Here is a 72,089-nt window from a genome sequence, read left to right as displayed (position 1 = left end):
TATTTAGTTTCTTGGCAATATAATGTTATAGTTATTATTCTCTTGGTTGCTTTGTAAGTCAGGTCGGCTTTCAATCCTATCAGAAATATTAAAACCAATTTCTCTCTAATTAATTCATATAATCATATGGTATTACAGGTTAATTTTCGGGTATTGTAACATCATTTCCCCAATATTATTTCTTCATTTAATCAAGGACCTGAGAGCCATTTGTTATTCTTTAACTAGTATACACATATATATTATTACATCTATTTAAAATAGATTATTAGTCCTCTCTCTTTTTCATCATGAAGAATGTGAATAATAACCAGACTTAAATTCTATATTTTTTCACTTTTTATATCTTTAGGGTATAAGAAAACCAACTAGATTATTCCTAATTAATCTAATATTAGCTTTTTAATATTTTTGAATCTTGAATAACAAATTTCTCTATTGTTTTGTTTTTTGTGCTACTAAATAAGTCTTCAATCTCCTAAATTTTTTTGCTAAAAACAAAATTAAGAAAGAAGGAAAGAGAAAAGAAAGATTGTTTAATCTCCATTCTTTATAATTAACAAAAAGGCTAATCTTACCATCAAACATAAAATGTCCAAATTCTCAAATTCAAGTCAAAACTAATTACAGGACAACTAAGACTTTTAAAAAAGAATTACAGAACAAGTAATGAAAAGTCCAAGTCTGTCAAACCAAAATTAACTAATGAAAGTAACTGCACCAAAGGAAACACATATTTCAATGGTTAGCCACCGCTCATTTTGTCTCTGTATTACCCATAGCTCATAACATTTACTTGTGTGGAAAGCACGTCCTCCAATATATATATATATATATAAAACCCAACTCACCAACATCTTCACCTTCCCTCCCTTTCTCTTTCTCTCTCTCTCTCTCTCTCTCTCTCTCTCTCTCTCTCTCTCTCTCTGTGTTTAGTCATGGCAAGAGGAGCCTCTGCAGCTTTAGCCATTATTACACTACTTTGTATCTCTAGTTTAGCCTCCATGGATGCTTCTAAACGTGGCCATGGCTTTAGTATAGAACTGATTAACTGGGATTTACCAAAATCTCCATTCTACAATCCTGATGAAACTCCCCTGCAACGTTTAGCTAACGCTTTGCACCGATCTGTCGCTCGTATTACACGTTATAAATTAGCAAGAAAATTCCCCAACAAAGTTGTGCAGTCTGAGATATCCTTCTACCTGGGTGTCTCATCAAATATTCACTTGGCACACCTCCTGTGGACATTGAAGCCATAAGTGACCTTGTATGGACTCGATGCAAGCCTTGTGATCACTGTTTTGATCAAGAATATACTCTTTTTGCTCCGAATTCTTCACTAAAAAATGCAGACATACCGTGCAATTCAGTCAAATGTCGCAGAATCAAACAATCTTTTTGCCCTTCTGGATGCAATAATAATGGGGCTTGCCAATACTTGAATACTTATGGAGACTTTTCCATAACTACCGGAAATCTTGCTACTGATATTATCACCATGGCTTCAACAACTGGGTTACGCTATTCTCCCAAATGCTATCATTGGTTGTGGACATAAGAACAGTGGAAATAATTTTTCTCCCAAAGTTTCAGGCATCATTGACCTTGGAGGTAGCAAATTCTCCGACTGTTTGGTGCCATACACCACCACTACCACAAATTCAAGCAAACTGAATTTTGGAATCAATGCGGTGGTTTCAGGAGAAGGAGTTCAAACCACCCCCTTTAATTTCCAAGAAACCTGACACCTACTGCTATGTGATACTAGAAGCAATGAGTGTAGGAAACAAGAGAATAAAATTTGGGGATTCTTCCCATGAATCTAGTGAGGGAAACTGTTGACCCTGTGTAGCTCAAAATTAGTATTGATTTTGATTATAACAAAACTCAATTAGAATTTATCTAACTCAATTTCAAGTGATATGTAGATTATTTCTCTTATTCATGAAGAATCTTTGAAATTGCATAGAAAGAGAAAGGGTATTCAAAGGTATCTCAAGATGAATCTAAGTTGAAAAAGAACAAGATTATGAAAGCTAATACTCAAGTTGAAGGTATGAAAGTCATAGAGTTAGGAATTGAGTCTTAGGATTTGTGTAAAAAAAAATAGATGAAAGTTTTAGTTAATTGGAGCTCAAAAATAATTTCTCTTTCAATTATTTTATAAAATTTTCTCTCATCATGACCTTAGATATTGCCATTGGAATATATATTTCTCTTAAGGTCTAAATTAGATTTTTAAATATTACAATTTGAAACAGACATCTGGTAAATTAGTTTGCTAACTTGTAATATTAGTTCGCTAATGTTTTTGTTAAAATTATAGTTTGCTAACTAGTTTGCTATTGTTGCAAAAAATTTTATTAGTTTGCTAAATTATCAGAGTTACTGTATTTCGTATAAAAAGACAAAATAATGGTTATTTTGCCTAGAACAGAGAGTGTAATATTCCAAAAAGGTTTCAAACAGTCTAAAATAATTTGAGACTATAAATACACTTTTTTTACTTCATTTTACACTTGATGAAAGCTTACAATTGCACTCCAATCTTGATTTTTTATTTATTACTTTTATTCAAGAGCTTTAAAGTGTTTGAGCTACCATTGGCAAATCAACTCATCTCTTCTTTATAGTTTAATTTGTATTGAGTGAGAGTGAGTGTTAAAACATTAAATTGCATTTAAAAGAGGTTGTACAAGCACCTATTGAAGCTTGTGAGTGTAAGTGCTTGAGATAGCACTTGTTAAGGGTTCAAGCTACATTGGTAAAAACTTGGTGTTGAAGAATTTGTAAAGAGATTTTGGTCTCTTGCCTTTAAAAGAGCAAATAGTGGAGAGAAGACTCAAAGAGGGTTCTTTGAGAGAGTGAATGTAGGCTAGTTAAGCTGAATCACTATAAAAATCATTTTGTTTGATTTTTCTAATCTTAATATCTTTACTTTTGTGTAATTTAATTTCTATACATGATATTGAATGTTGATTGAATAGATTGAGTTGATATACTTGAAGATATATTGAGTAGATTGAGAAATTAGTCAAATATTTTGTGATGCAGGCTATGTCAAAAATTGCTATAAATATTGAGTGAGACTTGAATTGCAAGTTAGGAACACATTCTTGAAACACATATTACTTTCACTATATATATATAGGAGCACCTAGTTGAACAAAGTCACAATTTTTTATTAGGCTATAAGCAAGGGCCGAAAAATTGTTTAAGTCCAATTCACCCCCCTCTTGGACTATTTTGGGATAACAAATTGGTATCAGAGCTTGTCTCTCTTGCTTAAGGTGTCACAACCTTGGAGTGATCCCCAAAGGCTGGTTCATCTAGCAACACTGCCGGTATACCCGCACCACTAGCTGAAGGCTACTCAATTACTAGACCACCACTTTTCAATAGCACTAATTACTCATTTTGGAAAGTTAGAATGAGAAATTTCATACAATCTGTGGATATTGATGCATGAAAAATTATTAAAAATGGTCCATATATTCCTCAAAAAAATGGTCAAGGAAACACTAAAGTTCCTAAAAATGAAGATGAATATGATGACAATGATTGGAAGAAAATTTTTGTAAATGCTAAAGCTATTAATATTTTGCATTGCTCACTTGACCTTAATGAATACAATCATGTTTCAAGATGTCAAACTGCTAAGGAAATTTGGGATAAGCTTGAAGTCGTTAAGGAATCCAAAGCAAACCTCCTTATCCGAGATTATGAGCTATTTGAGATGAAACCAGGTGAATCAATTACATATAAGAGTACAAGGTTTACAGATCTTGTCAATCTCCTCAAAGCACTTGGTAAATGATTTGAGGAAGCTGAACTTATGAAGAAAATCCTTAGATCACTTCCAAAGTCTTAAGAAGTAAAGACTACAGTTATCTAAGACACCAAGGATTTTAGAACATTCACCTGTGATGAGCTTATCGGATCTCTTATTGCACATGAGATGGTATATAAAAAAGATGAAGTTGAAAATGAGCAAAAGAAGAAGAAAAGCATTGCTCTCAAGTCAAATAAGGATGAAGAGAAGAAGAAAGGAGTTGTCCTTAAAGTTGACTCAAGTGACAACTCAAGTGCTTCAAGTGATGATGATGATGAAATGGCTATGCTTGCAAGAAAATTCAAAAAAGCTCTCAAGAAGGGAGGAAGTAAATACAAGAAATTCTTGAAAAAGTATACTCCCAAGGATAAACATTTCAAGGAATCAAAAAAAGAAATTGTATGTTATGAGTGTCAAAAACTAGGACATATCAAGCCCAAATGTCCATTGCTCAAAAAGAAGAAAGGAAAAGAAGAAAAGAGCAAGAAAGCTATGAAAGTTGTATGGAGCAACAGTGAAGAATCTTCAAATGATGAATCAAGTAACAAAGAGACTGCTCATTTTTGTATGATGGCATTTGAAGAGAAAGTCGAAAGTTCACAAAAGGAAGAGAAAAGTGATAATGAGGTTTATTTTAAAGGGATGAAGAAAAGTGAAAAATAGCATATAGATAGTGGTTGTTCAAAACACATAACCGGTGAAAATGACAAGTTTTCAAAAATCACAATGGTAGATGGAGGACATGTGAAATTTGGAGATAAAGAAAAAGGAAAAATAATTGGAAATGGCACAATTGGAACCAAACCTTGCGTTAAAGATGTGTCACTTGTTAAAGATTTAAAATACAACTTGCTAAGTGTAAGCCAACTTTGTGATAAAAGTTTTGAGGTAAAGTTCACTTCTTTTCATTGTACAATCAATAACCTAGATAATGACACATTGTTTATTGCCAATAAATCTAATAATGTTCACTTGCTTGACATGAATAACTTTTGAAACTAATCATGGTGTCTAGTATCTTTTGATAATTTTAGTTATTTATGGCATAGAAGATTAGGACATGCAAGTATGCATACACTCTCCAAATTGTCTAAGAAAGAACTTGTTAAAGGTCTTCCTAAGATTAATTATGAAAATGAATTTCAATGTAGGGCATGTGCACTAGGAAAGCATACTAGAGCATCTTTTAAATCTAAAAATATTGTTTCTACTACTAGGCCATTAGAATTGTTTCATCTTGATTTGTTTGGTCCTGTGTTTCCTGCTAGTCTTGGTGGGAAGACATATGCTTTAGTTATTGTTGATGACTATTCAAGATATACATGGACATTCTTCCTTACTCATAAAGATAAAACTTTTGAGAAATTCACCTCTTTTAGTAAAATGGTTCAAAATGAAAAAGGTTTTTGCATCACATCTATAAGGAGTGATCATGGAACTGAATTTGAAAATCATTTATTTGAAGAATATTGTGATAAACATAGAATCAACCATAACTTTTAGCTCCTATAACTCCACAATAAAATGGGGTTTTAGAAAGGAAAAATAGGACTTTGCAGAGATGATTAGAACCATGTTGAATAAAAATAATTTGCAAAGTATTTTTGGGCTGAAGCTATCAATACTTCTTGCTATATGTTGAATAGAATTTTGATTAGACCAATTTTGAAAAAGACCCCCTATGAGCTTTGGAAAGGAAGAAAACCAAATATTTCATGTTTCAGAGCATTTGGATGTAAGTGCTATATCTTAAATAACAAGAAGGATAACTTGAAGAAATTTGATGCTAAATTCGATGAAGGAGTCTTTCTTGGGTACTCAACAAAGAGTAAAGCATATAGAGTATTTAATAGAAGAATATTAGTTATTGAGAAAACTATTCACGTTTTGTTTGATGAGGCTAACCCTTATATTAGAAGGAAAGATATTTTTTATGATAATAATGAGCAGGTGTTTGGAAAAGAAAATGTAAAATCAAATCAAGAAATGGAACAAAATGATGACAAAGTTGAAGAAACTCAAGGAGATACCACAACAGACGTCCATAATGCCAACAATGATCAAATCAATGAAGAAATGCCAAATCTAGAAGAATTACAAGTGTATGAACCCCAACATGAAGATTTACCTAAAGAATGGAGATTCGATAGAAATCATCCCAAAGAAGACATCATTGATGATCCATCTTAAAGGATGATGACTAGAGCACAATTGAGAAAATATTTTGGTAATGTTGCCTTTGTTTCACAAATTGAACCTAAATGTTTTGAAGATGCTCAAACTAATGAAAGTTGGATTCTTGCCATGCAAGAAGAACTCAATCAATTTGAGAGAAACAAGGTTTGGAATTTTGTTCCTAAACCCAAAAATCATTCAATTATTGGTACTAAATGGGTTTTTAGAAACAAAATGGATGAAAAAGGCAATGTTATTAGAAACAAAGCTAGACTAGTGGCTTAAGACTACAACCAAGAGGAAGGTATTGATTTTGATGAAACTTTTGCTCCGGTTGCTAGAATTGAAGCTATTAGAATGTTGTGTGCCTTTGCATGTTACAAGAATTTTATACTTTATCAAATGGATGTTAAGAGTGCATTTTTAAATGGTTATATTGATGAGGAAGTGTATGTTGCACAACCTCTAGGTTTTGAAAATCATGAGCATCCAAATTATGTTTATAAACTTACTAAAGCCTTATATTGTTTAAAACAAGCTCCTAGAGTATGGTATGAAAGGCTTAGTAAATTCCTTTTACAAAATGATTTCCAAAGAGGCAAAGTGGACACAACACTTTTTTTTAAAAAACATTATAATGATATGCTCATTGTGCAAATATATGTTGATGATATAATTTTTGGTACTACTAAAGAATCTCTTTGCAAGAAATTCTCTAAGATTATGCAGAATGAATTTGAGATGAGCATGATAGGGGAGCTCACATTCTTCCTTGGACTTCAAATTAAGCAAATGAAAGATGGCATCTTCATAAATCAATCAAAGTACATCAAGGATATGTTGAAGAAATTTAAAATGGAAGATTTGAAGAGCTTTGGGACTCCTATGAGTTCAACAATTAAAATGGACAATGATGAAAAAGGTAAAGAAGTAGATACAAAGCTTTATAGAGGTATGATTGGCTCTCTCTTGTATCTTACTGCATCTGGACTAGACATACATTTTAGTGTTTGTTTGTGTGCAAGATTTCAATCATGTCCAAAAGAATCTCATATAAGTGCAGTTAAAAAAATCTTCAAATTTCTCATTGGCACACACTCAATTGGTTTATGGTATCCAAAATGTGAATCATTCGATCTTGTTGGTTATAGTGATTCAGATTTTGATGGAAGTAGATTGGATAGAAAAAAGTACTTCAGGTACTTGTCAATTTCTTGGTTTTGCACTAGTTTCTTGGCACAGTAAGAAACAAACTTTAGTGGCTCTGTCTACAGCTAAAGCTGAATATATAACTGCTGGTAGTTGTGTTGGTCAAATTTTATGGATGAAACAACAATTGGAAGATTTTGGTTTAAAATATAATCTTTGTTCTAATTAGGTGTGACAACACAAGTGCCACAAAGTTGATCAAAAATCCAATCCAACATTCAAGAACAAAACATATTGAAATCAAGTCCAACATTCAAGAATAAAACATATTGAGATCAGACACCATTTTATTAGAGATCATATTCAAAATGGAGATATCAAAATTGAGTTTGTTGCTTCTGAAAATCAACTTGCAGATATTTTTACAAAACCACTTAATGAGGAAACCTTTTGCAAAATTAGAAGGGAAATTGGCATGAGTGAACCACTTGCTTAAAATTCAATTTATATAGATTTAATACATTTGCATGTTGTCTAATTTGTGAGTAATTTTCTGTGATATTAATTTGCTAAGAAAACTCTATATAACAGTAGCTAACTTATTTTTGTACTCGTGAAAATTAGTTTACTAAGTTGTATGCTACTATTGCGTGCCTAAAATCAATTTTACATCTTCTCAAATATACCCATTGCTACACGAAATCTTCAACCCATCACCATTTTATTTCTCTCTCCCTCGCCATACCCGACTCCTCTCTCACCTTTTTTTATTGTTTCTTGGTACCAATCTTACCCTTTTTTTTTCTTTATCAAATTTTTCTTCATTATACTGACCCATCTTCATCAAGCGCCTCTCTCACTCTCTACTCCCTCATTCATTTCTCATTACGCCGAAACCCATTTTAAATTTCCGATTCCTCACTACTTCTGATTCACCATCCATGGCTCGCACCAAAAGAAAAACCCCAACCGCAGCCTCGTCGTCCTCCTCTTCATCTGAAGAACTCCCAGCTGCTGCGTTAAAGAAGAAATTGAAAGAAAATAGGAAAACACCAGAAATTGATTCCAACACTGTATCCTCTGCTTCATATGAGGAAATAGAACTTGCCGTGACAGCACCAGAAAAGAAAAGGGGAAGGAAAGTGCATGGGATTGACATTCAACATGAATAGGGTGCTTCAAAATCATCGGGTTCTCTTGTTGACAAAGCGCTTCTAGACTGTAAGTTCATAAAATGGGACAATTTTGATCAGGTTGATTTTCAATTTAAGGAACTCTTTGAATTTCAAGAATGGCTGACTGTGTGTGAGTGCACTGATGTTTATTATCCTAGACTAGTCTAAGAATTTTATAGAACTTTAAAAGTTGTCTATGAAGAAGACAGATATAAGGTTTCTTTGAATGACAAATTGTATGTGGTTTCTGTTGAGTTGATTGCCAAAGCCTTAAAATTGCCAAATGATGGAAATAGAATTTCTGCTCATAGAGATGTTGCTAGAGTTCCAGGTTTTAATTTGACTGAATTTGAGAGTGAAGTGTTTCCTGCCAACACTGCCACTAGTGAAAAATCCACTAGCACTAAAGCCCTTCAGCACATTAAGATTATTCACAGTATGGTGAATTATATATTTTATCCTAAATCTGGCAGCTATGGATATTTAAGTTATTTAGATATGTGCATCATGTGGCATATTGTTAACAAAGTGAGAATGAATTTGGCCTATTTGATTTTCAAAAATATGTGTCAAGCTTATGGAATTGGTAAATTACCATATGCGCACCTCTTAACTACCTTGTTTAGAGAATTGGATATAAATGTCTCTAAGGAGAGTTCTAGGGCATATTTAATTGTGCTTAGAGAAATTCATTTTGATAATGATGGCAGAAAGAAACATTTTGAAAAAGGTGGATCTTCTAAAGCCAAAGTTGATTCAAATTTCAAAAGTGAGATTATAAGTGAGCTTCAAGGACTAAGAACATTTATTAATGAGAAATTCAGTACATTAAATCAGTCTATTGAACTTCTGAGGAAATTTGTATATATTGTTAATTACAAAGTAAGTCATTTACTTACTCAACATGAGGAGTTAAAGAAATAGATTGCAGATCTTAAGCAGGCACAGGGAACTGATTTTGCAACCAGAGTTGAAACTGATGCACATGCAGGTGATCCTCCTACTCATGATGGTAGTGCATTTGATCATGGTAATGTTGAGTGTGGAGGCACTGGGCTTGGTGAGTCTACTGTTGCTGTTGAGCATGAAAGTGAACAGGTTGTAAAACTTGAAGTTGAACCTACTGTTGAACTTGAAAGTGAACAAATTGTAGAACTTGTAGTTGAGTCTACACAGAAGAAGGAAGATTCTCTAAAGGATCAGCAGGAGAGTGCTCCACCTGAACTTTCTGCAGCTGAAGCTTCTCAAGCTAATAGGAGTAAGAAATGAGTTAAGTCTACAGTGACCAATCCATATTAGTGTCTGGCTGCTGCTCTCCAAAGCCAATCTGATGAGGATGAATCACAAGAGCATGATACTTTAGTTGTCCAAGTTTCTCAGCCACCTGCTGCCAAACCTTCCAAGAAGAAGATAGTGCCTTCCAAAGCTGTTCGAAGGAGCAAAAGACTTAATGTTTAGATAATGACCTGCTTTTTTAGTTTACTAATATGTTTCCTACTATTGTTAGATGGTTTTTCAGTTTGCTACTGTTCACTTTACTGTTTTTCAGTTTGTGCTTACTTGGTTCTTTTTGGATTAATATGTAACACCCTAGGCAAATCCCACATCGACAAAACACGGGAGAGATGCTGGGTTTATAAGTTGATGGTTCGTAACCCATAGTGACGCGTTTTAAAACCGTGAGGGCTTCAGCCCAGAGCGGACAATATCACTAGTGGGCCGGGCCATTACATTTATGGTATCAGAGCCGCTCCGCGTGCAACCTTGAACGATGGTGGGGCAAACCTCGGCGGGCCGAGTCCCATAAGGGTGGATTGTAACACCTAGGCAAATCCACATCGACAAAACACGGAGAGATCTGGGTTTATAAGTTGATGGTTCGTAACCCATAGTGACGCGTTTTAAAACCGTGAGGGCTTCACCCAGAGCGGACAATATCACTAGTGGGCGGCCAAGCCCTCACGGTTTTAAAGCGGCGTCACTATGGGTTACGAACCATCAACTTATAAACCCAAAGATCTCTCCCGTGTTTGTCGATGTGGATTTGCCTAGGTGTTACAATCCACCCCCTTATGGGACTCGGCGTCGCCGAGGTTTGCCCCACCATCGCTCAAGGTTGCACGCGAGCGCTCGATACCATAAATGTAATGGCCCTACCACTAATGATATTGTCCGCTCAAGCCCTCACTAGAGGTTAGGAACCTCCATCTTATGAACCCAGCATCTCTCCCGTGTTTTGTCGATGTGGGATTTGCCTAGGGTGTTACATAATATCTCTTATTTCCTTTTTGGCTGATGACAAAAAGGGGGAGAATGGATGTGTGCTTTTGTTTTGAGAGAATGGATGTATGCTTATGTTTTAGAAGTGTGTATGCAAACTATTGTGGCTTATGTGTGCAAACTATTAAGTTTAACATTTTGCATATTGAAATTGTAGATATCTTATGAATATTTTTTTGTAGCATAAATTCAAGGGGAGTCTTGTATAGCTATTAATACTTTTATCTTTTAAACTTGTGTGCATACATTTAGGGGGAGTAATTCCCGCATACTAACATGCTTGGTTATACATAAACTTTCGCACACTTTTATTTATTCTTGATTGATGATTCAATTGAGTTTTGTCATCATAAAAAAGGGGAAGATTGTTGAGTCCGTGTAGCTCAAAATGAGCATTGATTTTGATGATAACAAAACTCAACTAGAATCTATATAACTCAATTTCAAGTGATGTGTAGATTCTTTCTCTTATTTATGAAGAATCTTTGAAGTTGCATCTAAGGAGGAAGGGCATTCAAAGGCATCTCAAGATGAATCTAAGTTGAGAAAGAACAAGATTATGAAAGCTAAGACTCAAGTTGAAGGTATGAAAGTCATAGAGTTAGGAATTGAGTCTTAGAATTTGTGTAAAAAGAATAGATGAAAGTTTTAGTCAATTAGAGCTCAAAAATAATTTCTCTTTCAATTATTTTATAAAATTTTCTCTCATCATAACCTTGGATATTGCCATTGGAATATATATTTCTCTTAAGGTCTAAATTAGATTTTTAAAGATTACAATTTGAAACAGGCATCTGGTAAATTAGTTTGCTAACTTGTTTACTAAAATATTAATTTGCTAATTTTTTTGCTAAAATTATAGTTTGCTAACTAGTTTGCTACTGTTGCAAAAAATTTCATTAGTTTGCTAAATGATCAGAGTTACTTTACTTCATACAAAAAGATAAAATAATGGCTATTTTGCCTAGAATAGAGTGTGTAATGTTCCAAAAAGGTTTCAAACAGTCTAAAATGATTTGAGACTATAAATACACTTTCTTTACTTCATTTTACACTTGGTGAAAGCTTACAATTGCACTCCAATCTTGATTTTTTATTTATTACTTTTATTCAAGATCTTTAAAGTGTTTGAGCTACCATTGGCAAATCAACTCATCTCTTCTTTATAGTTTGATTTATATTGAGTGAGAGTGAGTGTTAAAACATTAAATTGCATTTAAGAGAGGTTGTACAAGCACCTATTGAAGCTTGTGAGTGTAAGTGCTTGAGATAGCACTTGTTAAGGGTTCAAGCTACCTTGGTAAAAGCTTGGTGTTGAAGAATTTGTAAAGGGCTTTTGGTCTTTTGCCTTTAAAATAGCAAATAGTGGAGAGAAGACTCAAAGAGGGTTCTTTGAGAGAATGGATGTAGGCTAGTTAAGCCGAATCACTATAAAAATCATTGTATTTGATTTCTCTAACCTTAATCTCTTTACTTTTGTATAATTTAATTTCTATGCATAATATTGAATGTTGATTGAATAGATTGAATTGATATACTTGAAGATATATTGAGTAGATTGAGAAATTAGTTGAATATTTTGTTATGCATGCTATGTCAAAAATTGCTATAAATATTGAATGAGACTTGAATTGTAATTTAGGGACACATTCTTGAAACACATATCACTTTCACCATATATATAGGAGCACCTAGTTGAACAAAGTCATAATTTTTTATTAGGCTAGAAGTAAGGGCTGAAAAAATGTTTAAATCCAATTCACCCCCCCCCCCCCCCTATTGAACTATTTTGGGACAATAAAAACACTATCGTGGACACTGGAAACTTGATGACACTAGTTCCACCAAAGTTTTTCTCAGAATTAGCATCAAAAGTAAACAGAGTGAGCGACGGCCAGCGAGTAAATGAACCCACCGGAGTTCCCAAGCTCTCCTACTTCTCAAGATACCAGAAATCACAGCCCACTTCACAGGTACAAATGTGAAGCCGAAACCTGTCAACACATTTGTTAATGCTTCAGATGATATTTTGTACTGTACTTTTAACCTGGGACCTCCTACTCTCCCTTCAATATTTGGGAAAAAACTTCTTGATTGGGTATGACCTTAGAAAGAAAACTTAGGAATATCAACGGGCGGTCTGGACAGAAATCGCTCCTCTCATACCGCCCCATAAGAGTTTATGGTCAGCCAAGCGTTCTTCTTTGGGTGCATGGTTAGGCGAGTTTTGTCGGGAGAAATTTTCTTTTTATTTTTCTTATTTTAATTTATTAATATATAATATAAATTTATTTATTAAAAAATAAAATATAATTAAAAATATAAATTTAATATATTATTTTAATAATATATTTAAATATTTTTAATAAAAAATAAAAATATATTATTATAGAGCGGATTACAAGATTTTGGGACGAAAAGAAAATCATCCCATCCCATCCCATCCCATCCCATCCACACCCCTCACAAATCAAAATCAGAACAGAATAAAAATTATAAAAAAAAAAAAAAAAAAAAGAAAGATGATTAGCGAAACTGATCGGCTGGAAACTTTTGCCTTCCCTAAGAAAACTCTTTCTTTTAAGCCACTTGACCGTACCAAGATTTGATTTCAGAATCTTCTTATCTTTTCCATTGATTAATATTCAGAGTTTTTTTTTTCAAAAATTAACTACACATGTCATTGATTTTCAACTTTCTTTTATTTAATGAAGTTCATAAATCGAATAATAATTCACATAATACTTAGTTAGAATAATTACAAATCTAAAATTTATTTTAAATGAATTTTAACTAAAATTTATTTAAAAATAAATCATTGTTTTATATATAATACAATTTAAAATATACTTAATTTAATTAAATTACATATAGTTTATATTTAGTATAATTTTATAATTAAAATTTATTTATCTCGACTTTATAAATTATCTTTGATTATAAAATAAAATTTATAATTTTTTATGTAAAAATTTCTTACATCCAATGAATTTATAACAATTAATATTTAATAAATATATAAATCAATACTTTTTGCATCTTTAAAAATGAAAACAAAAAAAAAAACTAATTATACTCTCTAAATAATGTTAATGAACTTCAATTTATATAAATAAAATTAATCAATTTTTTATTTATTTTAATGTGACTACTCTTACTGGATTTTAATTAGAGACTTAATTTTTTTTTATAATGGATAAAATATGAAAATATAGCTTATTCAGCGGCGAAGCCACCTTGAATCTAAGGGGGTGATTTTTTTTTTCTTTTTAAAAAAATTATTTTTAAAAATGTTAAATTTAAAAAATTTTTCTCTTAAAATTTAATGTTTACCCATTTAAATAATATTTATCCTCCTTGAATTTTAACTTAAATAAAAAGAAAAAATTATTTTAATTTTTATCCTCTTTGTACTCTTAAAAATACTTAAAAATTATTTATTCATTTGTCCTTTGGAATAGTAACCCATAGAGAAGATAAATGAAAGGTTAAACAGAAAAGATTAAAAAAAAATTAATTCAATTGTTAAATTTTAGAACAAGATGAGTAATTTAGTATTTATATTTAGTTTTCTTATTTTCTTGTAGTTTTATCTCTCAGCCTTTAAAAAATAACTTATTATAGATTTATATATTTTTGTAAATACTCAAATCTATTTTATAAATTTATTTTTTCTAATCTCAATTTTATTTTTTTAAAATGTAATTATTGTTATAATTATCATCAATTATTGAAATTGTTAAATGTTTTATTATTAAAATAAAATTACGTTTAAATTTTAATATTTGGATTTGAAATTTGAATTTTAAATATTTAATTTTAAATTTAGAATTTAAAATTCATAAATTTAAAATTTTTTTATTTTTATTTAACTAATAAAAAGAATTTTTATGAAAGTGTCTAGTAATTTTAATATCATATAAAGTTGATACATTTGATTATAAAGAGATAAATTTGAAATAACAAGGTAAAATAATTATTTTTCATTTTTAGTTTTTAAATTTATTATAAATATATGGGATTTTAATTAAATCAATTTTTATTTAGAATAAAATAATTATTTAACTCAAATTCAACTTCATAGAGTCAAATCCCTCAATTCAAACATAACATAGCATTATTTTTATATATGAGTTTTTTCTTTTAATTTTATTTTTGCTAAAATTAGGTAAATAATTATTATTAAATTTTATTTTAGAATTATTAAAAATTATAATATTTTAATTTTATATTTTTTTAAATTAAATTTTTTTATTATACTAATAAGAAATACTATTTATAATTTCATCATATCTTTTTTAAAATTTTAATTCTAGAGTAAACAAGTTAAAAAATATATTATTATCTTAAAATTTTAATTTAACAATTGAATAATTTAATAAAAATGTTTTTATTTTACTATTTAAGATATTTTACAAAGTAAATGTAAATAAATTTTAATAATTGTAAAATTATGTTAATAATAGTAAAATTATGTTAAAAATATATTATATTAAATTCAATTGAATTTAATATTTTAATATTAATTTTAATTATCAATATTATCACCTCAAAAGGAATTGAACATTAATTTCTTATGAAATAAAATTAGAAAAAATATTTATTCTAATTTTGATTCTAAAATTTTAAATCAAACGGTTCTTTATATAATTTTTTTTTTAAATTTGAATCAGAATTTCAGAATTTAGCTACAGATGAAAATTATAATATGCTAGTAAGTTCATTAACAAAAATTGAAATTTAGTAAATGCTTTGGAATTCATAATAAGATTAATGAGCACAACTGTAATTAAATCAAAAGTAACAAGCAATTTATTTATTTAAATCCAACCAATCCCATGTAAATCCCCCATGAAGCTCTTTCTTCCCTCTACTTGAGTCTCATGAAAACTGCGAAGTTGGGCATTCTACGTGAACGCAGAGATGAACTCCTCCATTCTTCCCTCTCGAAAGCTTTATCATCTGCACAAAACCCCAAACAACTTCACAAAGTCCACACCCTCTTAATCACATCAGGTCTTGAAAGATCTGCCTTCTTCTCTGGCAAGCTCATAAGCAAATATACCCAGCTCAAGGACCCCATTTCTTCTTTTTCAGTCTTTCACCAACTCTTTCCTGCTGCCAACGTCTATCAGTGGAATTCTATCATTAGAGCGCTCACCCACAGTGGGTTGTTTTCAAAAGCTCTTGAACTTTACGCCAAAATGCGGGATATGAAACTTAAGCCCGATACGTACACATTCCCTTCAGTGATTAATGCGTGCGCAGCTGCAGGGGATTTTCAGACGGGTTGTGTTGTTCACAATCATGTTTTGGAAATGGGTTTTGGATTTGATTTGTATGTTGGGAATGCTCTAGTAGATATGTATGCAAGGTTCGGTGATTTGATAAAAGCACGTAATATATTTGAGGAAATGCCCCACAGGGACATTGTGTCGTGGAATAGCTTGATTTCGGGGTATAGTGCTAATGCGTATTGGGAGGAGGCTTTAGAAATTTATTACCAGGCAAGAATAGCTGGATTGAAACCCGACCCTTTTACCATTTCAAGTGTCCTCCCTGCTTTTGGAGGCTTGCTTGCTATTAAAGAGGGTGAGGTGGTTCATGGATTGGTGGAAAAGCTTGGGATCAATGCCGATATCATAGTGAGCAATGGACTTCTGTCTATCTATTTCAAATTTGGTAGGCTAATGGATGCTCGAAGAGTTTTCAACGAGATGGTTGTCAAGGATACGGTCAGTTGGAACACTTTGATATGTGGATATTGTCAAATGGAATTGTTTGAAGAGTCGATTGAGTTATTTATGGAGATGGTAAGGAGCTTTAGACCAGATTTGTTGACAATTACGTCTATTCTTCGTGCTTGTGGTCTCCTGCAGGACTTGGAATTTGGAAAGTTTGTTCATGATTACATGATAAGAAGTGGTTTTGAATGCGATGTCACAGCAAGTAATATTATTATTGATATGTATGCTAAGTGTGGGGATTTAGTAGCTTCAGGAAAAGTCTTTGACAGGATGAAATATAGGGATTCTGTGTCATGGAACACATTGATCAATGGTTATATTCAAAGTGGGAGCTATGATAAAGGGGTGAAGCTTTTTAAGAAGATGAAGATGGACTTGAAACCTGATTGTATCACTTTTGTGGCACTCCTGTCTATCTCTACTCGATTAGCAGACATGGAACTGGGAAAAGAAATCCACTGTGATTTAGCTAAATTAGGATTTGATTCAGATTTGGTAGTATGTAATGCTTTAGTTGATATGTATGCTAAGTGTGGCAAAATAGATTACGCCCTTATGGTTTTTGAAAATATGAAAGTTCATGACATAGTAACGTGGAATGCAGTTATTGCAGCTTGTGTCCAGGCTGAAGATTGTAGTTTGGGATTAAGAATGGTTAACCAGATGAAGAATGAGGAATTCATGCCAGATATGGCTACCATGTTAGGTATATTGCCTATCTGTTCTGCAATAGCTGCCAAAAGGCAAGGGAAAGAGGTTCATGCTTGTACTTTCAAGCTTGGATTTGAGTCAGCTGTTTCCGTTGGGAATGCATTGATTGAAATGTACTCCAAATGTGGCAATTTAATGTACTCTATCAGAGTGTTTGAGCATATGAAAACAAAAGATGTGGTGACATGGACTGCATTGATCTCTGCATATGGGATGCATGGTGAGGGAAAGAATGCTTTGAAATCTTTTGAGGAGATGTTAGCAGCTGGGCTTTTTCCTGATCATGTCGCTTTTATTGCCATCATCTATGCCTGTAGTCATTCAGGTTTAGTAGAAGAGGGTCTGGCTTACTTTGACCGCATGAAGAAGGATTACAACATTGAGCCCAGTATTGAACACTACGCTTGTGTGGTTGATCTTCTGTCCCGGTCTGGCCAGTTATCTAAAGCAGAAGAGTTTATCAATTCAATGCCACTGAAGCCAGATGCAAGTATATGGGGAGCTTTACTTAGTGCTTCTCGAGCAAGTGGAGACCTAAAGATTGCAGAACGCATCTCACAACATATTGTTCAATTAGATTTTGATGATCCTGGATATTATGTTTTAGTAGCAAATGTTTATGCAGCTTTAGGGAGGTGGGATGATGTCAGAATGATACGAAAATCCATAAAGGTCAAAGGACTGAAAAAAGATCCTGGATGCAGTTGGATTGAAATTAAGAAAAGGGCGTATGCTTTTGGGACTGGAGATAAGTTCTTTAAACAGTATGAAAAGGTAAATAAGTTATTAGGGACCCTTGCTAATTTGATGGCCAAAGAAGGTTATGCAGCTGATTTGCAGTATGCTCTTCATGATGTTGAGGAGGATGAAAAGAGAGGCTTACTTTATGGCCACAGTGAAAGGCTTGCCATAGCATTTGGATTGTTAAATACAGAACCAGGGACCCCCTTACAAATATTGAAAAACCTTCGTGTTTGTGGGGATTGTCACACTTGGACCAAGTACGTATCAAAGATTGTAAAACGGGAAATATTAGTAAGAGATGCCAATAGATTTCATAAGTTCCAAGATGGGACATGTAGCTGTGGAGATCATTGGTAATATACTTCTTCAAATATCACATTTTTTTTATGATAAATAAGTTGAGTGATGGATGATGGAGATTCCTTGGGCACCTTCTATGAGCCAAAGGTAGACCCAAACATTGGCAATTCAGAATTGAAACCGGTCAAAGTCGTGTTTGACTTTAACTATAAATGTTCAAGGAAATTGAATTAAAACTGTTCGGTTTACTTCCAGGTTAAATCAGATTTTTTTTATTTAAAAAAAATAAAATAATTTGGACCATTTGAACTGGATTGAATCAAATTGGAACCGAAACCTTGGAGGGTTTAAGGACCGATTCAAGTTTACTAAAAATTAGCGGTTCAGGGCCAGTTCAAACCAGAATCGGTCCGGTGGCCGGGTCTAATTGAAGGAATAGCATATCCAAGTTACATCTTACAACCGTTAAAAGAGGACTGTAGGTGGACCTAGAATAACTTGAGATGAAGGTAAACCTGGATTGAATAATTTTCTATTCAACTTCTGGATCTAGAATGCTGTGAACTTTTTCCTCCTTTACCAATATTGGCAACATCAACTTTATAGCATCTGTTTTTCATGGGAATTGACCGGTCAGGGTATTTATACGCATAGAAATTTAACAGCTGCTGAACCAACTTTTGTTACATTGAATGTATTATATCGACTTCAGAAGATGAATCTTCTACGCTTCAGACACCAAGTATAGTTTAGTAAACTGTCCATCCTATAGTTTATAAGAAAAAGCAATGTCAATTTTACAAGTTTATAAGAAAAACGAATATATGTTTTCAATCAATGAACGAAAACAAGAAAGTAGAATGCACTGGCATTCATTATCTCCTGACATGGAGTTCGTTTGGCTGTGCTAACGTAAATTGGTTGGATTTGCACAGGGTATGCGACATCAGAGTGGTACTTGAGCTTATTTTCTGATCAGTTCAAATGATTTACTTTCTCAGTGCCTACAATGAACATTTTTTATTTAAAGCAACCAAAATTTTATTAATGAAAATGGAGATAGGGCAATTGCAGAGATCCAAACTAAAACCATATCAATAGGCGTTGCTCAATATACCCTCCCCTACGGACACACTGCCAAAGACCCAAACAAAAGGAGCAGAGATAACAATTAGAAGAAAGCTACAAGATCATTCAATTTATGGAGCCCCAGCATTACTAGTGCATCATTCAGTTGTCAGGTGCTGTTGCAAGGTAGGCACGAAACTCGGCAACTAGCTTGTCATGAGGGGGCAAGTTTTCTTTAATTGCAGGAACACCTGAAAACTCCAGCATCCATCCAGATAAAATTGGAAATACTTCTTTATCTATCACTTCAAAACCAAGTATTTCTTCTGTTACAGGGACCAAGTTGACAAGCCAACCCATTGCAATATCAAGAAATCCAATCCTTTCCCCACCAAAGAATCTCTTTCCTTTTAGTTCTTCCTCTAAGAACTTTAGGTTCTCAGTGGCCTGAACAGAAGCTTCTTCTCGCTCCTTCCCTTCCTTGGTTAATATTGCCCATAGTGATGATATGACCTGAAATCGAAAAAATAAGCGTTCACTAAGGTTATGGTGGTTATATCATATATAAAAGCTGCTTGTGGAAAATTTACCTTGTCATCGCCAAATTTCGCCCAGAAGCGAGCAGCGGCTCTCTTGTGAGGATCTTCAGGCAGTAAGGGATTCTGCTTCCATGTCTCATCAATGTATTCAAGAATTATACATGACTCTACAACAGGTAGTCCATTGTGCACAAGCACTGGAACCTTTTTGTATACGGGGTTGTATTGAAGAAGTAAAGGGCTCTTATTGGTAAGGTCTTCCTCTACTGATTCATATTGGATGCCCTTAAGCTTCAATGCCCAGACAATCCTTAAACCAAATGGGCTTGACCATGTGTTGAAAAGCTTCACTTCTTCTACCATTATGTTATGCTGCTATGCATGTTTTGGATGCTGCCCGTAGGCATATATATATATATATATATATATATTCATAAAAATACAGTTACACAATTAAAAAATTGTTTGTTTGTTAAGGTTTATTTATTATGTAGGCCTTAATAATTCATATACATTTTTTTTTACAATTAATTTTAATCAGACTTGAACTTAAGACCTCACAATTTTAGAAACGAGACTCGTTATAATTAAACTAAAGCTCATTGGAGCTTTTTTTGTAATATACAAACAAAATAACATGTTATAAACACGTAAATTAATATGTGAAAGAAAGAATAACAATTTGATTAAATGAGAATGATTAATTTTACTAAGGTCAGTTATATTCTACTATTTATGTTAGTTAACATTTAGTCAATCACCGGTTTAATTTTTAAGAATCTCTCTTTTTTTATCATTAAATATAAAATTGATTAAAAATAACAAATATAAACTCTTTTAGTGATATAATATAGTTAAAATAAGCATAATTTGTGTGAAAAAATTATTGAACCCTTATTTCATTATAATTTTAATGAATTTCAATTAATATTTCTAAAATGTAAAATCTCTTTAAAATCTTTTAGTTTTCTTTGATCAACTCATTCATGCTTTATTCTATATTATGATCTTTTATATCATAAAATTAGTCAAATTTATTATAACATTAACAATACAAATAGTTTTGTGTTATTAAATAAATATTCATCCTTATTTATTATATAATAATATTAAAAAAAAAAAGGTTATATGAGTTACAATATGTATCATGGGTAAGTAATTTCCGTAAAAGAAAGTATAAATTGAGTTAACCATCTACGAGACTTGCCATAATTAGAAGATGAAAGGGCTTTCACTATTATTGGAAACAATGAAAGTGCTCCAAATTTTAGTATATTTATATTTATAATAATAGATATTTTAATATAAGGTTTTAGATATCAAATTTAAATTTCTAAATAATTTTAAGAACATATTATCTAATAGAATATACATTTAAATCAATAATTTTAAAATATTTTAAATAATTTTAAATTTTAACTATTAAAAATGTAGCTATTATTATTATTATTATTATTATTATTATTATTATTATTATTATATACTGAATTGCATTTTTACCCATTTCTTCCTATATTTATCATACTTTTTACAATCTATAATCTCAATTCATTCCATAGAGAGAAACAAAGAGAAAGGATGAAAATTTTCAATGATTATAATATCTATTGAAAAGAGAATACATTTCCTTTTCTTAAGAGAAATTTTAACTAAGATCAATTCAATTTTAATTTTGCAAAAAATAAGAAAAAAATTTGCCATTTCAGTGAGGACAGTGACTGTATTTTTACTTGGGGATATTAGTGGAAAAAATACTTTTCCCACATTAGGTTTTGGACATATATGAAAAAGTGAAAATAAGAGAATCCTAATGATATATTAAACAAAATTTCATGATCTTTTTTAGATTGAAGAAAAAAAAAAGCACTCTTAGAATTAGATTGACAAATGGAGCACATGTGAAACCATGCACTCTGCCCAATGCATTGCAAGGAAACAATTGCAACAAATATGATGTGAGAGTGAGATAAATTTCTACCCATTTATTATTATTATTATTATTATTATTGCATTTCTATCCATTTCTTCATATTTTCATCATACTTTTCACAATCTATAATCTCAATTAATTTCATAGAGAGAAGTATGAAAATTTTCAATTGTTATATTATTTGGTAAAAAGAGAATGTATTTCCTTTTCTTAGGAGAAATTTGAACTAAGTTCAATTAAATTTTAACTTTGTCAGAAATGAGGAAAAATTTGCTATTTTATTGTGGATAGAAATTATTCTTTTACTGAGGATATATATTAATGGAATAAATGTATTACCTACTTTAGATTTTGGACATATATCAAAAAGTGAAAGTCAGAGAATCCTAATGATATATTATTCAAAATTTCATGATTTATTTTTGGATTGAAGAGAACAAGAAAATTTAGAATTAGATTGACAAATGGAACACATGTGAAATGATACACTCTGCCCCGTCCATTACAAAGGAAAAAAAAAATGAAATGTGAGAATGAGATACCCATTTCTGCCCATTTATTATTATTATTATTATTATTATTATTATTATTATTATTATTATTATTATTATTATTATTATTATTATTATTATTATTATTATTATTATTATTATGTGGAATTGCATTTCTACCCATTTCTTCCTATTTTTATCATATTTTTCACAATCTATAATCTCAATTAATTTTATGGAGAAACAAAGAGAAGGATGAAAATTTTCATTTTTATATTATTAGGTGAAAAGAGAATGCATTTCTTTATCTTAATAGAAATTTCAATTAAGATCAATTGAATTTTGATTTTGTAAAAAAAACAAAAAAAAAATTGCCAATTAAGTGAGGACAGAGATTGTATTTTTAGTTGGGGATATTAGTAGGATAAATATTTTCCCCACTTTAAATTTTGGACATATATGAAAATGTGAAAGTGAGAGAATCTTAATGATGTATTAACAAAATTTCATGATTTCTTTTTAGATTAAGACGACTAGAAAACTTAAAATTAGATTGACAAATGGAGTGCATGTAAAATCATGCACTCTGCCCCAAGCATTGCAAAAAAAAAAAAGAATTTAACAAATATGATGTGAGAATGAGATACCATTTCTGCCCATTTATTATTATTATTATTATTATTATTATTATTATTATTATTATTATTATTATTGAATTGCATTTCCACCCATTTCTTACTATATTTATCATTTTTTTCACAATTTTTAATCTTAATTAATTCTGTAGAGAGAAACAGAGAGAATGATGAAAATTTTCAATTATTGTATTGTCTGGTGAAAAGAGAATACATTTCCTTTTTTTAATAGAATTTTTAACTAAGATTAATTGAATTTTAATTTAGTAAAAAATAAGTAAAAAATTTGTCATTTCAGTAAGGATAATGATTTTATTTTTACTTGGGGATATTAGTGGAATAAATATTTTCCTCACATTAGATTTTGGACATATATAAAAAAGTGAAAGTAAGAGAATCCCAATGATATATTAAACAAAATTTCATTATTTTTTTTTTAGATTGAAGACAACAAGAATGCTTAGAATTAGATTGACAAATGGAGCACATGTGAAATGATGCACCCTGCCCAATGCATTGCAAGGAAACAAATGTAACAAATATGATGAGAAAATGAGATACCCATTTCTACTTATTATTATTATTATTGCATTTCTACCAATTTCTTCCTATCTTTATCATAATTTTCACTATCTAAAATTTCAATTAATTTCACTAAGAGAAATAGAGAAGGAAGAAAATTTTCAATTATTACGTTATTGGGGAAAAGATAATGCATTTCCTTTTCTTAATAGAAATTTCAATTAAGATGAATTGAATTTTAATTTTGCAAAAAATAAGAAAAAATTTGTCATTTCAGTGAGGATAGTGATTGTATTTTTACTTGGAAATGTTGATGGAATAAATATTTTCTCCACTTTAGAATTTGGTCATATATGAAAAAGTAAAAGTGATAGAATATTAATGATGTATTAACAAAATTTCATGATTTTTTTTAGATTAAAACAACTAGAAAATTTAGAATTAGATTGACAAATGGAGAGCATGTGAAATCGTGCACTCTCCCCAATGCATTGCAAGGAAGCAATTGTAACAAGTATGATGTGAGAATGAGATGCCATTTTTACCCATTATTTATTATTATTATTACTACGACTATTGCATTTCTAGCCATTTCTTCCTATCTTCATTTTACTTGTCTCAATCTGTAATTTCAATAAATTCCGTATAGAGAAACATGAAAATTTTCAATTATATTATCCGGTGAAAAGAGAATTCATTTTCTTTTCTTAGGAGAAATTTTAACTAAGATCAATTGAATTTTAACTTTGTAAAATTTAAGAAAAAATTTACATTTTGGTGTGGATAGAAATGGGATTTTCACTTGACGATATTAAGGAAATAAGTATGTTTCCCACTTTAGATTTTGGACATATATGAAAAAGTGGAAGTGAGAGAATCCTAAGGATGTATTAATCAAAATTACATGAATTTTTTTTTTAAGATCTAAAAGAACAACAAAACTTAGAATGAAATTGACAAATGGAGCACATGTAAAATGATGCACTCTGCCCTATGCATTGTTGGAAAACAAATGTAACAAATATGATGTGATAATAAGATATGTATTTTTACCAAATTATTATTATTATTATTATTTTATAAGCAAAATTTTATTAGTAATGAAATGAAGGGAAAATGTAGCTTGATCATCAATAGGTTTTCCCGAAATACCTGACTTAGACAGTAGCATAATAAGTAAAAATATCTAAAGAAAATGGTACAAAACATCGAAATAAAAATTGTTGCTGTTGCTGTTGCTGTTGCTGTTGCTATGGGTATTTAGTATGCTTTAGCCTCATGCATGTATGCCAGTTTGTATATCATGCATGTACAGAATGGAAGATTTCAATTTGGAGATTCAATAATAGGGATGAGTTCATGAAAATGGAAGCAAAGAATTAACTATATTTTTTTTATTAACAATATGTAAAGAAGCTTGAAAAAAAATGAAAGAGATGCATAATGTCAACTCTTTAAGATCAGGAATAAGGTTTAGTTAGTTGACTTGAATTAATTGCATATTTTTTGTGGTTGAAGATCTTCAACAATGCAGTGCGTCAACAACTGCAATATGGGTGCCAAAAGGTTGATGTTAGAAGGTTAATATGAATCTGAATTTTTTCCTCTGATGAACTTTACCTTATGCTGAAATGTCCAACTAATGAATAGGGTAGTTATATCTGAACTCTAAATATTTTGGACTGAGGAACTAATATTATATCAAGAAACATTCAATTTAAAAACTTAAACTTATAAGTGAGATTTCTAAAAATAGTTTTATATCTCTATTACTAATTACAGTTTGGTAAACTGTTCATCCTATAGTTTATAAAGAAAAAAGGCTATTTCAATTTCACAAGTTCCACATAATTTTGACGAAAACTCTTAAGGTGGCATTTTGCACCATCACAGCATGAGCCAAACATTATGAATTGGAAAGAGAATTTATCATTTTAGAAAAATTTCCTTGGAGAATCTGGATTCTAGCATGAGACAAACGTAAGAATTTTGGAAGAATTGATAATTTCAAAGATGAACTTGGTTCTGGAGGCTTATAGAATTGCAAATGCTTTTGGCTAGGTACTTGATGCTAAATAATGAAAAAACATATTATCATGTCATTATCAATTTCCAAGTGGTGAAAGTTGCTGGAGATCGTCATTCTGGAGTTTTTGTATTTTCAGTTGTATTGCTTAATTGTGTTTAGTGAATGTCTTGCATATGCCTTTCAATTTTGTAAACTTCTCTTTCTTTAATAATTTGTAGCCTTGCATATTGCACTTGAATGCTAGCAGTCAAGGACCCGCTAAAAAACGACCATGTATTGAATGTCAATATATAACAGAAATACCGTGAAACGACAATATGTTTCTTGATAAATGAACGAGAACAAGAAAGTAGATTGCATTGGCATTGATTATCTCATGACGTGGAGTTCGTTTGGCTGTGCTAGCATAAAGCACAAGGTTGCAAAGTTTAGCCAAAGACATCATGGTGGCACTTGAGCTTATTTTCGGATGAGTTCAAATGATTTAATTACTTTGTCAATGCCTACGATGAACAGTTTCATTTGTCAAGTGCTGCTGCGAGGTAGGTGCGAAACCTGGCAACCATCTTGTCATGAAGAGGCAAGTTTTCTTTAATTGCAGGAACACTTGAAAACTCTAGCATCCATTCTGATAAAAATGGAAATCCTGCTTTATCTATCACTTTAAAACCAAGTATCTCTTCCACTACAAGGACCAGGTTGGCAAGCCAACCCAGTGCAATGTCAACAAATCCAATCTCTTCTCCACCAAAGAATCTCTTTCCTTTTAGTTCTTCCTCTAAGAATTTCAGGTTCTCAGTGGCCTGAACTAAAGCTTCTTCTCGCTCCTTTCCTTGCTTGGTTAATATTGGCCACAGTGACGACATGGCCTGAAATTGAAAAGATAAGTAGTGTTCACTAATTAAGTTTATGGTTATATCATATATAAGAGCTGCTGCTCCTGGAAAATTTACCTTGTCATCGCCAAATTTTGCCCAGAATCGAGCAGTGGCTCTCTTGTGAGGATCTTCCGGCAGTAAGGGATTCTGCTTCCATGTCTCATCAATGTATTCAAGAATTCTAAGTGACTCTACAATAGGTCGTCCATTATGCACAAGCACTGGAATCTTTTTGTAGACGGGGTTGTATTGAAGAAGTAAAGGGCTTTTATTGGTAAGGTCTTCATCTATTGATTCATATAGGATGCCCTTAAGCTCCAATGCCCAGACAATCCTTAAACCAAATGGGCTTGACCATGTCTTGAAAAGCTTCACTTCTTCTGCCATTATGTTGTGCCACCATTCAATTATTTTGGACAGCCCATAGCTGAGCATTTCTATTCTGTATATAGACATGGACTTCAAGTCCAGAAAGATCTCCATTCAGCATGTTTTGCTTGGAAGTTTATTACTAGGAAAAGAGAGAAGAAATTTATTTATTATCAGGATGAATCTTAAAATAATAAATCAGTCGGCTGGCCGTGCTTTTTTCCTTTATAATTATTCATTTGTTGCTTTGGGTATTTAATATGCTTTAGCCTCATTTATATCAGTATACGCATCACCCATGTACTGCAGAATGGAATATTCCATGAGATGAGTTTATCAAAGTAGAAACAAACAATTAAAAATATTTCCATGATTATTAAAAGGAAATTCTTAGGTCATTCATCAATAAAATCATAAATAAACATATGACTTAATTTTTAATTATTTTTTCTTATTTATATAATTATAAATACATATAAATAATGGATAATAATTTATTTAGCTTTTATATTTAATATAAAACTTTCCTTGTAAATCCTCGTCAGAATTGATGTAAGCAAAGCCATCAAATTATATTCTTGTATTGTTATGCATCCAGCAAATTTGATAATGAAATTAAAAAAAAAAAAAAAAAAAAAAAAAAAAAAAAAAACTAATAGAAGGATGATTTTATTTTAAGCGAGTTAAGTTTAATACATTTTATTAGGTGAAATTTTCTGATTAACCGAGTATACTTTATTTTATTTAATTTGTTTTGTATACTCTAATAATAATAATAATAATAATAATAATAATAATAATAATTTATTATAAACTTTTAAATGATGGGAAAGACAGGTTTTATTTTTAACATTATTATTTAATTTACAAAATTGTGCATAACAATATACGAACAAAGAAAAATTATATAAAAAAATTTATGTATTTATTAAAAAAACTTAAAATTATAAATTTATATATTAAATATAAAATTTTTTAATAAATCTAACTTTCTCTCATATTTATTTATAATTTTATTGATATATTATATTTTCATTAATTTAAATTTATAATAACACATTTTTAATTCTACATAAAAAATTTACTATAAAAATTTATTGTTGTAATATTTTTTTTTTTTACAAAATAATCTTCTTTATTTCGACCTAACAAATATAGTTTTAATGCACAAAAAAATTACCATTAACTTTAAACTGTCCAGAAATATTAGAATATAAATAAATTATTTTTTTATTTAAAAAATATTAACTTATATATAATATTAATTTATTATTTTACCTCTTAAATAGTATTTTTAACATATTCGTAATTTTAAAAACATAACATTAATTATATCATAATTTTTATTATATTATATTAAATAATTATAATAATATTGTATGCTAAAAATTAGATTATTTATAACATATTTTTTAAAAAATGTAACAGAATTAAAGATACTATAATATCTATTATAAATAGTAGTTTATAAATCAATAAATATTTTTAATAGGATTAAATAAATTAATATTAAATTTAATAATATAGTTTAATAGTTAAATTTAAAGCCCATGTATTATATATACATATATTTGAATTCACTTTGATAATAATGATTTTTTTTTTAAAAAGAAAATTTCAAAATAAAATAAAAGAATGCTTAATTAAATACCATTAACCTTAATAAGTAAATTATTATAAATTTTTTTAGTAAATTAAAACAACAATTCTTTTAATAATTATAACCTTTAAGAGCCAACAATCACAATATGTTCGAATGAAGTATAAAAAAGGTTTTTAAAATAAAGTCAGGTAAAATAATGAAAGTTAGGCTATCATAACTTCTCTAGCCAACCAATTTGCAAGTTGAAAACATTGGAGGTTTTACAAGTTTTAACATTATTGATATATTTTTTTATAAGCAGACCTTTATTAATAAAAAGAAAGATGAACAATGATGGGCACCAACTAAGCCAGAGTACCATGGTACCCATAGGATTAACCCAAAAAATAAAAAACACTCAACAAAGTAGAACACCAGCAGCAAAAATAAAAACTATCACACAATAGCTGAAAAAGGTGACAGAAATAAAACAAAAGAGACAGGAATCTGTATGGATAATTAAACAGTACATAAGATCCAACCCCAGAAAAGGACTCTAATGCACAATTAAGAACTTTCATCCCATCCTATTTTGGGTGCATGCTTGGCCTTGAATCAATTAGAATGGCAACTTTGAAGAAAAGCACTATATGTGGACATTAGCGCATCTCTGGGCGGCCAGTTTTCTTTGATCACAGGAGAGTCTGAGAAAACTTTCATCCATCTCACCAACAATGGAAACTTCTCTCCATCAATCACTTTGATTCCAACCAGCTCCTCCAATACACTTACAGTTATAGCAAGCCAACCAGATGCAATATCTACTAGTCCTATATTTTCCCCACCAAAGAATTTCTTTCCTCTTAGCTCTTCTTCTAAAAATTTCAAGTTCTCCCAGGCCTCAGTTATAGCTACCTCTTGCTCTTTACCTTTCTTGATAAAAGCATACCATATTGATGGCAGAACCTGTACTAAAAAACAGCAAATGATTAAGAGCTCTATTAAAACTAATTTAAAGCTAAAACTAATTTTAAGTGCAATTAATTACCTTATCATCACCAAAGTTTGCCCAGAAGTTTGACATGGCTTTCTCATAAGGATCAGCAGGCAATATAGGATTTTGCTTCCAAGTTTCTTCTATGTATTGAAGAATGATTAGAGATTCTACAATTGGCTTTCCATTATGTATCAGCACTGGAACTTTCTTGTAAATTGGATTATGTTGGAGAAGTAAAGTACTCTTGTTGAAGAGATCTTCTTCAATGAACTCATATTGGATGCCCTTCAGCTTTAGTGCCCAAACAACCCTCAACCCAATGGGACTTGACCCTGAGTTTATTAGCTTCACCTCTTCTGCCATGATCTGTTGATATGCAATGATCATATGATAATTAGCTCATGTATATATGCACAATTTTCATTGGGGAAAATTGTAATAGTGCCAATATAATTATCATTATTCTCAAATAAAACCATTATATATTTCCATTTTTTCATGTTGACCCTTATATATATGTACACTACTTGTAGTTTGGCCTTGAATAGAAGTTTAATTATGTGAAAATTAGCTCTTGCCTTTGGATGTTTCAGGCATCACAAGTTTTAGTTCTGGAGGATTTACATGTAAAAAAGTTTAAAAAAATATATATAGTGAAAACTAGGAAAAGTATAGAAAAAGAAAGTTGAGAAATCTAAAATGCAGGGGTATATTCAGAATTCTAGTGAAATAGTTGATGTTGATATCATGCAAGGCCCATATGGAGACAATTTCTACATCATAGATGACGAAATGATAAGACAATATTATTGTGGTCCAAAATTTTATTTTATTTTAATTTTTATCCTTTTTTAATTATTTTTTATTTCAAATTGCTCCTTCAATTATATATTATAAAATTATAGTAATAGTCCAATAGCCTACATATTTTTCGGACTAAGAAGTTAACCCCATCAATGAAGGGCTGAGCCCAAGGCCTAATTCACCCACACACAACTAATAAGTTCAGAATTGAAGATAAACACATATAAATAGTTAAATCAAAGTATTTATTAAAAATAAACACATATAAATAGTTAAATCAAAGTATGTATTAAATGCTTAATATAAATTAACTATTATCAACTATTAATTATGAGTTATAAGTTGCATTCAACAATTAAATTAAACAAACCCCATTCATACAAATTAATCTAAAATTCCAAATATGATGAGTTTACTTCCTTTTTTATTATTTGGGGATGTTCTGTTTCAATTCCAATACATTTCTTTCTACTTAAGAATCAGATTTTAATTATAATTTTGTTTTAGTTATAAGCAATTTCGATATGTTTCCAATTATAGTTTTAATTTTAATTTTGGTTCTAATTTTAATTTAATCTCAATTTTTACATCTAAAATTTTTATTTTAAAATAATAAAAACAATCTTTAACTTTCTAACATCAAAACGGCAATAAAAACAAACAATAATACTAATATTAAAATAATATTATAAATATGAAGAATGAATTATATAGTATTTAATAAAAATATAATATTATTTTTTCATATATTTCTTAATTATAGAATACGTAACTAAAAGAGACATAAAACTTAAGAACTAAAAAATATTTTATATAGCTAATATATGATTCAATTAGGATTATAAAATAATTTAATGCATTTATAATTAAAATTATTAGAAAAATAAAAGATAATATTAAGTTATATACCCTTATAATTTAAGATAAATTATATATATATATTGAAATTATAAAATTATATTAAAAAAACATAAAAATATATTTATAAAATTGGTTTTTTCAATTTGATTTTCATTTTTATGTGATTTTAATTTAATTCTTGATGATCAATTAAAATTAAATTAAATTAATAAATATAAATTTGATTCAGTACGATTGATAGGGTTTCATTTAATTATTTTGAAAATTAAAAATCCATATGCAACTCTATTTATTAGTCAATGCTTGACTTTAGAAATTTGTATTCTTAATTATATAAGCTGTATATAAGCTTCCTTTCTGCATTAAATGATGACACAATATTATTGTGGTCCAAATATTTTATATGAATATCAAATTATAATGTCAATTATTAATGTGGTCCAAATTCTTTTCTCAAGAAAATGTGGTCCAAATTTTTATTGAATTGTTTTTATTTCATATTGTGTGGTTTAAAATATTTGTACAATAATTAAAAATAATTAAATCAGTATAAATTATAATAAAATATTCTTTAATTTTATTAAATTATAGTAAAAAAGAAGTGATAAGATGTATTTTAAAAAATTATAGAAATAATTATTATATTTAATAAAAATAAGAATAAAATTAGAAAAAAAATAAATTAATTAATACTCTTAATGTTCTAATACTGCAAATAATTTTTTATAACATAATTTGGAAAAGTGAACTGAGGAATTATATTATAAAATTATATAGTAATAGTCAAACATCCCAGATATTTTTGGACTAAGAAGCAAACCCATCAATGAAGGGCTCAGCCCAAGGCCTGATCCATTCACAACACTAAAAAGTCCAGAACTCTTGAATAACAAATGTTAACAAACATGTCAATAAATGCTAGCAATTAGCAAACATGTGATTCTCATATAAATTTATATATTTTTAAAATTATGCCATTTTTACTTTTGTTATTATGCTTATTCGTTTTTTTTTCATATAAATTTAGTTAATCTAAAAATCCAAGTATGATCTATCTAAAAAAAAAATCCAGGTATGATGATGTACTACATCAACTCTATTGCTTGCTAGATAAAAGCTCATAATAAATCAATCCTCATCGTCATCTGAATGTTGGAGGATATCACATGTCACTTTAAAGATTCCGAATATATCATAAGATTGAAATGAAACTTAATAACAACCACATATAATTCAATAGATTCTAAATTTTTGAGTAAAGAAATTCTTATCTAAATCAATTTTATTATGGACTCATAAAATAAATATATGAGATTCATATATTTAATAGATAAATTTCATCTTATATATTTTATATTTTGAATCCATAGTAAACCGGATTTAGGTTAGAAAAATTCTTCTAGGAGCAGAGATATTTTCACTCTATGAAAATATTCCTTTTCAATCCTCTTCTTCTCCTCTCCTTTTACTGCTATTACTACTATTACATTTGTGCATATTTTGAGCGTGTATAGATATAGAAAAATTTTTACTTAATTAGAGTCAATTTATTATGAATTCAAGATATAAAGAGATATGATTTATGTATTTAATAAGTTGATTCATGAGTTTATAATAAATCAAATTTAAATAAAAAAAATCTCTTTATGCACGCATGTGTATATATACATATATATAAATCATACGAGGAGGAAAGGGTAAAAGGTATGCGAAGTGCATTGAATGATGATTCAAAAGAATCAGAAGTGAGAAAAAGAAAGGTGGTGAAGTCTCTTTATAGCATTTATCACACGAGGAGGACGAAGATATCTTGGCCTTTGCTAGCTTTTTTTCTTGTTGCTTTCGCAACCTCATGTTTTTCCTCTCTAACCCCAAAAGGTACCCTCTGTGGCTTTGCATCTTATTCATGTGACGACCTTATCTTTTTCATTTTTTTTTTCTAGATTTTGTTCTCTAAATATCATTTTTCTCGATTATGGTTCTCGTTTTTAGGCCACCAGTTGCCTAGAAGAAACTTTAGAATGTAGGCTTCATCAATGGTTAAAATTTAAAATCTATTTGTTACGCATACGATGATTGTATAAAATAATTTTTCATAAATATGCATGACAAACACTGAGAGAGAATTCATTCATATACACACATATTAAACTAACCAATTAAGAGCATCTTACATTCAAGGAAGAATTCAAATATTGTTTGTTTCGTCTCAATTTTTTTTTTTTTTTTTTGTGTATGTTAAGATATTTTTAATATCTATTTTATAATTCACATAAGACTAATCTTTTTAAAATTCATAGCTACTTCTTTAAATAATTCTCCAGTGATCGAACTTGAGTTTTTCTCTTAATAACGTAGTGAGTTTAACTTATTAGTGATTGATTGGGAATTAATTGTAATTTACATAAATTATCTATAACTTCTTCTTAATGGTTGGTAATTTCTGTCTAGCCCTTCAAGACGCCAACCTAATTTGAATATGACTGGTAATAATTAGATGTTGAATGATATCTAAAATTAAAGTGTAAAGCTATTTATATGATGTGATTTAAAATTAATATGTGTAGATTGAACTCAAATTAATTATACAAATTAATCTACAATTTGAGATAACCTAACTCAAGTATGAATATGCTTGACCTGTTTACCACCTCTTATTTTTCTCAATGAATAAGATTTAATTATACAAATTTATGGTTTCAAATAACTTTCACATTAAGTTCCTTCCTCTATAAATGGATCATAGACTTTATATTAGAGAGATTTTGATTAAATACGACAGTGAATGTGTCATTATGATAAGTAAAACTTCAACTTCCAACTGTTAATAGAATGTTAAGGGAAATTAATTAATGGGTTAGTTATGAACTTTTGGCAATAATTTTCAAATAAGTTAAATCTTCATCACTTAATTGCCTTTGACTTTTGCACATTCATTCACCTCCACCTATGACCCGACCTATGACCAGATGACTCCGTGATTGAACCGATAACTTGTTCTATTTAATTTTTTTTTTTAATTTGAAAATTTTAACAATATCAATATAATTGATATTTTAAAATTTAAATCTATATTTAAGTCAATAAATAGAATTTTTTTAGCTATTATTCTTTTATTATAATAAAGGAATTGTAATTACAAACCAAGAAAATAAAGGAGAATTGAATTGAACTATTTAACCTGAATCTGCTAAAATTATGATTCAACGGGTACTCCTAATTAACTGAAACATAGACAAAAAATTGAAAATTATATTTGATTAATTTATGGATTATTTTCATATTTTTTTTTACAGTGGATTTAGATATCTGATTAATATTTTTTCAGGTTACTACTTAAATTACTATTACAAAATTTTAGATCAATTTACAAATCATTTTATATCAAATTATTAATTTCTTTTAAATTTATTTATATAATTTTAAAAAGATTTTAAGCTAATTATGTCAATTTCATATTAATTCATACAAATTATCTTGTTGAATTTTAATTAAATTCTTAATTTTATGAATTATTTAAGTTTAAAATATTTTATGTAAATTAATATGAATTAGAATATATTTGGATGGCACAGATTAAATTTATTAAATTTTGCTACCTTTATTTGGCGATTAAAAATTTAGTTCTTAATGTATCTATTTTTAATTTAAATTTCACTAATTGCACTAAAAAATAGTGCTCACTCTCTCATAGAAATTGAGTCCTTCCTATTATATAGGAAGTGAGTCTCACATGATTATGAGAGAAGGTGTATGTGTACCGGGTGCACCTAATAATTCCTCATCTCTTAGACCGTTTCACTGCTATATTTTTTATTTATAAGAAAAAAAAATAGTTAGTGTCTATCTCGTATAATAAAAAAATATTGGATATTTCGAACCAAAGTCTCATTTTATTTAAAAGCTTTCAATTGAAAAAAGAGACAAATTTATAACATACGCAAAACACAGCGGCTAATCACATACATGAGTTGTTTAAGGCTAGTCACGCACGCTTGCTCATTCTTGGCAATATATGAACAGAAACTACTTGCTGTCCAGGTGGCGGCTCAACCACCCAAACTCTTGCTGGTGTAGCCATCACATCCACCACCACAATTTTTTCTCCATTGCCACAAACCACGCAAACTCTTCCTCTCCCAGCAGCTATCTGCTCTGCCATTTTAAGCTCAGGCAACTCAATCACCTTCTTCCAACAATCCCTTTCACTATCATATTCACTCAAAGCTCCCTTCACCTCATCCACTACATATATCACCTCTTCATCCATCGGCACTGCCGGTCCATTCCATCCCGCAAGCATTCCCTTGGGCATATTCTCCCACAAGTTTGCGTCAACATTATAAACGCAACCATCTTTTACTGCATTACCTTTAACGTTAACCATGTAAAGCTTCCCTTTACAGCCTACTGCCTCTATCGCTTCCCTACTGAATCTACCATCTTTTAGTGGTGCCATTTTCCCATCTCCAATTTTCTTTCTTTTGTTTGGTGTCCCATCTTTCCATTGACCTAGCCACATCTCCACTGTAGTGCGACGCAACCCCGCTTGCTAAGTAAATTGTGCCACCAACAGAGCCGGTGGCGCACCAGCGGCGTGGGATGGTAAATGGAGGACCAAAGAACCAGTAGTTGGATTCTGGGTGGAAGAGTAATGGCATAGAAAGTGCAGGGACAAAACGGCAAGTGGTGCCAGCCATAAGTACAAGATGATTTGAGACTGTTAGAGATTGGATTGAAAGGTTTCTTGACAAGAAAGAAGGATGTCGATGGAGGAGATGAAGTGGGGGGTCTTTTGGAGGACTAGGGAGTGATTGCCATTTTGAAGAAAAGGGGTCTAGTGACAAAAACTGAATCGAATTGATTGCATCAACTTGGTCGACTTTTCTATTTGGTGGTGGAGAGACGAGGACGTAAAGGGAAAAGAAGGGAGGGAAAGAGTGAGAGTAAAGGAGTCGCCGCCATGCGTGGCAAACGGAGAAAAGAAGGGCAGGAGAAAGAAAAGAAAGGCAGATCTGGGCAAGGTGGTTGGGTAGGCCAGGCAATAGGAGTTCATTCTCGATATCATCAATGGAGTCTTCCTTGGTTTCTTTGCTAGGTTTTGGGATGGTTTCCATGGGAGAGAAAGAAATTAAGAGAAAGCAAAAGAGATAATTGAGAGAGACGAATTAATGGGGAATTGAAGAAGAGGGTTGTAGGCTTTTATCGTCCTCAAGTTCACGCATGCTGGACCATTTATTGTGAATATATATTTGGCCTAATTTTAGCAGCAATGGAAAAGTGACTGATGAAGCTAACACTACGTTTGGGAAGGGAGGAAAGTAAGAGGGGGAAGAAAATGTGGTGGGAAAATAAGTTTATTTTTTATTTTTTTTTATTTGAATTGGGTAAAAAATAGAGAAAGGGTGAAAATATTAGAGAAAAAGTAAAAATATTTTGTCCTTTTATTTTTTTTCTCTAAAATAAAAGGAAAATAAGAAAAAAATATTTATAAGTATAAATATAATCTCATATTTAATAATTTTTTTAAAATTTAAAGATAAAATTATAATTTTATTATTTATAAAATAATTTTTCTCTAATATTTTTCCAATTTTCCTCCATCGATTCAAACAGGGAAGAAAATGTCTGTATTTTTCTTGGAAGATAAAATTTGTAGTTTTTTCTTTTGTTTTCTAGCAAGGAGAAAACTGTTTGCTGACGGCGGCATAAAGCAATTATAAGATGGGTTTAGATTTATTTATTTTATTTATTTATTCAATAAATATATAATTATTAAATTATTTTAAAAAAAAAAAAAACATAAATTCATTCATAAACAGGAAGTACTCATCACTTTTATATATCAGACATAAAATTTATTAATAATTATTTTTTAAAATTCTTTTGAATATTAAAAATAATATAAATGATATTAAACTTTTTTATTTAATAATTTTAACAAAAAATATAAACCATTCACATAGCAATTGATCATTTGTTTAATTTGGACGATATAAATATCTTTGATTGTTTTTTCAATAACTTATTGCATATGAAGTAAATAAAGATAAAAGAAAATTAAATAAGCTCAATTTCTATAAAATAAAATAGATCTAAAAATAAATTCTCAAAATTTTTTTTAATATAGCATAAATTTGTGAGTTATTAAAAAAATAAAAATATAAAAAATAAAAAAAAAGCAGAGTTAATAATAAAAAGCAGCAAAAATAAGGAAGAAGCAAAGATGTGGAGGAGGAAATGAGAAAATAGATTAATTATTAAAGTATAAATTAAAAAATTATAACTAATCATATTGATCAATGAAATCCATATATGGTAATTATCTTTGATTTTTTTTTTATATCATTTATTTATGATTGGAAACTGTCTTCTCTTTATCCACCACACTTACATATATCAAAGAAAATCCAACACGTCGCATGAGAATTTATGGAGTTGGTACCTTGAATAAGCAAATTGATTTTATCTATAAGTGTTTTTTGGTATTTAAATCGGAGGATTAAAATTATTTTTTATAAAAAAAAATATATAATTTTATATGTTTTTTAAAAAAAGTAATTTATAAAAAATTTATTTTATTATTTTAATATTTTTATAATTAAAATTTATTAAATTTAATTTTAACTTATTTTTTGATACTCTATCACTTTTATATTTAAAAAAAATATTGCTCTCAACTACAATTTTAATTGTAATGTCAAACCGATAATCTCTCTATAATTTTTCTTTGTCATGAGATCATATTAAAAATTTATTCTCTCTGGCATCAATTTAATATATATTCAAGATAAATAATTTAAATATTAAAAAGAGTTAAATTATGATTAATAAAAAAAAGGAAGAACTCCCATAACCTATTAAATTGTGTTGATGATATTATTAAATAAAATTTAATTTTTGAACAAATCTATGAAATTGTACTTTCCTTGCAGTTCTTTAATTTAATCCCCCATAAGAAAAGCTTATATTTAATCAAATTTAAAGAAGTTTAAGTTTTTTTTTATTTTTTAAATCATATATTACTAAGAATGGCAAGGGGTCGGATTTTTGCGAATACCCGATCCAATCGAACCCTAATAAGACGGATTTAAATAGTATATAATTGGATTTGGAATGAGTTCGGATCGAATTCGAGTTTTATATGTTGGGTATATAAATATTTAATTAAATATAAAAAATATATATTTTTAATAATATTTATAAATTTTTATGTATTTTATTTTATATATAATAAATTTAAAATATTTTATAAAATTATTAAATTTTTAAAATATAAATTATTAATAAAAATAATTTTTTATATAAATTATTAATTAAATATATAAAATTAAATAAATTCAGATATTTTTCGAATAATAACAATCGGGTTGGAAATATATTAAGATAATTAATAATAAATTTTAATAAAATTTAAGATAAATTTAAATTTTAAAAATATTAATTAAATTTAAATTTTAATAGAATAATTTTCACGAATACTCTATCGGTCGTTATCCCTCAATATTACTATTATGTTCAAGTCGTATTTATTGCATTTAAATTGAAAAGGTAACCGTTGGCCAGCAAAACCCAAAGTTTTTTTTTTTAATTATTATTTTATGAACATTGACGTTGTCTTTAGCATGCGTTCCTAAGTTTCCTGCCGGTCTATTTCGACCTTTTCGCCCTTTCGCGCTGTCCTTTTGTTGAGCCTCTTGGAATTCGTACCCAACCGAATTTTAAGTTAATCGAATTTTTAATTATTTTAAATATATTAATTAAATCAAATCTAAAAAATATTATTATTTATAACTGAATTAATTGAAAAAATTATAATATATAATTTATATTATTAATTAATTATTAATAAAAATAATTTCAATATTTTTATTTATAAAAATAATAAATATATTTATTATTAGTAAAATAATAATTACAAATTAAATATTATTAATAAAATTATAAAAATAATATTTATAAATAATATATTATTAATAAAAATATAATTAATATAAAATCAATTATTTTGATTAATTTGATTACAAAATTGAAGGTAGTTAAATGGACAATTGAAAATTAAAAATTTTTAAAATTATTAATTAAAAATTAAATAGAATCAAAATCATTCTTATTAAATTAAATTTTATCAATTTGATTTAGTAACTCAATTATAACCAAAGAATGCACACTATAACAAGAAAATTAAACATATTTTTTAAAAATAAAATTCTTAAACTCAATTAGCTATGAATTCAAAATACAATTAAATTTATATAAAAAAATAAATAATTTATATATTATAATGAATTATGTATAAATAATTCTTGAATTAATTGCAATTTTATATAGGAAGTTTCGAATTGATATCCTTATTTTAAGTTGAATATGTATTTATCTCATCACTAAACTTTACGAGTTCTAATCAATGAGTTTTAGTCAATGATTTAGTAGTAGTCTTCAAAATTACAAGTTTCCCAACAATATGAGCAACGAATTAGACAAATTCATTTTCTTTATATTTTATGTAATAGAAGGATTGGAGGAGCGAATACTTAAACTTAAGTCTATTAGGTAAGTATTGTGTTTTCAGTTACTAAATCAAATTAATTAATTAATACTCTTAATGTTCTAATACTGCAAATAATTTTTTATAACATAATTTTGAAAACTGAACCAGAACTCATGGTTAACAAATGTTAACAAACATGTCAACAAATGCTAGCAATTAGCAAACATGTGATTCTCAACATGACAATCCCAATTCAATATGGGTTCATGATAAAAGAAAAATACATGCTTTAAATTTATATATATTTTAAAATTATGCCATTTTTACTTTTGTTATTATGCTTATTTCGTTTTTATTCATATAAATTTAATTAATCTAAAAATCCAAGTATGATCTATCTAAAAAAAAAAAATCCAGGTTTGATGATGTACTACATCAACTCTATTGCTTGCTAGATACAAGCTCATAATAAATCAATCCTCATCGTCATCTGAATGTTGGAGGATATCACATATCGCTTTAAAGATTCCGAATATATCATGAGATTGAAATGAAACTTAATAACAACCACATATAATTCAATAGATTCTAAATTTCTAGGCATGAAAATTTTTATCTAAACCGAATTTATTATGGACCTATAAAATAAATATATAGAATTCACATATTTAATAGGTGAATTTTATTCTATATATTTTATATTTTGAATCTATAATAAATCGGGTTTAGGTTAGAAAAATCCTTATAGGAGCATAGATGTTTTCACTCTATGAAAATATTCCTTTTCAATCCTCTTCTTCCTCTCTCCTTCTATTGCTGTTACTACCATTAAATTTATGTGTATTTTGAGCGTGTATATATATATATAAATTATTACTTAATTAGAATTAATTTATTATGAATTCAAGATACAAAGATATATGATTTATGTATTTAATAAATTGATTCATAAATTTATAATAAATTGAGTGTAAGTAAAAAAAAAAAAAAAAACTCTTTGCGCGTGTGCGTGCGGGTCTATATATAAATATCGTACGAGGAGGAGAGGGTAAAAGGTATGCGAAGTGCATTGAATGATGATTCAAAAGAATCAGAAGTGAGAAAAAGAAAGGTGGTGAAGTCTCTTTATAGCATTTATCTGTCACGACCCAACCTATGGGCCGGACCGGCACTAGGACCCGGGCCTGTCATGACCCAACCTATGGGCCGGACCGGCACTAGGACCTAGGCCAGCCTAAAGCCCCCGAGGCCCGTAGTAAGCCTAACTGTTCATTAACCCAACTCTAAGGCCCATTAGGCCCAAATTCAAGAAAACAAACGGACAGAGTCCGGCCATAAAATGGACTTTCCAACGGGGAGTTTTCGACTCACCCGACCTGTAAACACAATAAACCATCCATTGGGGAGCTCAGCTCACCCTCCACATACTCATCAACATAATAATAAATGGGAGCTCAGCTCCCTCATCCAATCCATCAAAACAGACTTAAAATATTAAGTTTACAGGTCCAACATGAATATAATATTACAGACCAAATTCAAATAATTACTGCTAACACATGCGGAAATTCTAGGAGTAAATAAAATTACACAAATATCGATAAACAACCTGCGAAGTATAAAAGCAGGTTAACCCAGAATAAATATCCTCCTGTGGCCTGTAAAAATTTTTGAACAGGAGTGAGCGTTCGACTCAGAGAGTAAAATATCAATTTTAACCATAATCTCTATAACTATCTGTAACTAATGCACCCTGTAGAGTGAAATGCAACATCAACATCATATTCACATCATAGCATCAAAAAGGTAATTTGGAGCACTCACACACCCTGTAGCATCAATCATAATATATTGGGAGCCGATCCCTATCTGACTCTCTTAAATCCAACTGGTGCCGTGAAGAACTCAAGCGGACTTTCGCTTAATAAACCAAATCGAGGGTCCCAGAAGAACTCAAGCCGTGACTACCCTCGAAGGAACGGGTCCCCGAAGAACTCAAGCCGTGACTACCCGTCCTATCCATAGTCCACACCACATCACACGCACGCCAACGCACGCTGCCGCTCCAAATTACAACAACAACACTCATGTCACATTAACGATTATGAATGCAACATAATTCGTGCCTAGAGTTTAACTACATAAATATATGCATATAAGTGATGCATGGCATCTTGAACATATAATAATATCGAAATTACAATTAAAATTAATATTTTACTCACAACTTGACGACAAATTACTGTGGCGGCTGGGCGGAGGAAGAAGGTTGTCCCGGCTCACCTGATAATTACATTACATCTATTTAATAAATTTGACTCAATACAAACAAAGAAAAATATCAAGTACGTCCTAAGTCGTGCGTTTAAAATCCGCAGAGTCTCCCTATACCTAGGACCTACCCAACTCGCAAAAGGGCTAAAAACGCACTTCTATATTCACAATCCATATATCAACAGTTCAATCATATCACACAGCCCCTCCTCAAATCAATCATCCATCACAATACTCAAAATTTCAATTTAGTCCTTATTATTGATCATTTTTTCAAAATCGCCCAAACAAGCTCTAAAAATTATAAAACTTTGCCCATGGTCCTTAGCAATATTACTAAGCTATTGCAAAAAGAATCGTAATTTTCTAAGCTACCACGAATATTTTATGGATTTTTAATCCTATTTAAGCACTAGAAAATTACGTAAAAACTAGGTTCGGGTTTACCTTTGCCGATTCCGACTTGAGGACGCGCTGGGCGTCGACAATGGGGCTAGCCAAAACCTCGGCCCAATTCGTAGACTTTTCCAGAACGGTCATGCGGCCGAATTTCACAGATCCGGACAACTGTCGAATTTCCGCGAATTGAGGATACCTACACGAAGCCCAATAATAATATATAAAAAATCAGGGGTGTTACATTCTTCCCCCCTTACAGAAAATTCGTCCTCGAATTTTTTTTACACAAGGCAGAATAAAGTACATGATTATACATTGAACAAGTAAGGGTACTTGCTACGCATGTCCCGTTCTGACTCCCAGGTGCACTCTTCCACCGATTGACTCCTCCACAAAACCTTAACCATAGGGATCTGTTTGGATCTTAGCTGTCTCACTTGGTAGTCCACTATGGCTACAGGCTGCTCTTCAAATGTCAAATTTTCTTTTAGCTCTATCACATCCGGCTGCAGTACATGAGAAGGATCGGGAATGTATTTCCTGAGCATGGAGATGTGAAACACGGGATGAACGTGAGAAAGGTTGGGTGGTAGCTCCAACCGGTAGGCAACTGCTCCAATTCTATCCGTAACCTCAAAAGGTCCGATATACCGAGGTGCCAACTTGCCCTTCTTTCCGAATCTCATGACTCCCTTCATTGGAGATACCTTCAGGAATACATAGTCGCCCACTGCAAACTCCACATCCCTCCGTCTGAGTGCATAACTCTTACGCCTCTTGAAAAGTTTTGATCGTTCCCTGATTAAGGGAACCATCTCTGAAGTGTACTGCACCAGGTCTACATCATGCACCCTTGCTTCCCCCATTTATGTCCAACACAGAGGGGACCTACACTTTCTTCCATATAATGCCTCATAGGGTGCCATCCCTATCTTTGGAGTGATAATCGTTGTTGTAGGCAAACTCCACCAAAGCTATTGCTCATCCCATTGACCTCCAAAATCCAAAACACTCATGCGAAGCATGTCTTCGATGTTTGGATTGTCCTTTCTGATCGTCCGTCTGTTCGAGGGTGGAAGGTCATCTTGAAGTTCAATGTGTGCCAAGTGCCTCCTGCAACTTTCTCCAAAACCAGAAGTGAATGGCCTCTGCCGGATATTATGGAAGCCGAAACTCCGTGCAATCTGACTATTTCTCGAATGTAGAGCCGGGCATACTGTGCCACAGAATATGTAGTCTTCACAGGTAAGAAGTGAGCTGATTTGGTCAAGCGGTCTACAATTACCCATATCGAATCATATCCTCGCGTGGTACGAGGCAACCCAGTCACAAAATCCATAGTGATCATTTCCCACTTCCATTCTGGGATAGGGAGCTCTTGCACTTCCCGACGGTCTCCAGTGTTCAAACTTTACCTTCTGACAAGTCAGGCACTTGGACACAAAGTCTTCTATGTCTCTCTTCATGCCATTCCACCAATAGCTATCTTTCACATCATTGTACATCTTGGTGGAACCTGGGTGGTCACTGTACATTGTGTAGTGTGCCTCTCGCATGATTTCATTCCTGAGGTTGTCCACATCTGGCACACATATCCTAGAACCTTGTACTAGGGCACCATCATTGGCAAATCCAAACTCACCACCTTCACCTTCTTTGTACTCTTTCTATGATCTTCATCAATTGTTGGTCTCGTGGCCGGGAAACTCTAACTCTGTCCCTCAAGTCTGGCCTCACTGAAAAGTGAGCCAACAATATCCCCTCATCTGAAAGATCTAGGATTAAACCTTGATCCATCAACTCATGTACCTCCTGAATCAATAGTCTCTTCTCTACTGAAATGTGCGCCAAACTGCCAGAAGATTTTCTGCTCAAGGCATATGCTACAACATTGGCCTTCCCAGGGTGGTACTGGATGGTGCAATCATAGTCTTTCAGAAGCTCCATCCATCTCCTATGTCTCAAGTTTAAGTCCCTCTGTTGGAAGATGTACTTCAAACTCTTATAGTCGGTGTATATCTCGCACACTTCACCATACAGGTAGTGTCTCCAGATTTTTAGTGCAAAGACTACAGCCGCCATTTCCAAATCATGGATGGGATAGTTCTGCTCATGCCTCTTCAGCTGCCTTGAAGCATAAGCCACTACTTTTCCATTCCGCATCAAAACACACCCTAGGCCAACTCAAGGCGTCCAAGACGGTGTATCCTTCACCGCTCATAGGTAGTGTTAACACAGGGGCAGTGGTTAGACACTCCTTATCCTCGTCATTATAACTGACTCTATCGAGCTCTCTTCCTGTCCTTTGCATCTTATCCACTTCCCTTTTCCTATTTTTGGTATTGTTGGTATCTTTTCAACCTGCTGTACTTATTCCTTAATTTTAGTCATATCTCATCCTTACACCTTTTCCTTAAAAGACGTCCATCACATCATCAACTTTAACTTTCTTTTTATTTCTTAGTCTTATCTTGATTACTAGTTCCATTACTTCGAAAATTCTAACCTTACGGCTTACTCCTGCCAGCATATTCTTCACCTTTTGTAACACTTATAATTAACCATAGAAAATTCGTTTTTGTAACCCCTTTCCCAACTTAACTATCAGAACATTATCATTCCCTACCAGCCTTAGTAGGAAATTGCTCATCTTGGATGAATATGAGCCCCATAAACTATAAGTTCCATCTGAACTAACACGGCTGTAGGAAATATGTGTCATGCCTTAATTCCAAACAAGATACTTCACGTGTTCATTCTCCTTAATATAATCATATATCGCCCATAGCTTTCTAAACTTCAACCTCAAATTACCCATCAAGAACAATTTCATCTATTGAAACTCATCCATAAATAGTACTTCATCTAGCTCATAGTTTAAAGCAATGCAAGCCTTAGTAGCTAACTCAATTTAACTCTGTCATTACTCTGTCCTTTAATACTTAATACTAGGTATGCACTTACTGTCATTCTCATATCAGGAAATTATGTATGAATTTGTGCCTACTAAACTCTCAATAACTAGGTCTCCTTGACTCAGTTTCTTTTCCTTATATAACCTTCTAGAACCAAAAGCACAAGCTAAACTTGAAAAGAAAGAAAATATCCTCTTATATTCAACTACACCCGATTGTCATATTATAACGTTTCACCTAAGTTTCTTGGTCTTTCTCTCCAAATTTCATCATCTCCTAGCACAATTATGCTCTACTTATAAGGTATCATCTGCATGAACCCTTTACCGTACCATTTTCCTTCTTGACATAATATTTTATAATTTATTAACTTTACTTATACTCGACCTATGATTCATATCTATCATCGTTTTTATTGTGCCCTTAACTTTTGTTGATTCCTGAAAGATTTCTCTCACTAATAAATTCTTCCAACACTAATTCCACCCTTATCTAGGGTCATTAATTTGATCCTTGAACTTTCTAGTGATTTATAACCATCTAGACTTGTCACTTTTCGTTCTACCCCTACTATTGTCCATCGTCATATTGCTTCACTACAAAGTGATTCTGTTGATCACACTAAAAATGTTTGCCTGACATTCATAACGAACCTCTAACTACCTTCTCACTATCTCAAAAGTCTAACCTAAAACCTATGTGTCATTATCTATCATTCTTTTCCTCTCATCATACCTATTTGATCCCTTAGACTGACTTTTATTCAACTTACTGCTTACTAACTTCTCTTTCTCTACCTATTTAGGTAGTCCGCAATACCATCGCACACCTTCTAACATTTACTCATTATTATTGTATTCCATACCTCCATCACTTTTCTCACTAATGTGGTCCCATTTTGGGTTTTCCAACCTTGTCATTCTCCTTGCCAAGAATAACGCTTAGCCTATCCTATATCTTAACTTTGTTCCTTTTATTATGCGCTCTTTAGGTTGTCCTTTCATTTATTTCCTTTGTCTTACCCAAAATAGAACTTGACTATTCTATCCCTGGTTTCATTCTTTTTCCTAACATAATAGCAAGATTTGCTAACTATATCTTCGAGTCTCTATCGCGTTATCATATGTCCTGCTACTCAGATTTGGTCCTTTGACCACTCTAGCTAGTACTTCCACTAGCATTTAGATTATATTGCATATGCAATCAATTGTCCAAACTTTCATTCTGCACTTTCTTTATCCATTGGCCTTCTGTGATTTATCTTCGCTAATTTATTACTCTTAACACTATTATAATTATTATTTTCCATGTTTACTCAACTAGCCAAAACTTAAGATTCCGGGCACCCAAACCTGTCATCCAATTCAAAGGACTTACATCCATCATGATCTGATTATATATGATTCCTATAATGGAACTTGTATCCTCTCCAGGATACCCGAGCCAACTACTCTCTACCACACTCTACGGTCCCATCCGACACTATTCCATAAGTCATCATTATCATAATAACCTTGATCCATTCTGAAAAGATAGGACTATATCCTAACTTGCTGCAACAAAGGTACTACATCTACCACCTTGCCAGAACCATGTCAAGTTAATGACTCTTTTATCATATCATAGCTCTATAAATCATCAATTCATAGTTTCGACCTTCCCTAGGTAGTAGGGTTGCACTTTACATCTTGCTAATACACACAAGGTATCCTATTCTCACTAAGTTCTAAGCAAAGCGTCGGCATTCCGCAAAAATCATCCAAAATTCCATACCAAGACTAGATGGTCTCACTCTATAGGTGTCACTTTTTACTTTGCAACTAGTCTGAAACCTCTGGTCTGTTGGCAACTCTTGATGTAACTCTAGCTCATGCTGGGGTAACTGAGTCACTGACTCTAGTTATCACCCAACTGTGACCTTTCAATATTCTAACTCTAGACTCTTAACCAAGAGTTCCCAACTCCTCTGCAAATCTGAGAACTGCTCGCATAAGCTATACCAAACGAAGCCATCTCAAACACCCTCATTATGGAGCACCATGGGGATGCACGCACTCTACACAATAATCTCATGTCAGATCTTGTCTGCAGCTTACAGAGCGGACATCGAGAACATTGTATAGTTACTACGATACGTCTGACACTAGGTCTCCTAATTTCTTATCTCTCATGAATCTTCTATTATCACAAACTTATTCATTGGGTCATCTACCGATGACGCGAAGAGTGGTATCCTCATCCTTATCTAGGCAACTGTACTTTTAAGACTCACTTTTATGTACTCGTGCCTTACACGAAATGGGCACACCATTTAAACCCATACTGACAAAAATATAACATTTCTTGGAGTACGTATCCTCATGATAGACCTCACACGTCTACTAACTCTATTTCACATTTCTATGTACTCCACGAAAATCAAGACACTAACTGAGGTAATCTTATATTTCCCGATGTATAAATAAGAATATAGAAACAAAGAATTACAGAAAAGACGAAAGTAATCCTATACTCCGCATGTGACTCCTAGTAGACTCTTCCCAACACTTAGATGATTTTTCCCTATGAATCTGGAGCCTAAGCTCTGATACCACATTTGTCATGACCCAACCTATGGGCCGGACCGGCACTAAGACCTGGGCCAGCCTAAAGCCCCCGAGGCCCGTAGTAAGCCTAACTGTTCATTAACCCAACTCTAAGGCCCATTAGGCCCAAATTCAAGAAAACAAACGGACAGAGTCCGGCCATAAAATGGACTTTCCAACGGGGAGTTTTCGACTCACCCGACCTGTAAACACAATAAACCATCCATTGGGGAGCTCAGCTCACCCTCCACATACTCATCAACATAATAATAAATGGGAGCTCAGCTCCCTCATCCAATCCATCAAAACAGACTTAAAATATTAAGTTTACAGGTCCAACATGAATATAATATTACAGACCAAATTCAAATAATTACTGCTAACACATGCGAAAATTCTAGGAGTAAATAAAATTACACAAATATCGATAAACAACCTGCGAAGTATAAAAGCAGGTTAACCCAGAATAAATATCCTCCTGTGGCTTGTAAAAATTTTTGAACAGGAGTGAGCGTTCGACTCAGAGAGTAAAATATCAATTTTAACCATAATCTCTATAACTATCTGTAACTAATGCACCCTGTAGAGTGAAATGCAACATCAACATCATATTCACATCATAGCATCAAAAAGGTAATTTGGAGCACTCACACACCCTGTAGCATCAATCATAATATATTGGGAGCTGATCCCTATACGACTCTCTTAAATCCAACTTTGGTGCAGTGAAGAACTCAAGCCGGACTTTCGCTTAATAAACCAAATCGAGGGTCCCAGCGAAGAACTCAAGCCGTGACTACCCCTCGAAGGAACGGGTCCCAGCGAAGAACTCAAGCCGTGACTACCCTTCCTATCCATAGTCCACACCACATCACACGCACGCCAACGCACGCACACTGCTCCAAATTACCACAACAACACTCATGGCACATTAACAGTTATGAATGCAACATAATTCGTGCCTAGAGTTTAACTACATAAATATATGCATATAAGTGATGCATGGCATGCTGAACATATAATAATATCGAAATTACAATTAAAATTAATATTCTACTCACAAACTTGACGACAAATTACTGTGGCGGCTGGGCGGAGGAAGAAGGCTGTCCCGGCTCACCTGACAATTACATTACATCTATTTAATAAATTTGACTCAATACAAACAAAGAAAAATATCAAGTACGTCCTAAGTCGTGCCGAAAATCCGGCAGAGTCTCCCCTATACCTAGGACCTACCCAACCTGCAAAAAGAGCTAAAAACGCACTTCTATATTCACAATCCATATATCAACAGTTCAATCATATCACACAGCCCCTCCTGGGCCCATCAAATCAATCATCCATCACAATACTCAAAATTTCAATTTAGTCCTTATTATTGATCATTTTTGCAAAACGCCCAAACAAGCTCTAAAAATTATAAAACTTTGCCCGCGGTCCTGAGCAAGTTTCCTAAGCTAGTGCACAAAGACTCTTAATTTTCTAAGCTTCCACGAATATTTAATGGATTTTTAATCCTATTTAAGCACTAGAAAATTACGTAAAAACTACGTTCGGGTTTACCTTTGCGATTCCGACTTGAGGACGCGCTGGGCGTCGACAATGGGGGCTAGCCAAAACCTCGCCCAATTCGGAGACTTTTTCTGCAGTGCATGCGGCGGAATTTCTGATCCAGGACAACTGTCGAATTTCCGCGAATTGAGGATACCTACACGAAGCCCAATAATAATATATAAAAAATCAGGGGTGTTACAGGGCCAGCCTAAAGCCCCCGAGGCCCGTAGTAAGCCTAACTGTTCATTTACCCAATTCTAAGGCCCATTGGGCCCAAATTCAAGAAAACAAACGGACAGAGTCCGGCCATAAAATGGACTTTCCAACGGGGAGTTTTCGACTCACCCGACCTGTAAACACAATATATAGTCAATTGGGGAGCTCAGCTCACCCTCCACATACTCATCAACATAAAAATAAATGGGAGCTCAGCTCCCTCATCCAATCCATCAAACATGCATAGCATATTTAGTTTACAGGTCCCAAAATAATAATTTAGTTTACAGACCCAAATCAAATAAACATTTCTAACACATGCGGAAATTCTAAGATTTAACAAGTTTATACAAACAGTAATAATTGACCTGCGAGGGAGAAAGCAGGTTAACCTCAAAAAATATCCTCCTGTGGCCTGTAAAAATTTTTGAACAGGAGTGAGCGTTCGACTCAGAGAGTAAAATATCAATTTTAACCATAATCCCTATAACTATCTAAAACTAATGCACCCAATAGAGTGAAATGCAACATCAACAACATTTTCACATCATAACATCAAAAAGGTAATTTGGAGCACTCACGCACCCTGTAACATCAATCATAATATATGGGAGCTGATCCCTATCTGACTCTCTTAAATCCAACCTGGTACCAGCGAAGAACTCAGCTCGGACTTCCACTTAATAACCAAATCGAGGGTCCCAGCGAAGAACTCAAGCCGTGACTACCCCTCGAAGGATCGGATCCCAGCGAAGAACTCAAGCCGTGACTACCCGTCCTATTCATAGTCCATACCACATCACACGCACGCCAACGCACGCACACTGCTCCAAATTACCGCAACAACATTCATGGCACTTTAACAGTTATGAATGCAACATAAATCGTGCCTAGAGTTTAATTACATAAATATATGCATATAAGTGATGCATGGGCATGCTGAACATATAATAATATCGAAATTACAATTAAAATTAATATTTTACTCACAGACTTGACGACAATCACTGTGGCGGCTGGGCGGAGGAAGAAGGTTGTCCCGGCTCACCTGACAATTATATTACAATTATTTAATACAAATGACTCAATACAAATCAAGAAAAAGACCAATACGTCCTAAGTCGTGCCGAAAATCCGGCAGAGTCTCCCCTATACCTAGGACCTACCCAACCTGCAAAAGGGCTCAAAACACACTTTTATATTCACAATCCATATGTCCACAACTCAATCACATCACACAGCCCCTCCTGGGCCCATCAAATCAATCATCCATCACAATATGTAAAATTTCAATTTAGTCCCTATGATTGACCATTTTTGCAAAAACTGCCCAAATAAGCTCTAAAAATTCTAAAACTTTGCCCCGCGGTCCTTAGCAATATTACTAAGCTATTGCAAAAAGAATCATAATTTTCTAAGCTACCGCGAATATTTTATGGATTTTTAATCCCATTTAAGCACTAGAAAATTACGAAAAAGCAAGGTTCGGGTTTACCTTTGCCGATTCCGACTTCGGGAACGCGCTCGGGACGTCTGACAATGGGGGGCTAGCCAAAACCTCGGTCCAATTCAGAGACTTTTCCTAGCAGGTGGTCTGGCGAATTTCGCAGACCGGTCAGCCAATCGAATTCCGAATCGAGGATACCTACACGAAGCCCATAACACGGGGGTTAGTACATAAATTTTTCAGAATTTTCTAAGCTCATTAAATGCTCGGAAAAACATTGCGAAGTTCCGTGAGACCCACCGAAAAACGGTGTCGGAAAAATTTAAAATTTATGTCGCCGCGAAGCTCTCGACGAATGGAGCGTGCTAGTACCCTCAGTTTTCTCGTGGGATTCACGGTTTTCGAGAAATCTAGCCCAAAAGTCGAAATGGGCTAAAAACTTCCCGAGCAAAAATTGGACAAACCGCACGATGGATTTCGGCGTTCTTGGTGTCTATGGAAAGCTCTCGCCGAGTAGATGATTTTAGACACAAGACCCAGTCTAATTGGTGGCCGGATCGACCGGATTTTGGCCGGAGAAGCCGAACGCTACGAGGGAGGATTCGCGCACGTTCCGTGGCCGGCGGCGTAGGCCGGGTGGCAGGGTGGCGCGCCGTGGGTGGGAGGTGGTGGCGGGGAGGGAGGAGAGAGAAAAGAGAGAGAAAAGGGAAAGGGAACATCGCGCGCGGGAGGAAGAAAAAGAGAAGAAGACGGGTCCGATTCGACCGGTCCGATCCGGTCCAGTTCGATTCGGCCGGTTCGATTCAGAATACAAAATTTTAAATTTTTACTGTGCCTCGGGACCGAAAACGAGGTCCAAAAATTCTGAAAAAATTTCATAAAACTCAGAAAAATACGTAGACTCCAAATATATTTTTAGTTTTGCCACGTGGTCTTTAAATTAATTTTTAAAATTCATCAAAGTTTATATTTTCGGAAAATCGAACCCGATTTTTAAAATCCGAAAAATCTCAAACAAATTCCTAAAATTTAAATAAAATTAAAATACCAAAAATGCTCATAAAATTTAAAATTTTGGGGTGTTACATTATCACACAAGGAGGACGAAGATATCTTGGCCTTTGCTAGCTTTTTTTCTTGTTGCTTTCGCAACCTCATGTTTTTCCTCTCTAACCCCAAAAGGTACCCTCTGTGGCTTTGCATCTTATTCATGTGACGACCTTATCTTTTTCATTTTTTTTTTATAGATTTTGTTCTCTAACTATCATTTTCCTCCATTATGGTTCTCGTTTTTAGACCACCAGTTGCCTAGAAGAAACTTTAGAATGTAGGCTTCATCAATGGTTAAAATTTAAAATCTATTCGTTACGCATACGATAATTGCATAAAATAATTTTTCATAAATATGCATGACAAACACCGAGAGAGAATTCATTCATATACACACATATTAAACTAACCAATTAAGAGCATCTTACATTCAAGGAAGAATTCAAATATTGTTTGTTTCGTCTCAATTTTTTTTTTTTGTGTATGTTAAGATATCTTTTATATCTATTTTATAATTCACATAAAATTAATCTTTTTGAAATTTATAGCTGCTTCTTTAAATAATTCTCCAGTGATCTAACTTGAGTTTTTCCCTTAATAACGCAGTGAGTCTAACTTATTAGTGATTGATCGGGAATTAATCGTAAATTACATAAATTATCTATAACTTCTTCTTAATGGCTGGCAATTTCTGTCTAGCCCTTCAAGACGCCAACCTAATTTGAATATGACTGGTAATAATTAGATGTTGAATGATATCTAAAATTAAAGTGTAAAGCTATTTATATGATGTGATTTAAAATTGATATGTGTAGATTGAACTCAAATTAATTATACAAATTAATCTACAATTTGAGATAACCTAACTCAAGTATGAATACGCTTGACCTGTTTACCACCTCTTATTTTTCTCAATGAATAAGATTTAATTATACAATTTTATGGTTTCAAATAACTTTCACATTAAGTTCCTTCCTCTATAAATGGATCATAGACTTTATATTAGAGAGATTTTGATTAAATACGACAGTGAATGTGTCATTATGATAAGTAAAACTTCAACTTCCAACTGTTAATAGAATGTTAAGGGAAATTAATTAATGGGTTAGTTATGAACTTTTGGCAATAATTTTCAAATAAGTTAAATCTTCATCACTTAATTGCCTTTGACTTTTGCACATTCATTCACCTCCACATATGACCCGACCTATGACCAGATGACTCCGTGATTGAACCGATAACTTGATCTATTTAAATTTTTTTTTAATTTAAAAATTTTAACAATATCAATATAATTGATATTTTAAAATTTAAATCTATATTTAAGTCAATAAATAGAATTTTTTTAGCTATTATTCTTTTATTATAATAAAGGAATTGTAATTACAAACCAAGAAAATAAAGGAGAATTGAATTGAACTATTTAACCTGAATCTGCTAAAATTATGATTAAACGGGTACTCCTAATTAACTGAAACATAGACAAAAAATTGAAAATTATATTTGATTAATTTATGGATTATTTTCATATATTTTTTTTTTACAGTGGATTTAGATATCTGATTAATATTTTTTCAGGTTACTACTTAAATTACTATTACAAAATTTTAGATCAATTTACAAATCATTTTATATCAAATTATTAATTTCTTTTAAATTTATTTATATAATTTTAAAAAGATTTTAAGCTAATTATGTCAATTTCATATTAATTCATACAAATTATCTTGTTGAATTTTAATTAAATTCTTAATTTTATGAATTATTTAAGTTTAAAATATTTTATGTAAATTAATATGAATTAGAATATATTTGGATGGCACAGATTAAATTTATTAAATTTTGCTACCTTTATTTCGCGATTAAAAATTTAGTTTTTAATGTATCTATTTTTAATTTAAATTTCACTAATTGCACTAAAAAATAGTGCTCACTCTCTCATAGAGAGTGAGTCCTTTCTATTATATAGGAAGTGAATCTCACATGATTATGAGAGAAGGTGATTGTGTATCGGGTGCACCTAATAATTCCTCATCTCTTAGACCGTTTCACTGCTATATTTTTTATTTATAAGAAAAAAAAATAGTTAGTGTCTATCTCGTATAATAAAAAAATATTGGATATTTCGAACCAAAGTCTCATTTTATTTAAAAGCTTTCAATTGAAAAAAGAGACAAATTTATAACATACGCAAAACACAGCGGCTAATCACATACATGAGTTGTTTAAGGCTAGTCACGCACGCTTGCTCATTCTTGGCAATATATGAACAGAAACTACTTGCTGTCCAGGTGGCGGCTCAACCACCCAAACTCTTGCTGGTGTAGCCATCACATCCACCACCACAATTTTTTCTCCATTGCCACAAACCACGCAAACTCTTCCTCTCCCAGCAGCTATCTGCTCTGCCATTTTAAGCTCAGGCAACTCAATCACCTTCTTCCAACAATCCCTTTCACTATCATATTCACTCAAAGCTCCCTTCACCTCATCCACTACATATATCACCTCTTCATCCATCGGCACTGCCGGTCCATTCCATCCCGCAAGCATTCCCTTGGGCATATTCTCCCACAAGTTTGCGTCAACATTATAAACGCAACCATCTTTTACTGCATTACCTTTAACGTTAACCATGTAAAGCTTCCCTTTACAGCCTACTGCCTCTATCGCTTCCCTACTGAATCTACCATCTTTTAGTGGTGCCATTTTTTCCCATCTCCAATTTTCTTTCTTTTGTTTGGTGTCCCATCTTTCCATTGACCTAGCCACATCTCCACTGTAGTGCGACGCAACCCCGCTTGCTAAGTAAATTGTGCCACCAACAGAGCCGGTGGCGCACCAGCGGCGTGGGATGGTAAATGGAGGACCAAAGAACCAGTAGTTGGATTCTGGGTGGAAGAGTAATGGCATAGAAAGTGCAGGGACAAAACGGCAAGTGGTGCCAGCCATAAGTACAAGATGATTTGAGACTGTTAGAGATTGGATTGAAAGGTTTCTTGACAAGAAAGAAGGATGTCGATGGAGGAGATGAAGTGGGGGGTCTTTTGGAGGACTAGGGAGTGATTGCCATTTTGAAGAAAAGGGGTCTAGTGACAAAAACTGAATCGAATTGATTGCATCAACTTGGTCGACTTTTCTATTTGGTGGTGGAGAGACGAGGACGTAAAGGGAAAAGAAGGGAGGGAAAGAGTGAGAGTAAAGGAGTTTCCGCCATGCGTGGCAAACGGAGAAAAGAAGGGCAGGAGAAAGAAAAGAAAGGCAGATCTGGGCAAGGTGGTTGGGTAGGCCAGGCAATAGGAGTTCATTCTCGATATCATCAATGGAGTCTTCCTTGGTTTCTTTGCTAGGTTTTGGGATGGTTTCCATGGGAGAGAAAGAGATTAAGAGAAAGCAAAAGAGATAATTGAGAGAGACGAATTAATGGGGAATTGAAGAAGAGGGTTGTAGGCTTTTATCGTCCTCAAGTTCGCGCATGCTGGACCATTTATTGTGAATATATATTTGGCCTAATTTTAGCAGCAATGGAAAAGTGACTGATGAAGCTAACACTACGTTTGGGAAGGGAGGAAAGTAAGAGGGGGAAGAAAATGTGGTGGGCAAATAAGTTTATTTTTTATTTTTTTTATTTAAATTGGGTAAAAAATAGAGAAAGGGTGAAAATATTAGAAAAAAAAGTAAAAATATTTTATCTTTTTATTTTTTTTTCTAAAATAAAAGAAAAATAAGAAAAAAATATTTAAAAATATAAATATAATCTCATATTTAATAATTTTTTTAAAATTTAAAGATAAAATTATAATTTTATTATTTATAAAATAATTTTTTCTCTAATATTTTCCCAATTTTCCTCCATCGATTCAAACAGGAAAGAAAATGTCTGTATTTTTCTTGGAAGATAAAATTTGTAGTTTTTTCTTTTGTTTTCTAGCAAGGAGAAAACTGTTTGCTGGCCGCGGCATAAAGCAATTATAAGATGGGTTTAGATTTATTTATTTTATTTATTCAATAAATATATAATTATTAAATTATTTTTTTTTTAAAACATAAATTCATTCATAAACAGGAAGTACTCGTTACTTTTATATATCAGACATAAAATTTATTAATAATTATTTTTTTAAATTCTTTTAAATATTAAAATGATATAAATGATATTAAACTTTTCTATTTAATAATTTTAACAAAATATATAAACCATTCACATAGCAATTGATCATTTGTTTAATTTGGACCATATAAATATCTTTGATTGTTTTTTCAATAACTTATTGCATATGAAGTAAATAAAGATAAAAGAAAATTAAATAAGCTCAATATCTATAAAATAAAATAGATCTAAAAATAAATTCTCAAAATTCTTTTTAATATAGCATAAATTTGTGAGTTATTAAAAAAATAAAAATATAAAAAATAAAAAAAAAAGCAGAGGAAATAATAAAAAGCAGCAAAAATAAGGAAGAAGCAAAGATGTGGAGGTGGAAATGAGAAAATAGATTAATTATTAAAGTATTAATTAAAAAATTATAACTAAAATCATATTGATCAATGAAATCCATATATGGTAATTATCTTTGATTTTTTTTTTTTATATTTTATTTTTATATCATTTCTTTATGATTGGAAACTGTCTTCTCTTTATCTACCACACTTATATATATCAAAGAAAATCCAACACGTCGCATGAGAATTTATGGAGTTGGTACCTTGAATAAGCAAATTGATTTTATCTATAAGTGTTATTTGGTATTTAAATCGTAGGATTAAAATTATTGTTTATAAAAAAATATATAATTTTATATATTTTTTAAAAAAGTAATTTATAAAAAAATTATTTTATTATTTTAATATTTTTATAATTAAAATTTATTAAATTTAATTTTAACTTATTTTTTAATACCCTATGACTTTTATATTTAAAAAAAAAATATTATTATCAACCACAATTTTAATAGTAATGTCAAACGGACAATCTCTCTTTAATTTTTATTTGTCGTCATGAGATCATATTAAAAATTTATTATCTCTGACATCAATTTAATATATATTCAAGATAAATAATTTAAATATTAAAAAGAGTTAAATTATGATTAATAAAAAAAGAAAGAACTCCCATAACCTATTAAATTGTGTTGATATTATTATTAAATAAAATTTAATTTTTGAACAAAGCTATGAAATTGTACTTTCCTTGCAGTTCTTTAATTTAATCCCCCATAAGAATAGCCTATATTTAATCAAATTTAAAGAAGTTTAAATTATTTTTTTTTTTTAAATCATATATTACTAAGAATGGCAAGGGGTCGGATTTTTACGGATACCCGATCCAACCGAACCCTGATAAGACGGATTTAAATAGTATATAATCGGATTTGGAATGAGTTCGGATCGAATTCGAGTTTTATATGTTGGGTATATAAATATTTAATTAAATATAAAATATATATTTTTTAATAATATTTATAAATTTTTATGTATTTTATTTTATATATAATAAATTTAAAATATTTTATAAAATTATTAAATTTTTAAAATATAAATTATTAATAAAAATAATTTTTTATATAAATTATTAATTAAATATATAAAATTAAATAAATTTAGATATTTTTTAAATAATAACAATCGAGTTTGAAACATGTTAGAATAATTAAGAATAAATTTTAATTAAATTTAAAATAAATTTAAATTTTAAAAATATTAATTAAATTTAAATTTTAATAAAGTGATTTTAACAAATATTCTGTCATCCCTATATATTACTACTATATTCAAGTCGTATTTATTGCATTTAAATTGAAAAGGTAACCGTTGGCCAGCAAAACCCAAAGTTTTTTTTTTTTAATTATTATTTTATGAACATTGACGTTGTCTTTAGCATGCGTTCCTAAGTTTCCTGCCGGTCTATTTCGACCTTTTCGCCCTTTCGCGCTGTCCTTTTGTTGAGCCTCTTGGAATTCGTACCCAACCGAATTTTAAGTTAATCGAATTTTTAATTATTTTAAATATATTAATTAAATCAAATCTAAAAAATATTATTATTTATAACCGAATTAATTGAAAAAATTATAATATATAATTTATATTATTAATTAATTAATTAATAATAAAAATAATTTCAATATTTTTATTTATAAAAATAATAAATATATTTATTATTAGTAAAATAATAATTACAAATTAAATATTATTAATAAAATTATAAAAATAATATTTACAAATAATATATTATTAATAAAAATATAATTAATATAAAATCAATTATTTTGATTAATTTGATTACAAAATTGAGGGTAGTTAAATGGACAATTGAAAATTAAAAATTAAATAGAATCAAAATCATCCTTATTAAATTAAATTTTTTCGATTTGATTTAGTTACCTAATTATAAGAGGAGAATGCAAACTCTTACTAGATGATAAGAAAATTAAACATACTTTATAAAAAAAAAAATTAAACTCAATTAGCCATAAATTTAAAATACAATGAAATTTATATAAAAAAAATAAATAATTTATATATAATGATGAATTAAGTATAAATAAAATTTTACCTGATTTAAAATAGTTTCGTAAGTTAGAGATTTGACGAGTTCTTCGAAAATTTTCACGGCAATGATCTACGCCACATGCAAGCTGCTGCCTGGGGATCTGTAACTTTATTGAATAAGTTTGGCTTCATCTCCATCTTTCAATACCTAAACCAACTGAAAGTTTCTTAGAATCAGTCCACTGCAGATATGACAGCATACCTGCTCAAGCACTATATATAAAGTTTGTTTCGCTTTCGGTTTTTAAATATTCTAGGGTTGTGAAGTAAATTATACGACAAACAAATAAAAACAATAACTAAATGTTCATTTTTGTTGGTTGACAATCACAGAACTTCATTTTCATTCATTCATTATGAAGTGTATCTGCATGGCTATCAGAACTTCCTGTATTCAAGTGAAATCCATTAAAAAATAACAATTTTAGGATTTAGATTTCTGATTTTGTAAGTAAAGTTTGCCTGAAAATCAGCTCCAAACCACTAATTCAATAATAAATTTTAGAAACTATTTAAGGCTTATTGATAGAGCAATTTCTTGAATTAATTACAATTTTACATAGAAAGTTTCCAATTAACATCCTTATTTTAAGTTGAATATGTATTTATCTCATCACTAAACTTTACGAGTTCTAATCAATGAGTTTTAGTCAATGATTTAGTATTATTCTTCAAAATTGTAACATTTTAAATTTGAATTCCACTGGAACTAAATTATAGATAGAAAAATTTAGCAAATTCCATAGAATTACAAGTTTTCCAGCAATATGAGCAACGAACTATACCAACTCATTTTCTTTATATTTTATGTAATAGAAGGACCGGAGGAATAAATATTCAAACTTAAGTCTATCAGGTAAGTGTTATGTTTTCAGTTACTAAACCAAATTAAGTTAGGGAACTCATTCTTAAAGAAGTTGATGGAGGAAAATCACTACAAGAGCTAAACAAGCATATTCATTTTCAATTTCATAAATTAATTAGCAAATAGAATAAAAAATTTATCTCTGGCAAATAAAAGAATGTGTATTGGTATTTACTAATTGATAACACACTAACAGTATGGAACTTTTATCATAGCAAAACAAATAAATGTACATAGTTAAAAAAAAAAAAAAAAATTGTTATGATGATAAATAATAACTTAAAATTAAATCATTTAAAAAAAAAAATAATTCTCGAATTCTATTTTCGCATTCACTATCAGTCATCATTATAAAGGAGAGACAGACTATACTGCTCTAATAATATTAAAATTAACACAGAATCCATTTCAAAAAATTAAAAATAAAAAAATTAATTTAATTGAATTTTATTTTTTCAATTCTTATGTAAAAATTTAATTTAAACGTTGGTGGAATTTATTCTTTTACATACTGTTTAGAATAATTTTTATGCAAATTTTAATTTAATTTCGCTAAAAATATTCAATTTAAATATTTTTTAATATAAAATTCATTTTTTTAAAATAAATTTTTAAAAAATAAAATTCATTGAAACTTGCGAAGTGGATAAATTTACTTCTCTATTTTACTCTTATTTATAAAAAAAATAAATATATTTTAAATAATAGTGTTTTAGATTTTTTATAGAAAATAAATTAAATTCTTGCAACAGGCTTATACTATCTTGTCCACTTTTATCTATTATTTAAGGTTTTTGAGTGATAATTAAAGAAACAATTAAATTATATAAATTATAATAAAATACGTTTTAATTTGATTAAATTATATTTTATTTCTCTTAATTAATAAAAAAATAATATAATATGTTTTAAAAAATTATAGAAATAATTATTATATTTAATATAAATAAGATTAAAATTTAAAAAAATAATTAATATATCTTAATATTCTTAAAATAATGTTTGAAAAGCAATAAATAAAAATAAACAGAAGTAATAAGATATTATAAAATATTTTAATTCCTAAAAATTGACAACCTTTAAATTATTAATTTAATTAACGCATGGGAAACGACCAAAGGAAACCACAGGCCCTTCTAAATTTCTAGTAATAGTCATGGGCTAACAGGAAGAAGTAAGAATTGCAGTAGCAGTGGACATGGGACAACGGAATTGTTATACAACCCATCACTTCAATAGCCCAGCCCATCATGCAAAATAAAACTTTAAACCATAATCCAAAACAATTCTTTCCCATATATTCGATATTTCTTTTTCCTTTTTTTTTTTTTAAATTCCTCTTTTCTTTTCTTTTTTTCTATAATATTGATTCTGATTCCAATTAAACTCCAATTTAAACTCAAGTTTTAGAGACTAATTTATTTTATTTTAAATATTAAATAATTAATATATAATTTTCGGATAATTCAATAACTAACTTGTAAGTTGCTCTTTTTTTAAACAAGGACATTTTAATTTGATATCTCCGAGAACGAATCGGGCTCTCATGAATCAATGATAAATCTTGCCCTTTTTTTACTTTTCTTATAAAAGACGAGAAAAAGAAAAAAAAATGACATGAGTTATATTCAGGTACAAAATAGTTCACATAAAATCGCCAAACCAAGTTGCCGTGCAGCGTTGCACGTATGTGAAAGTCCACATCATCTAAATTATGTGGAACATGGCTCAGAGGAACCTTCCTCTTTCTCTCCCAAAAGACAAGGAAGTAGGAACCAGACAACCAGTTTTATCTCTGCCTTGTTATCCAGAGACTGGTTCGTACCACAAGATCCTCTTCCAAACGATAAACTGTCTGTGGCAACCCAGAAAGGAAAACAAGGCACTCTTTGCTCTGATTAAATCACAGTGCCAGTCTGCAGCTCACGACACCGTTTATAGGATATCCCGATGGGGCAGCTCCTCGGCAAACTTCATGGTATTTATACTTTTTTTTTTTTAATCTTTTTATGTTACTTTTGATTACCCTTTTGTATCCTTTTGGCTGATATAATATTTCAGAGTGAATTTCAATTTCTTTCCAAGTTTTGTTCGTTGCTTTTAATTATGAGATTCTTGGGGAATTCATTTCATTGTGTCTAGTTGTTAACAACTTAATTATGCAGGTAAGGAGTGGAGGCACAAGCAAATAAGATTGATCACAGACCGGGTTTTTAATCGCGTTAAAAATGAATCAGGAAGGGCTGATCTGTCGTTCGAAGATCTGTACATTGCTGTCCTACTTGTCTACAAGTAACAATCTTAATTTCTCTGTTCTAATGATTGAAAATCAATTTAGAGGGTATGCTGAAATTTGAATCTTTTCGGTCTGAAAGAATATCATACTCTGTCAACAAGTGAAAGCATAGGAATATGTTTTAATATATCTCTCTTTTATGTTGCAGTGATATCAATAAGCTGTTGCCTGGTCCCCATTTTGATCCACCCTCCAAAGATCAAGTCAGAACCATGATTCAGGTACTTGAATTATTTGGCATGAACATTTAAACCCAAGGCATTCTTTGAGAGGCTGATCCCTGCTATTAATTGTTTTGATTTTCCTTTTTATTACTGATATCATTTGTATCTTGCTTGTTGAAGAACAAGTAGAAACTAAGATTTATATGCTTTAGAAATGGACCTGTCTAGGTGGCTGTGTTTGATGAGAAGGCATGTTTCAGTTATGCTTGTTCAAGAACAGTAAAAGTTTTAAGGCACCTTGTGAAGAAAAAAGTTTTCAGACACTTGAGTTCAACAACATTGTTATCTGATTACCTGAGGTTTCTTTAAAACCTTAATCAAAGACGAATGCTTCACCCAGTTAAGTTTAACACTTGTGGAAGGATTGGCTTATGGTTTACCCCATTGCTTTGCTTGTAAATGTTCAAATCTTGGTTTTGCCGCCTTTAGGAAGTTGCCAGCATTATGGGTTTGGTACTTAAAAATTGTCTAAATTGGCATTGATTTATACTTGTGTGTTTTAGTAAGTTACCATAGATTGTATGTTTCATGGAAGCTGAATTTGTTCTTAAAGTGGTCTAGCATTTAAAAGCACAATCTGATCCAGAGAACTTATACTGATAACTGAAATGGGAAATGAAGGACCTGAACTAAAACAAATGACTCGATTCAGCTTTCTCATTTCTGTAGTTCTTGAGCAGTTTGTATGAAGATTTCTTTTTAGCCTAATTTCCGTTCATATATATGGATTGAAATTAAAAATCTTTTATCCTTTCTGTCCAGGAGTGTGACCTCAACCTTGATGGGGGAATTGACCATGATGAATTTGTGAAGTTTATTCAGCGGCTAACAGCAGACACATTCATTGTTGTTAGTCAGGGACTGATACTAACTTTGATTGTAGCACCCACATTTGCAATGGCAACAAAGAAGGCTACAGAGGGTGTCCCAGGCGTTGGAAAGGTGGTTCAAAAACTACCCAATTCAATATATGCATCCCTCGTCACTCTTGCCATCGTGTGGTTCCAAAATGCTCGCCAGGACCTTGACTAGAGACTTTAAGCCTGTTCATCCAAAATATCTCCACTCTGTATCATGCACTAGCTGCCTTCTAGTTGTTTTCTTCGTGTTTCATGGAATGGAGTGTTGTATTTGTTTATATCTTATTAATTACGACGATAACGTTGCTACTTCTGTTCAGGGTATTGATTAGTCAGTCTGGAGTTAATTAGTTAGCTTGTAATACATTTTAAAGATATGCACTATAAATTTCATAAGCCTTTTCCCTTCCTCATTTTCTTCCTTACAATTCTTTAAGCAAACATGAGGTGTTTTCTGTTAAATTGTACATATGCTGTTTTCAGAGGTTCACAAGGAATATTGACCAAAACTGGCATTCTAATGAATGATGAAGATCTTGCCAAAAAAACCTTAAAAGCTAGCTAGCCACCTAATAAAAAGAGGACAAAGATGGGAAGAGGATTAAACCAATTAAGGATTGAAATACACAATGTTCTTGTCTAAAACGCATAGTAAGGCATCACCCTGATATTTTTAACCACTGATACGATGATCACCACCACAAATTCCTAGAATTTTGAGATATTGCAGCATTTGAACGGGACTAAACTCAGGCGGCTAGAGAGCTGTAATCAGTGATGTTGACACTACTGAAGTATTCTCACCAGTAAAGATATCAGTAAAGTTTTGAAGCAATGAACCAACTTGTAATCAACCAGTACTCAGCTTTTCTAGCTTGGTTTTGGCAGAATCAAGTTGTTCTGCACAACAACAACAACAACAACTAAGTCCTAGTCCCAAATTAGTTGGTTGGGATATTCAAAAACAACAACGAAAAGTTGTTCTGCACAACAAGTTGTTATGCACAATATTCAAAAATTGAAGGTAAACACAACATAATTAAGTTGCTTTGAGAACATCCAAGAAGACCAGGGAGTGAATAGAGGATGGTGCTTACTCTTTTCAGATGCTGTTGCTTTTTGGATGGCAGTCCGAAAAAAAATTTCCCCATTTTTCTGATAGACGCCCTACAGTCAAGAACAAAACACATTATATTATATTCCTATATAATGGCCTATGATCAATGTAATACAAGATTTTGAAACCCAAAAGAAAAAGAATAATTAACACAGCAAAAAAAAAAACAGAAAGATGCTATGAAATAAAAGAATTCAAACAAACACATTTGAATATATGAATAATTGAATATACAAATATGCTCTGAATTCAACCAAAGGCAACCACCAGTTATAACAATACAAAATGTTTTCTATTTTAGGCCAAAAAATAGATATCAAGGACATGCCTCAAGCAATAAAACTTACAGGCTTTCCTCAAAAACAAAGGTATAAAACACATTTGAAGTTGTCCATATAGGTATTTGTGATTGGTGAATTCGTGCTCCAACTAAATTGGTAGATAACAGCAAAGTGAATAAAAAGAAAGAAAAGGAGGAAAAAGAGAGAGATTCAAAGAATAACAGGACAAGGCTTCCAAACTAAGATTTTAAGTTGCCCATTTGCTAATTCAATCAACTGAAATTATAAAAAGACAAATAAACGCATTTGGTTTTGAGGTTGGGATGTCAAAAAATGCTTTTTGGAAAAGTATTATTTTAGATACCGTTAAAAAAAATTATTTTGAAATTCTTACAATAAAACATATCAATTTAACTTTAAACTAATTTTTAATATCCTCTGACTAACATGTTTAAGAAGTTACTTTTCTCATGGTAACCTTGCATCTATTAAATGATAGTAAGCCCAAGCTTTTCATCAAATAAGTCTGGAATCATTTACTAGGGTTGTGAAATCTTAAGTTCGAACCAGAGCCCAATGACCCAAAAAAGAGAAAATTCAAAGGATCAACATACAAATAATAGACTACTGCCAATGTAAATGTATAATCTTTGCATAACTCAGTACAGCCTTCAACTTAACAAAACTCTATTTCCATGCTAATGCCCAGTAAACCTAAATGCGGGTTGACAAAAACCCAGAAAATGTAATTTTCACAAACACACAAGATACGCCTATTCTTATCCATATGTTTGGCATCAAACATTGACCCAATTAACATATTCAACCGTTCACATTGAAATTACAAAATAGACCAACCAAAGATAATATCAACCAGAGAACTAGTGAGTTACGAAGACAAGAACAATAGCAAAAGGCAAGCTTGGTAGTGGAGATAGAGCGAAGAGCTTACCCGAGAAGATGAAAGATTGTTCAGCTCTACTAGGGCAACTTCATGGCTTCGCATCTGACAGAAAAGAAACAAGAAATAAGCAGATACATGTGCAAGACAGTAGAGATAGATATAAGTGAGAGAAGATGGGTACCGTCTTTATGAGATCGAATTTGGGGTCTGACGCAGGGGAGAAGGAAGCAGACATCGCCATAGAATACACTGTCACTCTCTACTGGATTCTCTGCTCTCTTTCTGTGGGTTGAAGCATCATAAGACTACACCCTTTTGAGGGAATAAGGGTAAGTAATTTTACCTTTCTGTCCTCACGTTTGTTTTCCATTTTTTTTAATTAATACAATTTTCTCTTTGCCCCTATAAAATTCAAAAAATATATTGAAAAAATTTTTAAAAATTTATTTATGGTGAAGTGAATAAAAAAATTAAGACAAATAAATTTTTTAATTAAGTGATCTGAGACTAATAATTTATTGATTTTCTTTCATAATGCATAAATGATCGGCTAATCCATTGGAATATTGGCTTTGTTTATTTTGGAGACATGAAATAAGATGGGATTATAATAGTTATTTTACGTTAATAACTATTTATAAATTTTATTTAAATTAAATGTAAAATATTATTTTATTAAATAATAATTTAAGTGTAAAATTTAACAAATAAAATATAGAATTTTTTATAATAAAATTATTGTACATATATGAATTTTATAATATAATGTTTTATAATTTTTATCCACAGCTGAGTATATATTCATTAATTATTAATGGTTATTTTAAATAAAATTATAGTGTATATATATATATGTTCTATTGGTTAATTGAGTGTAGAGACACTGACACATCCTGTCCTCTTCATCTTTGAAAAAATAAAATAAAATACAAGGACGGGATCAGATGAACCTCTCTTTCATAGATGTAATATGCAGATTCTGATCTTTAATCACCTTTCATTTCAAACTAATGGCACCAGCCAGCATAGTTACACCAAGAAAATCACTTCCTTCTCGTCTTAATCTTCAATTAATCCCTCAACTAATCTAAATTACAACACAATCAAAAAAACCAAATACATATATGCAAACATTGATCACTATGCTTTCTATGCATATGTCCCACTAATGCGTAAATTGAGAGATTTAGAGAGCAACAGTACTTCTGAGATTGGTCATATTAAGTTGTGTGAGATGGATCTCCTGTGGAAGGAGATGATACCTTATGCCAAGATTCTCAAATATCTTCTTTAGTTCAAAGACAAGCTCTGATCTTCTAATGCTCTTTTCTCCAAAGTTTTGATGGTTTATGGTGTGTTGAACACATAGTGTCAGCTTCATCTTGTTCACATCCTCTATCTCCTTCACTAGCAATGTATGCTTTGGGTTCCAATGCTTTGGCTTGCTCTCTATGTATCTGCTCAACACTCATTGATTCAACAAGTAATATAAAGACTAATCATGAAGAGCCCTCTTAGATTTAACCTACTTGAAATTAAATAAAATAAATGCAGATAGTTACGTTTGTATAGCCTTCTTGAGAGCATTAAAGTCATCAACAGAAGTGGAGACATCAATAGTGAAATCAATAGCATCTCCCATGTCTGGACTTCTTCTGAAATTGCTAATTGGCTTCATGAGAAGAACTGAATTTGGATAATATATTTTCTCCATATCATAACGTAAAAACACTGTGGATAAAATGTTCATCTCTTCCACAATCATCTGCAGCAACAAAATTCAAAAATCTTTATAAATAATAATTATATTTTCTTAATAATTTAGTATAAATTAATTAATGGTCACCTGTACACCATCAATAACACAACGATCACCAACGTCGAAAGGATGCATAACGAAGACGAAAATGATGGATTCGAAGATGGTTTTGCAAGTGTTTTGGAAGACGAAACCCACAAGAAGAAGCTGAGAAGTGACTACTAAGACAATCTTGGTTGTGGCTAATCCCATTACCAGAAGAGTGATCACAATTATAATTACTGTCACTATTGCACTTGCTAGCTTGTGAAGCTGCTGCACAGCAGTCCTAGTATCATTCAAGGAATGGGCTAATGCTTTCCTCTCAACATAAGCATGTACCTGCATATTAATTACTACCAACATTATATATATATATATATATATATATATATATATATATATAAAGTATAGTATGAGGGTCGATGCTTACCACCCAATTTCTAAAAGAAGATTTTGTAATTTTTCCAGTCTCGACAGCTCCTTCAAACAGAGGAAAAATGGTATGAACCTCCTCGCTCTTTAAAAATCTTAATAAATCTTCCTCTTCTATGTACCTAAAAAATAATAATTAATTTGCAAATACATGAGTGAATTATTAGATAAAAAAAATTAATTATATATTAGCTATAATAAAAACTAAAATTTATTGAGAGTAAATAATTATTAAAATTTAGTATAATTTATATATTTAAAGCCATTTTTTAATATTTTGTCAATTATGTATCGGCAGAAACTTTTGCAGGCCGGAGGATTTTTTTCTTTAATATTCATTCAAATTATTATATTTTATTATTTATTTTGTATATGTATTTATAAAAATATATTTTGATACCCTAATTTCAATTTTATATATTTTTTTTAAAATGAACAATAGAGATTTCAGGGTAGGGAAATTCTGGCAGGGACATGTTCCATATTCCGACTAGAGTCAGACACGGGAATCAGGCAATTGAAGAGCTTTGCAAGGTAGATACGGGACCATAGAACTATTGTTTTATAGGACGATCGATTGATGGACATTGATGCTGAGTTCGGAAGACTATCAATTTTCATTGAAAAACATGGGTTCGATCTAACTCACTTTCTCATCTCATTAAAGCCCTCAAAGAAAAAAGTGTTTAAAGCTTTATAAGTGATACATTATCTTTATTATAAATTGATATAGAGGCTCAACGTCGATTAAAAGAAATTCTGATATTATTTTTAAAAAGTAGGTTAAACTCTTAAAAATTAAGTGAAGAAGAATGCTTAAGACTATATAAGTGATATATTATTCTTTCAAATTCAAGTGGATTAACAAGCATAAATTTCACTGAAGAGAGATTTATTGATAAATTTCAATAACGATTCCTAAATTTTAGGTGCTGTAATAAAGTTATCTTTTAACTAAAAAATGTAATATAAAATTTTAAAATTTTACATAATAAAATATTTTTTACTTCTAATGTATAATTTATACAATTCCCAGAGTAGTGCTCACATGAACAATGCTATCTCCTCTATGTGATTGTAACAAAATTAGCTATAATTTTATTCACAAATCAACCATGAAAAAACTCAATTGTATAAGATAATGAACCGATATATATATATATATATATATGAAAAAGGTTAAAAAAAAAACTAGCTTAATATATCTAAACCCTGAAAGTAAATAATAATAATAATAATAATAATTATTATTATTATTATTAAAAAAAATATACATAGAGATAAATAAATTTTCCTAATGTATTCTTAAAAAATTTTCTTTTCCAAACATCATCTAAAATAATTAATTTTCAAACTAACATTTTCAATCCCAATTTAAAACGAATTCTTGCCTATTTCGAACATTTACTCTTTAAAGTATTTTGATAAAATAATATTAATTAACGAGTGAATGAATTCTTTGAAATGAGTGGATTATTAAAAAATAAAAAATAAAAAAAAAACCTTACTTGGCACTAGGCTTAGCTACATGCTTAAAGATCGTTTGAGCACAACTCCTAGCCTCCCACTCGCTACTGATCTCCGACTCTCCATTCCCAAATTCATCCACCGTCCTCGAAATCGTCGACAACCCCGACGACATAACATAATTCACTAGCCTTTTCACACTCCATGCAGTTGCTCTACTTTGCATGCTCAGCTTCTTTAATCTTTCCATATCTATCCTCCCCGGTCCAGACGACCTCTTCGACCTCGACGGCGTCAAAACTGCAGGCGGACTCTCCTTCAGTTTCGTCGGTAATGACTTCGTTTGCCGGAGACTCTGTCGTTGAGGAGCTTCTCTCTCATCCTCATCTAATGGAGGACCTGAGAGGGTATCAAGAATGTAGTGGTGGAAAACGCTTTCTTTCATTCGATCAAAGAAGGTAGATACATGAAAAGATGTAGCAAGAACCTTAACCAGAACAATCTTTAGCAGCCAAATAGTTGCTCCGATAAGCACAGCTATGAGAAATCGGAAAACTTTCTTTAAGACCTTGTTGTGTTTATGGACATCATGGAACATGACCATCCAAGCTAGTAAGGCTAATCCTAGCCAGGCACAGTTCTTAAAGCTTTTGCGCAACCCATATACGAAGTACAATACCTTCTCCCTGAGCATGAAGTTGCGTTCTATGAGAAAAACAAGAAACCCAACAACCCAAGCTGAGACGAGCCGGCCACAGAAAAGTACCAAGACAATAAGGCACCATTTCCATATCTCTATCCCCCATTTCACCTTGTTCTTGAAGGATTCGAGGGTTAAAGAACATATTAAGCATGCCATGATGATGAGAAACAAGATGAACTCGATCAAAGCTCTCTTGTTGATCTTCTTTTTTCTTTTCCTTCGATACGTTGCCCATTTTCCGTCTTCTTCTTCTTCTTCTTCGAACCACTCTTGATAATCGTCTTCTTCGTCTGTGGTAGTTTCTTGATGGTTTAAGGGTTGGAGCTCTTCGGCTTCAGGGATAGTTTTTGTAGGGTGAGGGTATTTGATTTCAGCAAAACGGGATCTGGGTTTGGAGAAGTTGAGATGGCGAAGAGTTTTGGGTCCTGTAGGAGCATGAGGAATGGGATCATTGGAGTCTCCTGGTGGTGGTGGTGGTGACTGTTTGAGTTTGGGGCTTGGTTGGTCCATGAAAAGAACCACTTGATCTGTGTTGTGTTTCTGGTTATCTTGATTTTGGATCTCCATGAAAACTACTCTTTAAGAAGAGAGAGAGAGATTTGAATAAGAGATTTTAGAGATTAAGAAAAGGAAATGAGATTGTTTTAAACATTAGTTTGGACCTTCATGAAGTATGCTGGTGAGAATTTATTGAGCATAATCATATACAATCATATCCATGTGCACAAAAATTAATATATTTTATGAATCAACACCTGCAGATATAATTTTTAATATGGTTGAGGAATTATTGACGGCAACAATTGTTAATAAATTCACAAATTTATATGCGAAATTGATGAAAATATATATAAACACATCCGCATTGACAAATTTTGTTCATAGTTATGTATATTCATTGCTAGTCTTATGGTAAACATTTTTTTTTTTTGGAAAATGAAGAAAATAAGGTTTTCTATGTATAACGGTTATAGCCCTCTTAAATTCAAGATCCAGATTACTAATTGACATTCTCGATTTAATCCAACCCTATAAGAAGGAACCTATAACTAAACTTGAAGTGACACCCAATGAGACGAACCATTAGACAATTTATCTCCTCTTCCCATTACACTCAAAAGCGGAAATAATATTTAGTTATCACGCTGATGTGGAGAATTAAATCAGAGTGAAATAAAGTTATTTCACTAAATAAATCACAGACTATTACGCTCGGTGGTATCTTATGGTAAATATTCAAATAAATTTTTTCTCATAAAAAAATATTGTAAATATATATGTTGTATTATGAAATTATTAAAATTATAAAATTTACAAAGTTTTATATTATTTATATTGGAATTTAAATAATTGCAAATTTATTATTGATATTACATAAAGGATGTACTATATTTTACATGATTGATGCCATTAATAAAATCTTGAAAACAAATTAATTGTTTTAGAAATTACTAGTACATTGATTTACAGCCAAGTTGGCATAATTGATACCATTAATTTATAGAAAGTAATGAAATTGAAAAAATAATTAATTCTCTGATGGGCAACTAATTGTTGTTGGACTTTAACGCTATCGACCTCATTCGTTATGGAGGCGGCTACTAACTGAAAATTATATAAAAATAATTTTAATAATTATTAAATAAATATAAATATTTAAATTTATATATTTATTATCTATTTTTTAATTATTTTTATATAAATTTTAATATAAATATTTAATTTGATATTACCTCTATTTATTTTTATTGTTATATTTAAATTTTTTTATTTAAAATTATCTATGATGTTTAAAAATTAAGAATATTAATTTTTTTATTTTATTCTTTATTTTTATTAAATATAATAAATATTTATATAATAAATAATTATATAAAATAAAATATAATTTAATTAATTATTAATATATTTTTATAAAAATAAAGTTATCTAATTATTTTTTTAATTATCTTATAAAATTTGAATGTAATAGATAAAAATAAACAGAAATAATAATAATTAAACTGATTCTCACGTCAGATTATATTAGATTCGCTTTTTTATTATATAAATATTAATTAAAAAAATATTTTTAATATATAAAATTTATTTAAATAATTTTACTAGAAATCTTCAAAATAAACCCACTTTTATAATTAAGTTAATTTTTTAATATAATTAAAGCTTTTTTTTAATTGTTTACTGTTAATCCTACCAATTAGTCAACACAAATCCCTTTAATCAATGCAAAAGCTACTTTTTTTGTTTTTACATTTCAATCATAAAACTTCTTTAAATTTTACACTTGTTCTTTGTTTTTCAATTTTACTCTTTTTATTCTAAGGAGTAAACTTTTTCTAAATCACATAACATCATATTAAAAGAATAATTTATGATAAAAATCGAATTTTTTATTGAAAATTATTTTATAAAATTAAAATAATGTCAATGATTTTTTCATAAAAAATAAATTTAAACATTTAAACACTTTTCTTCAATTATTTTTAATATTTAAATCTTAACTTAAATTATTTAAGAATTAAAATATTAGCCAATTTTGAAATTTATAAGTCATCATTATTTAAAGAAATCATCCAACAAGAATATAAAATTCATCATTTATTTTAAATAGTTTTTAAAATCAACAAACAATTATCTAAAAGTCATTATATTTCAATAATTTAAGATGAAACTTAAGTGAAAATTGAAAACTCAAAGATCGTTAAAAAAAATTATTAGAATATTTTGATGTGTTCTTTAAGAAAAAAAATAATAGAAGAGTAAAAAAATTACTAGAATATTTTGATGTGTTCTTTAAGAAAAAAAAAAACAGAAGAGTTATATTGTTTGTTGATT

At 30.8% G+C, this 72,089-nt stretch overlaps 8 protein-coding genes and 1 long non-coding RNA gene across 10 annotated transcripts; 2 read left to right on the top strand and 7 right to left on the bottom strand.

The window, feature by feature from the left end:
- Positions 1-15,467: 15,467 nt before the first annotated feature.
- LOC110647394 (pentatricopeptide repeat-containing protein At3g03580) lies at positions 15,468-18,213 on the top strand. Its single transcript, XM_021801205.2, has one exon. The coding sequence runs from the start codon at positions 15,498-15,500 to the stop codon at positions 18,171-18,173; it is 2,676 nt and encodes an 891-aa protein (XP_021656897.2). The 5' UTR covers positions 15,468-15,497; the 3' UTR covers positions 18,174-18,213.
- Positions 18,214-19,314: 1,101 nt separating this feature from the next.
- LOC131178550 (probable glutathione S-transferase) lies at positions 19,315-20,129 on the bottom strand. The gene is made up of 2 exons (XM_058143504.1): positions 19,775-20,129; positions 19,315-19,697 (listed from the first exon to the last, which is right to left on the bottom strand). The coding sequence occupies exons 1-2, from the start codon at positions 20,084-20,086 to the stop codon at positions 19,347-19,349; spliced, it is 663 nt and encodes a 220-aa protein (XP_057999487.1). The 5' UTR covers positions 20,087-20,129; the 3' UTR covers positions 19,315-19,346.
- A 5,501-nt stretch (positions 20,130-25,630) lies between these two features.
- Positions 25,631-26,780, bottom strand: LOC131178549 (glutathione transferase GST 23-like). Its single transcript, XM_058143503.1, has 2 exons — positions 26,284-26,780; positions 25,631-26,199 (listed from the first exon to the last, which is right to left on the bottom strand). Exons 1-2 carry the CDS (start codon positions 26,689-26,691, stop codon positions 25,849-25,851), a joined length of 759 nt encoding a protein of 252 aa, XP_057999486.1. The 5' UTR covers positions 26,692-26,780; the 3' UTR covers positions 25,631-25,848.
- A 1,686-nt stretch (positions 26,781-28,466) lies between these two features.
- On the bottom strand, positions 28,467-29,578 carry LOC131178742 (probable glutathione S-transferase). Its single transcript, XM_058144379.1, has 2 exons — positions 29,208-29,578; positions 28,467-29,125 (listed from the first exon to the last, which is right to left on the bottom strand). Exons 1-2 carry the CDS (start codon positions 29,541-29,543, stop codon positions 28,775-28,777), a joined length of 687 nt encoding a protein of 228 aa, XP_058000362.1. The 5' UTR covers positions 29,544-29,578; the 3' UTR covers positions 28,467-28,774.
- Positions 29,579-34,694: 5,116 nt separating this feature from the next.
- On the bottom strand, positions 34,695-36,107 carry LOC110647395 (F-box/kelch-repeat protein SKIP25). Its single transcript, XM_021801206.2, is given in 2 exon segments — positions 34,695-35,305; positions 35,307-36,107. Coding segments are annotated over 2 exon segments (1,131 nt in total). The 5' UTR covers positions 35,939-36,107; the 3' UTR covers positions 34,695-34,806.
- A 17,771-nt stretch (positions 36,108-53,878) lies between these two features.
- Positions 53,879-55,170, bottom strand: LOC131178741 (F-box/kelch-repeat protein SKIP25-like). The gene has a single exon (XM_058144378.1). The coding sequence runs from the start codon at positions 55,122-55,124 to the stop codon at positions 53,991-53,993; it is 1,134 nt and encodes a 377-aa protein (XP_058000361.1). The 5' UTR covers positions 55,125-55,170; the 3' UTR covers positions 53,879-53,990.
- A 5,761-nt stretch (positions 55,171-60,931) lies between these two features.
- LOC131178740 (uncharacterized) lies at positions 60,932-62,958 on the top strand. Of its 2 annotated transcripts, XM_058144376.1 has the most exons (4): positions 60,932-61,147; positions 61,335-61,461; positions 61,614-61,686; positions 62,452-62,958. In XM_058144376.1, exons 1-4 carry the CDS (start codon positions 61,120-61,122, stop codon positions 62,719-62,721), a joined length of 498 nt encoding a protein of 165 aa, XP_058000359.1. In that variant the 5' UTR covers positions 60,932-61,119; the 3' UTR covers positions 62,722-62,958. The 2 variants fall into 2 exon arrangements, with proteins under 2 accessions (XP_058000359.1, XP_058000360.1); XM_058144377.1 differs by lacking the exon at positions 60,932-61,147 and having other exon boundaries at positions 61,377-61,510.
- Positions 62,959-63,128: 170 nt separating this feature from the next.
- LOC131178548 (uncharacterized) lies at positions 63,129-65,112 on the bottom strand. Its single transcript, XR_009147459.1, has 4 exons — positions 65,033-65,112; positions 64,900-64,945; positions 63,647-63,716; positions 63,129-63,449 (listed from the first exon to the last, which is right to left on the bottom strand). It is a non-coding gene; the product is annotated as an uncharacterized LOC131178548 (long non-coding RNA).
- Positions 65,113-65,791: 679 nt separating this feature from the next.
- LOC110647393 (mechanosensitive ion channel protein 10-like) lies at positions 65,792-69,991 on the bottom strand. The gene is made up of 5 exons (XM_058144375.1): positions 68,593-69,991; positions 67,083-67,206; positions 66,698-66,991; positions 66,414-66,616; positions 65,792-66,308 (listed from the first exon to the last, which is right to left on the bottom strand). Exons 1-5 carry the CDS (start codon positions 69,819-69,821, stop codon positions 66,038-66,040), a joined length of 2,121 nt encoding a protein of 706 aa, XP_058000358.1. The 5' UTR covers positions 69,822-69,991; the 3' UTR covers positions 65,792-66,037.
- Between the last annotated feature and the right edge of the window lie 2,098 nt (positions 69,992-72,089).

This window comes from Hevea brasiliensis, chromosome 3 (genome assembly GCF_030052815.1).
Source record: "Hevea brasiliensis isolate MT/VB/25A 57/8 chromosome 3, ASM3005281v1, whole genome shotgun sequence".
In the NCBI taxonomy this organism is placed as follows: domain Eukaryota; kingdom Viridiplantae; phylum Streptophyta; class Magnoliopsida; order Malpighiales; family Euphorbiaceae; genus Hevea; species Hevea brasiliensis.
This window is presented reverse-complemented; position numbering and strand designations above follow the sequence as displayed.

Coding starts and splice junctions, on each gene's coding strand:
- LOC110647394 (XM_021801205.2), top strand. CDS start 15,498: ATGAAAACTGCGAAGTTGGGCATTCTACGTGAACGCAGAGATGAACTC.
- LOC131178550 (XM_058143504.1), bottom strand. CDS start 20,086: ATGGTAGAAGAAGTGAAGCTTTTCAACACATGGTCAAGCCCATTTGGT. Junction 19,698..19,774: donor CGAAATTTGGCGATGACAAG/GTAAATTTTCCA, acceptor TTTCGATTTCAG/GTCATATCATCACTATGGGC.
- LOC131178549 (XM_058143503.1), bottom strand. CDS start 26,691: ATGGAGATCTTTCTGGACTTGAAGTCCATGTCTATATACAGAATAGAA. Junction 26,200..26,283: donor CAAAATTTGGCGATGACAAG/GTAAATTTTCCA, acceptor TTTCAATTTCAG/GCCATGTCGTCACTGTGGCC.
- LOC131178742 (XM_058144379.1), bottom strand. CDS start 29,543: ATGATCATTGCATATCAACAGATCATGGCAGAAGAGGTGAAGCTAATA. Junction 29,126..29,207: donor CAAACTTTGGTGATGATAAG/GTAATTAATTGC, acceptor TTTTTAGTACAG/GTTCTGCCATCAATATGGTA.
- LOC131178741 (XM_058144378.1), bottom strand. CDS start 55,124: ATGGAAACCATCCCAAAACCTAGCAAAGAAACCAAGGAAGACTCCATT.
- LOC131178740 (XM_058144376.1), top strand. CDS start 61,120: ATGGGGCAGCTCCTCGGCAAACTTCATG. Junction 61,148..61,334: donor GCTCCTCGGCAAACTTCATG/GTATTTATACTT, acceptor TTAATTATGCAG/GTAAGGAGTGGAGGCACAAG. Junction 61,462..61,613: donor GCTGTCCTACTTGTCTACAA/GTAACAATCTTA, acceptor TTTATGTTGCAG/TGATATCAATAAGCTGTTGC.
- LOC110647393 (XM_058144375.1), bottom strand. CDS start 69,821: ATGGAGATCCAAAATCAAGATAACCAGAAACACAACACAGATCAAGTG. Junction 66,992..67,082: donor CTTCTTTTAGAAATTGGGTG/GTAAGCATCGAC, acceptor ATTAATATGCAG/GTACATGCTTATGTTGAGAG. Junction 66,309..66,413: donor CTCAAGAAGGCTATACAAAC/GTAACTATCTGC, acceptor AGTGTTGAGCAG/ATACATAGAGAGCAAGCCAA.